The 72,089-nt window shown below is 43.5% G+C and overlaps 2 protein-coding genes across 2 annotated transcripts; both read right to left on the minus strand.

The window, feature by feature from the left end:
- Positions 1–3,205: 3,205 nt before the first annotated feature.
- Positions 3,206–11,365, minus strand: LOC150006990 (triggering receptor expressed on myeloid cells 3-like). Its single transcript, XM_090280440.1, has 4 exons — positions 11,170–11,365; positions 9,589–9,942; positions 3,807–3,935; positions 3,206–3,460 (listed from the first exon to the last, which is right to left on the minus strand). The coding sequence occupies exons 1-4, from the start codon at positions 11,231–11,233 to the stop codon at positions 3,414–3,416; spliced, it is 594 nt and encodes a 197-aa protein (XP_090136566.1). The 5' UTR covers positions 11,234–11,365; the 3' UTR covers positions 3,206–3,413.
- Positions 11,366–14,522: 3,157 nt separating this feature from the next.
- Positions 14,523–25,083, minus strand: LOC150006991 (triggering receptor expressed on myeloid cells 1-like). Its single transcript, XM_090280439.1, has 4 exons — positions 24,952–25,083; positions 21,535–21,888; positions 17,793–18,000; positions 14,523–14,931 (listed from the first exon to the last, which is right to left on the minus strand). The coding sequence occupies exons 1-4, from the start codon at positions 24,998–25,000 to the stop codon at positions 14,826–14,828; spliced, it is 717 nt and encodes a 238-aa protein (XP_090136565.1). The 5' UTR covers positions 25,001–25,083; the 3' UTR covers positions 14,523–14,825.
- Positions 25,084–72,089: the final 47,006 nt, after the last annotated feature.

Consider the following 72,089-nt stretch of genomic DNA (forward strand, 5'->3'; position numbering starts at 1 on the left):
TTAGACAATGCACAATGATACAGTTTGGACATTCCCAAACACAAAACAACAAAGAAATTGCCTCCCTATGAGAGGGGTGAGGTATTGTTAAAGTTCATCTCAGTCGTCTAGAGCTGTGCTATCTAATAGTCTATTCATTAACCACATGTGCCCATTTACCTTATAGATAATTAAAATTGAATGAAAAAATTCACTTCCTCAGTTGCACTTACCACATATCAGATGCTCCACAACTATATATGGCTGGTGACTGCTGCATTGGACAATACAATTATGGGACATTTCCACCATCCCAGGAAATTCTGTCTGATGGCACTGCTTTCTAGATTTTTTTGTATGTTTTACTGATTATGCTATTACAGTTGTCCCAATTTCTTTTCCCTTTGCTCCCCTCCACCCAGCACCACCCCCAGCAACCCTACCCCTCTTAGTTCATGTCCATGGGTCATGCATATAAGTTCTTCGACTTTACTCTTTCCTATACTATTCTTAACATCACCATCTATTCTGCACCCTCCTACTATGCTTCTTAATTCTTGAACCATTTCCCTCCTTCTCCCCACTTCTAACTCCCAACTGACACCCCTCCACCTGCTCCCCATACCTATGATTCTCTTCCCACTCTGACTCTCTGCTTAGTTTGTTTCTGTTTTAATTTTTTTAGATTCTGTTCTTGATAGTTGTGATTTTGTTATCATTTAATGTTCATAGTTTTGATCTTCTTTTTCTTAAATAAGTTCCTTTAACATTTCATATAATAATGGCTTTGTGATGATGAATTCCTTAAGCTTTACCTTGTCTGGGAAGCACTTTTTCTGCCCTTCCATTCCAAATGATAGCTTTGCTGGATAGAGTAATCCTGGTTGTAGATTCTTGCCTTTCACCACTTTGAGTATTTCTTGCCTGTTCCTTCTTCCCTGCAAAATTTCTTTTGAAAAATCAGCTGATAGTCTTATAGGTACCCATTTTTAGGTAACTCTCTGCTTTCCTCTTGCTGCTTTTAAGATTCTCTCTTTATCCTCAACCGTTAGCATTTTAATTATGCTGTGTCTTGATGTGGTCCTCCCTGGGTCTAGTTTGTTTGGGACTCTCTGTTCTTCCTGGACCTGTATGTCCATTTCCTTCCCCAAATTAAGGAAATTTTTCTTCATTATTTTTTCACGTAATTTTTCATTTTCTTACTCTTCCTCATCTCCTACTGGTGCCCCTATGATTCTGATGTTGGCACATTTAAAGCTACCTCAGAGTTTTCTAAGCATCTCCTCATTTTTTTCAGTTCTCATTTCCTGCTCCTCTACTGCTTGACTGTTTTTTTCTTCCTTATGTTCCAATTCATTTATTTTAACCCTGGTTTCCTTTACCCCTAGTTTTGTGTGGATTTTCCTTCATTTCACTTAGTATAGCCTTCATTTCTTCCCTGTCATGCTTAATCTTTTCTGTCAAATCTGTGAGCATCTTTATCACCAGTGTTTTAAACTGCATCTATTAGGTTGGCTATCTCCTCATCACTTAGTTCTTCCACTGGAACCTTGATCTGCCCCCCTGTTTTAAGCCATACTTCTCTGTCTCCTCATCTTAACAGCTTTCTGTGTTTACCTCTGTGACTTAGGTAGAGCTGTTGCACCTGTTATGTTGTAAGGGGCAGAGCCTTAGGTATTTGTCAGTGCTGGTGACCCACTTCACTGTGTTGTGGCGCTATATGTGGGGGAGGGGTCTGAGAGGGAACAATGCCACTTGCCCAGCACCTGCCCCCTTTCCAGGCACTTCTTCCCTTTCCCATACTAAACAAGCAGACTCTGCTGAGAGACCAGCAATTTCTTCCTCCACTTCAACCCACATTGGCTTTTACAGTCAGAAGCAATGTGGCTCTATTTTTCCTGGCTCTAGAACCATGCGCTGCAGGGTCTGGTCTGGGGCTGGGATTGGTCTGGTCTGGGGCTGAGATCGCTGCTCAGGTTTAAAACGTATGACTGTGCTTTTCACCACAGCAATAGTCCCTGTACCGCTACCACTGCCGCTGCCACAACCCTGTACCTCCTTCTCTCTCTCCTGGCTCCGCCCCTCCTACCTTTCTGGCTGAATATTTCTTCTTTATTTCTTTGTTGAACTTTTGTGTCATTTGGTTTTCTGGATCTTCTGGGATTTTTTAGTTATGAAGTGGTTGTAAATTCCTTCTTAGTTGTGTGGAAGACACAACATGTCTACCTACACTTCCATCTTGGCCAGAAGTCTGCTTTCTAGATTTTTGTTTCAGCATAACTGGTCACCTAACAATGTTTTCAGTTCCTTGTTATAAATTTAGCTTCTTATTAATAAAAATGAAGACTTTTTTTACATAGAATAAAGAAACGTTGAAATGAATTGCATGGGGAGACAAACCAGGTTTGGGGTTTTTGTCCCTCCCACAGCCAAGAAAGGAAGATAAAATTTGTAGGTCTGTTAATTACCCAAAATTTACAGAATTATAAAATAGCTCTCATTGAATCAGAATCAGAGAACACAAGGAAGAGTATGCTAGAGAATGCAGTTTCCCATATAAATGCACATTTTTAATGAAAAAGTGTGGTGTTGAGAGTCATTCCCAAAAGCTTAGAGTGAAATTTGTATAAATAAAGCACATGAATCACTTCTATATATTTTCAAGGAACTACAAAAATGTAAATACATGTATGGAAAGTACATTAAATATATTAAGAGGATGCCTATGAGAGGAAAGGGTAGGAAATACAGGTACTGGTTGAAGATGGGAAAAATAAAAGCACGGGCACACACACTAAACCAGATGAATGGTAAAGTATGTCTACGCTTGACTGTGTGCATGGACTAGGATGTTGATGGGGGGGAGGCTGTGCATGTGTGGGAACAGGGACTATATGAGAACTCTGTGCGGTCTTCTCAATTTTGCTGTGAACCTAAAAGTGCTCTAAAACATAAAGCCAATTTTTAAAAAATAACCAGAAGATGAAACCTATATAATTTTATTAACTAATGTCACCCCAATAAGTTTAATTTAAAAAATAAAATGAAATGTTTTTAAAAACTGACCAGGGGAGTGATGGGTCTTGCCATAGGTTTCATCAGAGGACCAGAGACGTCCCCAGCAGAGTGAGTCTGGACAACAGCAAGGGAACAAATATAAGGTTCATTTGAATTATACTTTGAGAGTCTCAGTTGTTGTATTTAATGCAAAAATTATTTGCCATTTTCTTGGCCTCTAATTAGTTCGGTGGGTCTCTTTCCACATAAGTCCCCACACTTTCCCACTCATTACTGTTTTTCTCTTTCTGAATAAGAAAACGGCTGGGCAGAGATCTCACAGAAGTTTAGGTAGCCATTTATTTAACTGAGAGAGAAGTTTGTTCATTTACTGGACAGAAAGTGGAATGTGATGTTTGCTAGGGGAGGAAGTCCCATCAGCTCCTGGAAGAATGACTTTGCTGTTTCCCTGGGTTTGGCTCACCTGAGTGAGAAAAATAGACAGTATTTTAAAATGACCTATCCATGCCAGCCCCAGCTTTTGTTTCCTTCCTTTCTCTGAAAAACAAAACAAAACACTGGATTGCCAAGCAGCAAAAACCTCACCTGCCTCTGCCACCCCCGGGTCTTCCTGTCCTGGGAGCCCAGCCCAGTGCCATTTACATCGCTCCCAGGGCTGTGCAAAGACACATGTGAGCAGTAGTGGGGAAAGTCAGGGGAGAAGTTCTGAGGAACCCCTGGAGCGTGGTCCTTCTAAACCTATGTCTACAGCCACTTTCTGGGTCCCCTAATTTATTTCCACCCCAAGCTTGGCCCCGGCCCCCACTCACCTGAGGCCCAGGCTTTACGGAGAAGGACAAACAGGACTGAGAACACCAGGCCCTTGTTCAGGACGAATCCACAAGTCAAAACAGTAGCCAGCATCGGCAGGTTGGAAAGGTCAAAGGCAAGTGGCAGGCCTGGGAAGTCAAGCGAAAGCATTGGTGTCCTAGGTTTGACCCTCCTGAATCTGAAAGGGTGGGTGTCTGCCAAATGTCCTGCTCTGAAGCTCTGCCAGCTCCCTGCTTCTTGGCCATGACATCAGCCAGGCAGGGATTTGCTCACTTTGAAGCTGGGCCTTACTTTTCCCATAATCCTCTGCCCTGGCTCTCACCCTAAAGGAATCTACCTGGTCTCCTGCCTCTAATATCTCCCCTCTGCATAGCTCCTGCACACGCCTCCTGGGCCACTCTGCACTGAGCCCCGACTCTTTCACTCTAGGGGTCAGGAGAAGCCCTTCATGTTCCCACTGCCTACAGGACAAGGTGCACAAAACTCAAGGCTCTCACAATCTGAACACACGGTCCTGCTTTAATCTTACCCGTCTCCTCTCCACTCAGCCAAACTGTCTACCTTTGTAGCTGACACACTCTGTGAGTGCATTCCCACTACTTGCTCCTGGCATGGCGGCCGCCCCGTTTTCTGCATTTATTACTCCTCTGCTACCTTCTCTTCCTCTGGGTAATGTCCTCTACACCCTCCCCCAGCCCCTATGCCCCAGAAACCCTGAGTAAGGAAGGACTCATTGATCCCATTCCCATAATTTCAAGAGGCAGCTGGTTGCTCAGATTCCATTCACACCTGGACCACATTTTCTAGGTGATGCCTTATCATCAGCGGTATAATACACCTTTATGATCTTAGCTCCCCAACCCTCAGCTCCTTTCTTCTGTGGCTGGTGGATGAGACTTACTGTCTTGAGGTGGTAACATTCAAAGTTTGCTTGAGGGCTTTGGAAGAGAAATAGAAGTGGAGATCTTTCTGCCTGCTGGGGTCCAGGACTCCCTTGGCCTGCCTGAAGCAGGAACCAGTCCTTCAGGTGATCTAGCCTGGCTCTCTGGAGCCCACACGTGAAGCTATGGTCTCTGTGCAGCAACCCTCATTCAGATACATCTTACGCTGAATCCAGATTGCCCTTTAGGGTTGGTCCTCTTTGGTCGGTTCCACATTCCAAAAAAGATTAAAAACTCCTGAGGTCCTTGACTGACATTGGGCCCCCACTGGGTGCTCAGAGAATGCTTGACAACAGTGGGAAAGCATGCTCTGAGCTTGCCAGGCTGTCGGCACAACCTAGCTGACTTAATCTGAACCAAATGGGGATCTCCAAGATGTTTGGAAGAATTTTTCTTTTACAGGCTGAGCAGCCATATTCCAAGTTCATTGCCCTGGGGTTGTACTCTATGCAGGGGATCAACGTTCACAGGGTCCTAAAAGGTCAAAGGTGGAAGCAACATTCAGCACCATCCAATCTGACCCTTAAAGAATAGGGTAAATAGGGAATGTAAGGGTCACTCGGTAGTCAGCAGCAGGGCAAGCAATGGGACCCATGTCTCCTGACTCCTTGCTGTGTATTTCTGTGACATCTTGCTGGCCTCAGCCTTCAGAGTCTTTTCCAGTGAGGCTGGCCTAATTTTTTAGCTCTTAGTTCCCACATCCACACAGCCCATCACAGTCAAGTGGCCTGCTCACCATGCCCACAATAAGTCATGCTCTTGCTTCTGTCCCATCATGGAGCTCATCCATTAGACAGGGAACTTCCTTCATCCTGCCTCATGTGGCCCACCTTATCTCCTTCAAATTCCCATTTCAAGCCTCTCCTCCTATAATTGGGTTGGGTGGACAACCTCCATCACCTCCGAGTAGCATCACAAGAAATAAGTTTCTTTCTGTGGGCACCTGCTGCCATGCCCTCCCCCACCTGGAAAAGTGAAGAAAAATACAGAAAGATTCCCCACAATCATTGAGGGTAAGTGCATTTATCCCTGGGCAGGCCCAGCACCACTCCAGAGAGAACTCTCCATTCATTTATTTTAACTTAATGAAAAAAACAGTACCTGGATGCCATTCTCTCTCTGTACCACCTCAATGTTTACCGCAGGTGTTCTTCTCAGAGGGTTATGTTTCTGTTTCCCCTGGGAGACTAGTAAGTCCTTCAGTCAGGAACAATCTGTGCTAGACATAGTTTCCTTAGTTACATCAACCTAAAGATTTCTCCAATTACTGCTATGAAAACTCTACTGCCTGATATTTGTGGTTTGAGGAAAATAATTATGTTTACCTTTATCCTGTATTGTGTGACATCATTCTCTTTCAACAATATGGGCTCAATTATTCTCAATTATTTTTCTGGTTGTCTTTAATAAGACATGAGTTAAAGAACCAGGCAGCTACTAAATGATGGATCCAGACTTCCAGCCAAGATGGAGGTGTAGGTAGATGCACTGCATTTCACTCCACAACTAAGAAGAAATACAACTACCTCAAAACTGGAGACAACCAGAAGTTCCAGAAAATTGAGCTTCATGGAAGTCCAACAAACAAAGATATAAAGAAGAAGTACTCATCCAGACAGGTAGGAGGGGTGACTCTGGGGAGGAAAGAACACAGTGTGGAGGCAGTGGAAGCAATGACAGTGGTTATGGCTGGCTGGAAGAAAGCACAGTCACACATTTTTAAAAGTAAGGAGGGACACCTGGGGAGTGCTTCCACCACCAGACCAGACCCCGCAGCTCACTGTTCCAATGCAGGGGGGAAATAGAATCTCATTGCTTCTGACTGTGAAAAACAGTGGGGGGTGGGACTGAGGAAGAAACTGCCAGTCTCTCAGCAGAGTTTATTTGTTTAGAGGCCCCCACAGTCCTAGAACATCCACAGACCTGCCCACTCTGGGAACCACAGCGAGGGGAACAGCTATAGAGGCACCAGTTCCATACAGGAAGTGGGGAAGTGCCTGGAAAAGAAGCGAGTGTTGAGCAAGCAGCATTATTCCCTCTCAGACCCCTCCCCCACATACAGCACCACAACATAGTGAAACAGGTCACCTCATACTGACCAATACCTAAGGCTCTGCCTCTTACAATGTAACAGGTGCAGAAGCTCTACCTAAGACACAGAGGCAAACACAGGAGGCTATCAAGTTGAGGAAACAGATAAGTATGGCCCAAAAAGGGGAGCAGATCAAGGTTCCAGTGGGAGAACTAAGTGACGAGGAGATAACCAATCTAACAGATGAGGAGATAACCAACCTAACAGACATAGAGTTCAAAACATTGGTGATAAAGATTCTCACAAACTTGAAAGATATGCTTGAGTATGGCAAATGCAGAAGGGAAGAAGGAAAGTCTATCCTAAGTTAAACAAAGAAAAATCCACATGAAACCAATGGTGAAGGGAAGAAAACCGGGGTTTAAATCAATGATCTGGAACATAAAAAAAGAAATAAATAGTCAACTGGTACAGAATGAAGAAAAAAGAATGGAAAAAAATGAGAAGAGGCTTAGATACCTCTGAAACAACTTTAAACATGCCAACAACTGAATCATAGGAGTGCCAGAAGGAGAAGAGGAGAGCAAGAAATTGAAAACTCATGTGAAAAAAATAATAAAGGAAAACTTTCCAAATTTGATGAAGGAAATAGACATACAAGTCCAGGAAGCACAGAGCATCCCAAACAAGCTGGACCCAAAGAGGACCACACCAAGACACATCATCATTAAAATGCCAAAGGTGAAAGATAAAGAGAGAATCTTAAAAGCATCAAGAGAAAATAAGAGTTACCTACAAAGAAGTTCCCATAAGACTATGAGCTTATTTCTCAAAAGGAACTTTTCAGGCAAGCAGGAACTGGCAAGAAGTATTCAAAGTTATGAAAAGCAAGGAGCTACAACCAAGATTACTCTATCCAGCAAAGCTAACATTTGGAATGGAAGGGCAGATGAAGTGCTTCCCAGACAAGGTGAAGCTAAAGGAGTGCATCATCACCAGGCCATTATTATATGAAATGTCAAAGGGACTTACTTAAGAAAAAGAAGATTAAAACTATGAACACTGAAATGACAACAAACTCACAACTATCAACAACTGAATCTAAAAAATAATAGCAAAATCCAACTGAACAAACCAGAATAGGAACAGAATCCTAGGTATGGGGATCATTTAGAGGTTATCAGCTGGGTGGGGGGGGGTGGAGGAATGAGGATATGGTGCAGGGACTAAGAAGCATAATCTGTTGGTACAAAATAGACAGGAGGATATTAAGAATAATATAGGAAAGGGCAAAGCCAAAGAACTTATATGCATGACCCATGGACATGAACTGAGGGGGGTGGGATTGCTGGAGGGAAGGTGGGTACTGGGAAGAGGGGAGGAAAGGGGAAAAAAATTTGAACTACTGTAACAATGTAATCAATAAATTGTACTTTAAAATAGATAGATAGATAGATAGATAGATAGATAGATAGATAGATAGATAGATAGATAAAGGATAGATTCAGACCTGGTGAGCCCAAGCTGTCTACTGGGGTGAGCCAACTTTGCCGAGGGTAAAATAAGGCCTTTGTTAAATATAGAGAAACCCAAAGAATTGGAGTCACCGAATGTCACTATGGAGAAAGCCTAGAAGACTATGAGGGGCCTGCTCAAGGTCACTATGTAGGTTCAGGGTTGAGACTAAGGGGAAATCCAGGCCAGAGCCCTTTTCATTATTCTGTGATTGCTCCACTTACATTTGTAAAGAGCAACAGTTTTAGTACTTCCACATGTGCAGGTACTATTACCAAATTAATAGGATGTTCCTGATTAGAGAAAAATGGAACTGCTTAACTAGCTGTATAAATCATGTGTAGCCCAGTCTCTTAATAGCTGGGCTCCACTGGATGTTTCTAAAGAATCAGAGGATTTTTGTTTTTCTGTTATGTGGGTTCAGTAGCTTCCCTCCACTCCTGCCTATAGCACTGTCATTTTTCTTGGTCAACTCTTTATTTCCAGACACTACTATGAAGTTCAGCTTCAGCCCAGCCCTGACCTAATATTCTCACATTTGGGTTAGCAGGAGGTGGGTGAGCAGGGTCCTGTGTGGTGGAGGCCTCTTCAACTCACTGGCTCAAAAAGAGAAGGTTTATTGAGAAGCTTGAGGCAGAAGTATTAGGTTAGGTGGGTAGATAGTTTCTCTAAGAAAAGAGGGCAAGAACTGTCAGTGCCCCCACTGATAAGAAGCAGGTCTAGGTCAGTGAAAGGACCTTCATCTTTCTATCCAATATTTCTCCCTTGTCTGCTACTTTTTAAATCCCTTGAGAAAGGGGAGAGCTTTACTGGCCACACTGGGCCCACTTCCAGAATTCACCATGGACAATCAAATCAGATGGGTCTCTGTCAGATCCCAGCTGCACCATGTATTGGCTGAAAGATGCAGTGAATAATATAATCCCTTCGAGCCTTCTTCCCTTGTACAGTGGACACAGCAGTAATGCTGGACTATACATAGTTGATGTTCAGTTATCCAGGTCCTCTCTCAGGTACTCTGCCATAGAGAAAGAGGATTTTTGAGATCACCTAGTCCAACTTTCTTGCCTTAACAGGTGAGAAAACTGGGATCCGGAGAGGAGCTCTGACTTTCTCAAAGCCACAAAGCAAGAGAATAGAAGACCCATGTGCTCTGAGTTCAGGTAGAGAGCTTTTCCCATCACTCTGTGCACTTTCTCCAAAGCAGCTCTGGCGGCAGATGGGGCCCAGGCCTGTGGCTAAGGAGCTCAGCGTACACAACCCTTCCCTGTTTGGGCTCTCGCTGCTACTCACCTTTGCACTGTACCAGCCGAATCCGAGGAGGCAGGACAACGGGGTTCTGAGGTGAGAGGTCAATCACACACTGATACAGCCCCAAGTCCTGCCTCTGGAGCTCTGTCACTGTGACTGTGAACATGGAGTTGGTGGGATCATCCTCCAGCAGGTATCTCCCAACCTGGGCCCGGTTTAGGTCCCTGTTTCTAGTGTTTGTGCGAATCAGTGTCTCTGGGCGGCCCTGGCTCCCCACCCGCTGCCAGGCCTTCAGGCTGGAGTCGTACAGCATGATGTTGTAAAAACAGGCTACGGTCAGGTTCCTGCCTTCTACCAGGCACATTGACTTCTCGTCTTCACCTGCAACTTGGAGTCCTAGAAGGAGAAGTCAAAGTGCTTCACTGAGTCGTTTCTCCCACCATCCCTACATCTACAGACCACATGGCAGACACAAGAGGGCAGATGAGAGCCCTAATAGCTCCATTAAGTGTTTAGGAGTAATTTAGGATTTCTGTAAACTACCGTGAAATAATTCAGCATCTTCAGCAATATACGAGTACACACATATGGAGTACATAAGGCAGCATATTGATCATGGTTCAATGTTTGAAACTAGGTGAAGAGTTTATGGTGACTATTCTTTCTATATTTTGTAGATTGAAAATTTTTCATAGTAAAAAGGTTTTAAAAAATAAAAAGAGAACCAGTTTTGCCATTCATATTCTATTCTACTTGGTTCCTCAGACATGTCCCTTGCTTCCAGGTATATAATACTTTATATTAGCTCCTGATGTCCCCAAGCTGAATGCTCTTCCCACTCCTCTCCACCCATATCCATCCCATTTGGCCCCAGAGGGGAGTCTACTGAACAGTTCAAGCCTTCTCCCAAACCTCAATATCACTGATCACCTTACACTTCATAACATCATCATCATCATCATCGTCGTCGTCGTCGTCGTCGTCGTCGTCAACATCATCCACCATGACTTTTATTAAGCATGTTCTAAGCCCTAAATACTGAGCCAACTGTTTTTACATAAGTTTGCTGTTTAACTCTTAGGACAACCCTCTGAAGTAGGTATTATTTACAAATGATAAAACAGGCTCAGAGAAGGCAGAGGACTCCTTAAGGTCACATATGTGGAAAATGGCAGAAACAGGGTTTGAACCCAGCTCTGACTGCTTGCAGAACCTCTTTTCTGCACACCTTCTCTGTGCCTTGCTAGACTTCCACTATATTTTTGTCTTCATATTGCCACTTGGCCCTTTTGTCAATATTTACCTTTTCCCCAACTCATGCTCCTCTGCCTCAGCGCCTGAATGTTCCATTAAGGGAGACTGTGCCTTGTACTGCTTTACATCTCCCAGGGTCCCAGCACAGCAAGGAGGGGTTGTTTGGTTGACGTCACATAATTTTCTCAGCTTTGAGATGCACTAGATCCCTGCTGGGTCAGGGTCAAGCAGCACAGTCTGCATTCATTGTCTTCCTTTTCCCATTCCCGCCTCTAACACATACCTTGATCCCATTCCAGAAGTGAGAGAAAACCCCTCTTAGCAGGTGCCTCCCTTAGCCACCTGCATCCTCTCCCTGCATCTCCTTACCTGAGACCCACAGCAGCAGCAGCAGCGGCAGCCATGGCCACCCCCAGAGCCCTGTCCTGTCCATTCCATCCACTGCGTGCTGGCCGTCCCAGGGTTCTAGCAGTTGCAGGAGGATGTTGCCCGTGTGGGTATTTCCTATCTTCCCTGCAAGGTTTAGCTGTTACTTTGCAATTGGGAAATGCTGAAGGAAGTGTGATGAGAGAGACCAGTCCAGGAAAATGCAAAAGAAGGAGAAACGAGACACACTGCCTTTGTGACATCTTCCTTCCTGTTTTCATTATGTCCTAGCCCTTTTGGGCAACACATGATAGCTCCTCATTCTCCACCACAGCAAGTCTAGACCCACCCATCTGATGTCCCACCTCTGCTCCACTCTCTTCCTCAGGTCACAAGGCATTCTCATCACTGGACACTGACCACTGCATCCCACAACCCCTCTTGCCATTCTCCCTGTCTGGAATGAACCGTACATTCACATTTGGTTTGCCCTTCAAGATCCACTTCAACAAACCTTTTTTAAATCTTACTCCACACTATGATTCTCAACTATGAGCACCCGGCTGAATCACTTGGGAAGCTTGGCAAACAGACACGGGCCTGGGCTCTACCCCTAGAGACTCTGATTTGGTAAGTCTGGAGAGGGCCTAGGAATCTGCATTTTAACAAGCAGCCCAGGTGATTCTGAGGCAAGTGAGCCAAGTAGCCAATGCCTATAAAAGCTCTGCATAAAGTCAGAGGGGCTCCAAGGCTTTCCCAGGGTACTTTGCCTGTGTATGAGGCATACGCTTCTTTGAGCCCCCAGTCTGGGCACAGGCATGGAGACCACAGTTATGATGGTACTGGGAGTAACTACCAATACCATGGATTGGAGGCCTACATGTGCCAGGTTCTTTACTCAGGTTATCTCATTTAACCTGATCAGTTTGGGGAGGTCGTGTAATGAATATGTCATCTTTTGGGTCTCCAGCACCCAGTGCCTTTTCTCTTTGGGGGATATGCCCCAAAGGGTGGGTCTCTGTAGGATGCAGAGCTCCACTTTCCTCTCTGTTGATAGGGAGGCAGCTTCCTCCTTCCCCTTCTCCCTGGTACCCACAGTACAGGCTTGTGACTTGACCTAAGCTTGGCTGAATGCATGGTTCTGCCCAGGATTCTGGATCCTACACGTGTGACACAAGGTTCAGGGCCAGTTGGAGATGAGCGCACACTGAGAGTCCATGAAGGGTATGGTGGCAAGCACTCGGTGGCTTCAAGCGTGCAGGGGCAGTGGCATCAAGGGCACTAGACTCTCTCATGCTACAACCTCCATGTGGCTTCTGCTGCCCTTTACCTCTTGGTTTTTGCTGTTTTCTAAACCTGGTCCTCCAGCCTTCTTATTGACTCTGTGAACTACTGATATCTTTCTAAATTCCCTTGCCATTTAAGATAGCCAGAATTGGATTCAGTTGTTGGCATCAAGAATTATGCCTGGTATTGGTTATTTTTCCCATGAGGCAATGAGGACTATCCAGGATGAGAGATTAACTGATTACTCAAGACCAGACATATTTCAAGGATGTCATCAAGCTGGGACTCAAACTGGGTGTTGTTTAATTCAAAGGCCTGTGTAATTAACCACATTATGCTGTTGTATCAGTCCAGGTCCCAACAAGAAACAGGTGGCTCACTGCCAGAGTTATTGAGAAGTGTTTGATAAAAGTGTGGTAGCATTTGGGGAAATCGGTAAGGGATGCTGTAGTACCCTGAAGCTGCTGACAGTGGTGAGTCATTACCACCTCTATGTCTAAAGGGGCAAAGGGATGGAGCAATTGCCTGACCTTGGAGATAGTGGCTGGAACCTGCATTTTAAACAAATGTTCCAGGAGGCTCTGATGCAGGTGGTCCAAGGATTAGAGTTAGAGAAACACTGCCCAAAAGTGTTCTACATTTAACAATGGTACCTCCCTTGCCCTGGCCTTTTTTGTCAACTTTGTGAACAGGGGCAACATTGGACCTACTAAACTGCAAGTCCCCAACCAGTAACCTCAGAGAGCAAACTCTGCATGCCCTGTGGTTACTGCCTCTGAGCTGCTCAGCTCTTGTAGAAGGGAAAACAGATGCACTGAGATGAAGTTTCTGGGAGAAGTGTTTCTCCAAAAATGTAACTTCCCTTCACACACCTTCTGATGGACCCAAAATTGGGGGACCAGAGAGAATCTCTCTGGGGTCAGTGCCATCCTCCCAGAGGCTGCAGACAGAGCAACTGTTCTCAAGTTGAGGAGGAAGTCCTTGTTGGTGGCAGTGGGATCCGGGTGAGGCAGCGCTGTGTGTGTGCGTCAGCGGGGGAAGGACATACCTTAGCTCTCAGGTACCTTTTTCACAGCAATGGGGTAAAGTTATGTTGATTGTAGGAATATGTTTTTCTAACACAGGATGGTTTGTGTGTTGAAAGGTGTGTTTGTTCTTGGGGAACTTGATATGAAATTGGCCTTGGCCATTACTGAATTGGAATAGAAGGACCCATCATTTTTTCCCCACCAGTGGGGGACTCTTCCCCTGTAGGGCCAAAGGAGGTAGGAAACTGGAAAGTCTTGATTTAAATCTGTTGGATTTTGTAAGACACACGTGGGCCTGGACACCAATTTCACAGGTGATCTTGGGAGCTGAAGGGGATTCAGGGGGGGGCAGACCAAGGGTGGGGAAGTGAGAGTGCACATAGGGGAGAGCCCCCAGAAGCCTGAATGGTGAGATCTTGTCACCCCACTATCCCTGGCCCTTTTGTGAAACAAGGAAAAGAGGCATTTAGAGGCATCATAGCCAGAACTCCTGGCTATTGTCTTGCATATGGAATTTAGTCTTCAGTAAAGGAACTCCAGTTTTTGTTTCTGCCAGCAAGTGGTGACACACTACTCATGTGGCCTCATTCCAGACACACACTTCTCACCTTCCTGGAGTTGCTCTGAGGATCCAGTGGTGATGCACCTGCGAGACAGACGATATTCTCTATCAGTCCTATCCTTTGAATCCTATCGCATCCTCCCAGTATTGTACCAGGATGCTGCGTTCTGGTAAACTTGGTTTTTTTTCTTCCCAAACATGGAGTTCTTACTGTGGTGTCATGTCTTCTCCTCGTTCCAAGGTTCTCCAACACCCTTGGCTGGGAGCGTTGGAAAGGGCCACAGGTAAAGAGAGAAATCCAAACGTCTGATTCTAGAAGAAAGGAAGGCCCCATCCACTGGAAGAGCAGGATGCTTCTGTAGCGCAGCTCTGTCTGGGTCAGACCACAGTGCTGTGGTCCAGGACAAAGACCAAGGCAGATTCGGCAGCTGCGCCCTCTGTGCCTCACAACCCCCACAAGACAGCGGGTGACAGTGAAAATCATTGGACTCTGTCTTTATTTAATGCAAACCCTGGGCTGCTGGTGGACTGGAGCCTCAGAGCATATTAGAGGCTATATTTTCTCTTCTGATGGGGCAAACACACACCCAAGGTTATTAGTGAAATGAGGGGAGTCAGTAGGCTAGGAAGGTGGGATCCTGAGCCTTAGAAATAATCTGTGTTACAGATTCAGCTCAGTCATTTCCCACCCCCCTTCCCATCCCCTTTCACACTCTTCTTCTAGCACAACTGCCAGATGGGCGTGGATGGAGGTCACAGGGCATTCTTGTGGCTTCATGGGCCTAGGATCCAAATGACCTCTGTGTGACAACCAACAGGACAGTGAAGACCACGCTCTTGATCAGGATTCCACACACCACAATAGTGATGATGCTGATCGGGGACATCCTAGGGAGAGAGAAGATTTAATGCTACTGCTGGCAATGACACACCCTCACACTTAAGTTTTACTCTGTAAAAGTTCTTCACATCTGCCTGGGCTCTTCTAGAACCTTTCCCCACACTGACTGGCCATGTGCATGTGGTGTCCCGCTTCCTAAAACTGCTGATGAGAAATAGATTTAGTAGAGAACATAGGGCCAGAAGCAGCAGCATGGAGAAAAGGCAGGTTGGTTAAGTTTCCATTCCTCCACTTATGCGCAGAGAGACAGAGAGGCCCCAGAGTCAGGAAACCTGGTTTCTGTCCTCAGCATCATGACCTACTTCCTGGGAGAAGCCCTTCACCTCTTTGGCCTCAGTTTTCTCTTTGGCCTGTTTTCTCTTTGGTCTCAGTTTCCTCATCTATCAACTGAGAAGAATCCAAGCTTTGTCAAAATCCCATCATGAATTTTTATAGATCTTTTTAGCAAAAATGATTCTAAATGTCCTGGGTAAATGTTAGTAGATAACATTAAAACAAAGGGATAGAAGTGAGTGAGGATGCTTGGCCTGTCTAGACTCAGTAGACACGGTAATAGATTATAGCACTAATAACCTGTGTGATAAGACACAGGACAAAAAGAAATAGCAGTGAAATAAATTGAAATCCAAAGACAGATCTAATGTTATTTAAGAATTTAACACCTAAGGAGTTCAATCAGCAGTCCACTAGGTAGGCAAGGATTGTTTAGTAAATAGTCTTGTGGTACCTGGATAGCAATATGAAGAGAAAGTCATCTTTTCTACAATTCATAACATATAGAAAATAATCCCCCCTACCAAAGATGACTGAAAATTTAAATAAAAAATCTTAAATAATAGAAAAGTCACCAGGAAATAGAATCAAGCACAAGTGAAAAATAAGACAAAACAGTAATTTCAGAATCGACATTTGCCTACGCAAAATTGAAAACCAAACATGCAAACTAGTGAAGGGACAAATGACATAATGGCCACCAAAAGCTGGAAATGGCCCTTTTGCACTGACATCCACACCCAGTCTGGGAAACTGTCCTGACTCACTGGAAACTAGATGTGGAATGTGGCCTGGTCAAGTTTAGCTGCCAGTGGCACTGGCGAGAACGTGGAACAGCAGCCAGTCGCCCAGCCCCTCTCAGGGGGGCCCCCCTCCTTAGGGCCCCTGAGTCCTTGCCTGGGTTTGAGCCCTGCTGCCTCAAGGCCCCAGCTCTGGGCTCGGATAACTCCACCTCTTTCCAGTCTCTCCTGCCAGTGTCCCACCTCATCCTCCCCCAACATTTTATGATTTTCCTGCAGGGAGCTCCTGGGTGCATTCACTCTCCGGGTCCAGCACCCAGCCCTTCCCAAGATCGCATAGAGCTGCCAGCCCTCTGCAGTGCCTGGGAATTCCCTGGGCCACCTTCACAAAGGACTGGAAATTTGGGAATATAAATACTTCAGCTCTCCACCCCTCATACAGGCAGCTCTGGGTGTGACCTGTGGGTCCCCAGGACCGTCTGCAGGACTGAGCCAAAGTCCCCCTGTGGGACTCAGCTTGGTTAGAACACCCTTTGCTAGGCTTCCTTCTCCCCTGGTCCACTTCCCTAATGGTTTTATCTGTGATCACTTCCTAAAACATCTGTGTGAGACTTTTCCCACTGCCTGCCTCTGGGGAACACACCCTAAGACATAGTGACATGTGACTTCCTCTGAGGGGCATCTCCATCCATCCCCAGACTGGGGGCTCAGCTCTTCCATCACCTGGGCAAACAGCTCTGTATATTAAATTATCTTGTTTTCAAACAGCTCAGTGGCTTCTGCTTTCCTGCCTGGACTCCAAGAGGCCAGTTTATAATTAATTGAGATAAAGTTAATAGGTAAAAGAGGCACATGCAGACTCTAGTAGGAATGTGGGCAAAGATTATGCATTCTCATTTCCATAATGGAAATTAAGAGCTATGAGTAAAGAAAAATGTTGACCCTCACTAGATCACTTATTTTATTTTGTTTATAAAGATTTTAATGAGCACCTAGTACATACCAGGCACTTAGGCTGCTGCCAGTGAAACAGTACAAGGAGAAAAGGCACTGCCTCTATCCACACAGAGCTCATCATCCACACTAACAGAGCAACTACCAGGTCGCATCTATTTGGACAGGAATGTTTTAGAAATACTAAATCCTTGGAGGCCAGCCTGCAGTGATGCTGCTTCGCTTATGCCTTATGGATCACACTGGAGATTGTTCCCAATCTTTGGAAGAGCATTTGGCAAGATGCATACAGAGCAATATAAATGTTTAAATTCTCTCACAGTAATTTTCTTTGAATAAACTATTTAAAAGAAGAAAAAGACATCTGCAAAAATATGTCCAGCTCAGAGTTAATACTGTAAAAACAGGACACAGTCTCAACATCTAAAAACAGGCAAATGATTATGTAAGTTATGGATTTTCCATTGATACAAAAGTATGCACAAGTTGAAATTATAATTATGAAGACTAGGTAAAAACATCAAGAATTTTAGCATGGAAAATAATGAAAATATTTAAGTTATTATTGTGTTAAAATACATATAAACATGAATAAACATTGGAATTCAGCAACGATGCCATCTTCCTCCCTGCTCAGGCAGTAGAGGAACCCAAGGGTGAAGTGGGGCAAGCGGCAGCCTCACCGCCAGCCCCCTCCTCCCTTGAGCACCACCTCCTTCCTCCCCTGGGAAGATTTACCAGGTGACAAACCTGCTCCTGTACCCCGTCCTCCCCATCCCTCACTCCCCACATTCTCTCAGCACGTGAACTGGGAATCAGGGGCTAGGTGTCCAAACCAGACCGCCCCCTACCCTCCACCTCCAGAGACCTGGAAACTGTACCTGATGACATCTGTCCCATGTGTGGGGTTGACTCCCAGGCCAGGAGAGGAGAGGCTGGAAGCTGATGTGAGAGTGAGTGGAGTCACAGTGCTGGGGCTGATGGGAAGCTTGTCCAGGGCCTTGGTGGTGATAGGAGGAAGGGTGAGCGTCTTACCCCAGTTCGGGGTAGGATTACTGCCTGGGGTAGGATTACTGCCTGGGGCAGGATCTGCAGGAAGACCATTGAAATGATGAATGGATGGATGGATGGTAGGTTAAATGGAGCTGAGGAGGGAAATGAGCACAGACATTCATGAAGCAAGATTTTCCTTTGCTGAGATTTTTAAAAAAAGAAGGAAGGGAGGAAGAGAGAGAAGGAGGAATTTTCTGTTCGTGTCATTAGAAATGCACTTGCCTGACCCTGGCTTGTGCGGCTCAGTGGATTGAGAGTCAGCCAATGGACCCAAAGGGTCACTGATTTGATTCCTGGTCAGGGCACATGCCTGGGTTGTGGGCCAGGTCCCTTGTTTGGCGTGTGCAGGAGGCAACCAGTCGATGTTTTTCTCACACATCAATGTTTCTCTCTCTCTCTTTTTTCCTCCCTTCCCCTCTCTCTAAAAATAAGTAAATAAAATCTTTAAATAGAAAAAAGTATTTTTTAAGTATATTTTATTGATTATGTTGTTACAGTAGTTCAGATTTGGTTATAGGTTCTTTTTCATCACATCTATATTTAACAAAGGCCTTATTTTACCCTCGGCAAAGTTGGCTCACCCCAGTAGACAGCTTGGGCCCACCAGGTCTGAATCTATCCTTTATTTATTTATCTATCTATCTATCTACCTATTTATTTATTTTAAAATACAATTTATTGATTACGTTGTTACAGTAGTTCAAATTTTTTCCCCTTTGCTCCCCTCTTCCCAGTACCCCCCTTCCCTCCAGCAATCCCACCCCCCTCAGTTCATGTCCATGGGTCATGCATATAAGTTCTTTGGCTTCGCCCTTTCCTATATTATTCTTAACATCCCCCTGTCTATTTTGTACCAACAGATTATGCTTCTTAGTCCCTGCACCATATCCTCATTCCTCCACCTCGGCCCACCCAGTTGATAACCCTCCAAATGATCCCCATACCTAGGATTCTGTTCCTATTCTGGTTTGTTTAGTTGGATTTTGCTATTATATTTTAGATTCAGTTGTTGATAGTTGTGAGTTTGTTGTCATTTCAGTGTTCATAGTTTTAATCTTCTTTTTCTTAAGTAAGTCCCTTTGACATTTCATATAATAATGGCCTGGTGATGATGCACTCCTTTAGCTTCACCTTGTCTGGGAAGCACTTCATCTGCCCTTCCATTCCAAATGTTAGCTTTGCTGGATAGAGTAATCTTGGTTATAAGTTCTTTTTCATCACATTGAATACTGCTTGCCGGTCCCTTCCTGCCTGCAAAGTGTCCTCTGAGAAATCAGCTGATAGTTCTACAGGCACCCCCCTGTTGGCAACTCTCTGCCTCTCTCTCGCTGGCCCCAGGACTGTCTCTTTATCTTTCACCTTTGGCGTCTCAGTCATGATGTGTCCTGGTGTGGTCCCCTCTGGGTCCAGCTTGCCCGGGACCCTCTGTGCTTCCCAGACCGGTATGTCCATCTCCTTCGCAAAATTTGGGAAGTTTTTCTCATTTTTTTCAATTCTTGCTTCCTCATTCTGCACTGGTTGACTGTTTTTTGTTGTTTTTTTTTTCTCCCTTATGTTCCAAATCATTGATGTGAAACCCGGTTTCCTTCCCTTCCTCATTGGTTTTCTGTGGATTTTCCTTCGTTTCACTTACCATAGCCTTGACTTCTTCTCTTGTGCGTTTGCCATACTCAAATATATCTGTCAAGCCTGTGAGCATCTTTATCACCAGTATTTTGAATTCTGTATCTGTTAGGTTGGCTATCTCCTTGTCACTTAGTTCTCCCACTGGAACCTTGATCCGTTCCCTCTTTTGGGACATACTTCTCTGTCTCCTCATTCTGACAGGCTCCTGTGTTTGTTTACCTCTGTGTCGCAGGTAGAGCTGTCATTCCTGTTACATTGTAAGGGGCAGAGCCTTAGGTATTTGTCAGTAGAGGGCGACCTGTTTCACTACGTTGTGGCGCTGTATGTGGGGGAGGGATATGAGAGGGAACAATGCCACCTGCCCAGCACTCACCCCTTTTCCAGGCACTTCTCCCACTTCCACACTGGACTGATGCCCCTCTAGCTGCTGCCCTGGCCATCGTTCCCAGAGTGGGTGGGTCTGTGAACGTTCTAGGACCGTGGGGGCCCTTTAAACAATCAGATTCTGCTGAGACTGGCAGTTTCTTCCTCTGCCCCAACCCCCACTGGTCTGCACAGTCAGAAGCAATGAGGCTTGATTTTCCCCAGTGCTGGGACTGTGAGCTGTGCGGTCTGGTGAGGAGCTGGAAATGCTCCCCAGATGTCCCTCCTGACTTTTAAAAATGTGTGATTGCGCTTTCTGCTGGCCTGCCACTGCCGCCGCTGCTGCGGCCACCACACCAAGTCCTCTGTGCCTTGGCTCCACCCCTCCTACCTGTCTGGATGAGTATTTTTTCTTTATATCTTTGTTTGCTGGACTTCCATGCAGTTTGATTTTCTGGAACTTCCAGTTGTTTTTAGTTTTGAGGTAGTTGTATTCCTTCTTAGTTGTGGGGGGAGATGCAGCGTGTCTGTCTAGACCCACATCTTGGCCGGAAGTCAGGTTTTTTTTTTTAAAGAAAGAAAAAAATGCACTTGCCTACTATTCTTTGCCAATCCATATGCCCCCACCTTCTTCACGAACAATTCCTTAATTAATCTAGGTTTTACCATTCACTCTGCCTTGCACTCACCTATACCTGTGACATATAGCTTCACAAGCCATGTTTTATTAATATATTGCATATGTTACCTTGTCTTCCTTAGGCTTAGGGTTCCCCAGGAGCTAGAAACTTGAACTTGTCTCTCTTTCCTCTGCCTGCCTTCATTCATCAGATCAGCATCTACTTTGAGCCTACTGTGTGCCCCACAATACATTAATCACTTGGGGATACAGAGCTGAGCAAGACACAGGCTCCCCCCTGAAAGTGCTCAGAGATCACTAGAGGAGACAGGTAAGTCAACTGGGCACTACTACCCAGGAAGATACTATTGTCCATGAGAGAGGATACCATATGAGCTCTGGAGCCTTACTACCCAAAATGGGAACCCTGGACCACAGCATCAGCATCATCTTCGAGCAGATCAGAAATGAAGAATCTAGGTTCCACCCTAGACCTATTGAATCAGTCTGTATTTGAAATACAATCCCCAGACGGTCTGTGCCCACAATAAGGCCTGAGAAGCACTACTATGTAAGCACATAGAGGGGCCATCAGATGCATCTTTGGGAGGGGGAGAATGGATCCTAGAGGCTTCCTGAGGAAATGACTTCTACGTGGAGACCTGAAAAATGAGACTAAATTATCCCAAGTCTACCACTCACCTTTCACTGTACCCCTCATCCTATAAAAGCACCCCAAGTTAGACTCTGCCATCCAAGAGGAATCCCATACATAGAAACCACTTCTCCCTGTCAGACCAAATGCCTCTCAGGGACCTCAAATGAAAGACATGGAGATTCTGGGAGAAAGACAGGCTCCTAGAAATCCTGAGCCACAGCTCTGCTGTGCTGCCACCATGGCTCCTACCCGCCACCCAGCCTGACTCTTCCCACACTCTACCTCCCAGCCCCTCGTCACTCACCCTTTGTCACCACCAGGCGGACAGGATGGAACAACAAGAAGGGTTGTCTGGGAGGCTGGTAGATCACACACTGATATAATCCCGAGTCTTCCTGTTGAAGGTTGGTCACTTCGACAAACAGCATGCCCTCAGTTGGGTCATCTTGTAGGAAGTACCTCCCGACCCGGACTTCATTGGTCCCCAGTGAGCTCCTCTCTGTCACTGCCAGTGTCACAGTCTCTGCTCCCATCACCCTCTGCCAAGCCTTCCGGCTGCTGAAGTATGTCTCGATGTTGAAGGGACAGCCCACTTTTAGGGTCTGCCCTTCTTTTTTGGCAAACATAACCTCCTCCGATTTAGCTATATCTTGGAGTTCTGTAAGGAGGAAATCAAAGTTAGGCTCTGTGAGGAATAGCTTCCTCTCTTTGGAAAAACAAGGCAGAGAAACCACCTCCTTTTCTTGTTCATTTTTCAGGCAAGATCCTTATGGCCTCCAGCAAAGAGGCAACTTTCTCTGCAAGCCAGCACCATACCCCAGGTCTTTTCACTGTGAGCAGTTTTTATTTGTTTGTTTGTTTTTTAAATATAAGAACTAGACTGCATATAATTCTTGCAAATCACCTTTTACAAAGAAAACTGTTTTTGAGAGGAAGAAATTACCTGATTAGAGCTAGAACATGGGACATGTGCTAAGACCATGTGTCACAGGACCACGATGAGAGGAAAAGTTTATAGAGAAAGACACACAGAATGATGAGTGGATGTGCAGGCATGATACTAGCAGAGAGAAACTTCTTCAAACAGCTAGAAGAACATCATCTAAGTCAGGAGAAATGTCATTTCAAAAAACTATTGGAAAAACAGTGAAGAATCCATCTTGAGGACATGGTGGACATAGATGTCTGACTCCCTAGTATTCCTCTGTGCCTTCCTTGGGCATCAAAACACCTCTTTCTCAGGGGACCAATCCTAAGTGGCTTTACTAATAGGGCTTCCCACATTCTCAAGGACGGACACATGACACAGGCTTAGCCAAATAAAGAACGCCATCACCCTGGCCACTCTTATTGGTTTAGGAATGGGCGCACACAACTGAGGCTGAGCTAATTAGAATCCTCCCTGAGAATGCTGTAGCTATTAAAAAGAATGCTCTTTCTTGCTGGAGTTGATAGGTCAATGGGATACGAAACTTCAATTGCTGTATTTCTGCTGTGGCAATTTTTCCTCCCTGGGGTCATTAGGCAATGCCTAGAGACATTTTTGGTGGTTGTAACTGGGAGCACAGGGTGCTACTGGAATCTAATCAGTAGAGGCCAAAGATACTGCTAAAGATCCTACAATGCACAAAAAAAGCCCCATAATGAAGAACTGTCCCACCCAAAATGTCAATCACGCCAAGGCTGAGAACACTTGGGTTATACCGACAATAGTTTCAATCACACTCTTGGAAGCTGAACCAGGTTAACCACCTAGAATTGGGAATGATCTTCTGGTCTGGTTGAAGCGAGCTTGCTGATAGGAGGGCCAAGTAGAACAGAAGCAAGAAGATCCAGGTTTATGTTTTCAACTGGACACAACAGGGACTACAGCTTATCTACTCAGGTCTGGGATATCTTCCTCCATGGAACACCAAATATTGGCTGGACAGTAATGCTGAACTAAATTGTAGTTCAGGCTGACACTACCTACAGCTACACTGCTACCATTAATACTATTACTGTGTATACACACTTTCATCCTTGAGCAATAGCTCTGAGAGTCCACGCTGAAAAACGCCAACAGCTGCCTCTTCGATGGAGTCCCTGGGCTGTCATCACAGCCCACCTCTTTTCCCACCTCAGGATGGGCCAAGAGCTCTAGCAGGCCCCGCCTAGCTCAGCCTGACTAACCTTGGAAAGACCCAACTCAAGGACTCCTGAGGATTTTGGAAGTGAAACCAGGCTTGAAGGCCAATTCTTCTAGCACCAGACTTCAGTTTCTAAGGAAACCTTGAAAACAAAATTCCTGGTGACTCCCATGAACCCTGGTCAGAAGTGCCTCTCCAAGAGACAGGTGAAGAGAGGCCGAGGGTTGTCTTAAACTGAGTTTGGTTCCCTTATGCATTCACTCATTCATTCATCAGACTGTGGGCAAGAACCTACTCAGTGCTGGGCTCTGAGGAAAATACACATGCTCCACTCTCCCCATTCTGTGATATTAATTTAAGAAGACCTAATCTCTTAAGTAATGTTATAGATAAACTATTTCCCTGGGCAAGGTGGGTACTATGGTCTGAAAGTTTGTGTGCCACCACAGTTTGTATGTTGAAATCCTAATCCCCAATGTGATGGTGTTAGAAGGTGGGGCCTTTGGGAGATGGTTAGGTCGTGAGGACTTTTCCCTGATGAGCAGGATGAGAGCTCCCCTTCCACCATGTGAAGACTCAGTGAGAAGTCAGCAGTCTGCAACCTAGAGGAAGGCTTTCACCAGACCCCAACTATACCAGCACCCTGATCTTGGACTTCCAGCCTCCAGAACTGTGAGGAATAAATGTCTGTTTTTTATAAGCCACATGGTCTGTAGTAGTTTGTTAGAGCAGCCCAAATGGATTAAGGTGGTAGAAGCTACAGGAGACAGATTGCTTGCAAAGTTGCCTGTCTATTGTGAATAGAGACAGTCAGAAATTGATGCTGAATTGCTATCTGTGCACTGTTTCTTCCATCACTTCAAGAAAGAAATCCCTTATAATATGTTAATTTAGAGAAGACTAATAAATGCCATTTATCACTAACTGTTTAAAATACTATCTCACTTAACCTTCATAACTTTAGCCTTTAATCTTCATAATGAATAAGATTGACACTGCTATTATTCCTGTTTGAGAAAAGGAAATCAAAGCACAGGTTACTAAATAAACCAGAGGTTACTAAGTGGTTTGCCCATGGTCCCGCAGTACAGAGCAGTACAGTCAGGACTCCAACCCACGTAGTCTGACTTTAGAGTCAGCCCTGAACCTCTGGGCTACATGGCCCTCTGCAGCTGTCGGCTGGGGGTTAGAGCAGTCCCAGCCACGTGTGAATGGATGCCTAGTGACTATGTTCCAGGACACAGATGCTAGAAGGAGCTTTTAGTTAACCCCAAATCTACCCCCATAGGACACAACAGGTACACAGCCTTTAACCCTCCATCTTCCCCCAGTTCTCCTTTAGAAAAACATGAGCAAGACACAAGGAAATGCACTGGTGCATGTGGACCAAACTCCCCCAGCCCACATGGATTACCACCCCTGATTCTGTTAAATTTGGGTAGAGAAAGCCAGCCTGGCAAAGCTATTGGTTGGCTCTACCTTGGGTGGTCATTTCTCCTGGAGCTTCAGAAGAAAAGGGAAACCATTCTCATGGTGTGATCTCCCAGGGTCCTCAGCAGATCTCACCTGCTCACACCTCCTCCTTGCCTTACCTAAGAAGAAGGACGTCCAGAGCAGCCCCCAGAGCCTAGTCCTCCTCATCCTTTGTGGGCACTGACTCCAACTGCCACCTTGGCTCCTGAAACAGCTACAAGGCAACAGACTGACCTAGCAGCTCCAGAAAGTTACACAACAGGATATGATACTACTAGTGGGAAGTCTGAGGCCACTGTCGTTTTCATCACTGGTTGCTTCAGCTCCAGACGTCAAAGACCACGCAAGACTCCAGAGACAAAACTCAAGTCTCAACTAAGTTTATCCAACCCCCAGTTTCCTGTTCTCTGGGGATAACGATAATGACCTTTTCAACCAACCTAATAAAGTTGTTGTGAGAGTAATATTTTTGTATAAACAAACATAAGATATTAATATTATCGGTGGGACAGAGGGCTGCCTTGCTCACCCAAGGTCCTCTCTCCACTCCCATCCAGTTCAGCACAGGTAAGAGTGTCAGGCACATGAAGGGATGGGTTGGAATAATAATGTCTCACTTTTTGGATTTTTGTCGTGCTCATTAAGGTACCTAACACACGTTATTTCCATATCCTGTCCCTATTCACACCCACCCTTTTTTCCTTGGTGTTTTCTGAGGCAAGACCCACTTCCTCTTTATCACCAGGATGGTCCGCCCCCTGGCTTAGGTGTGGGAAACCCCAGAAACAATTTGAGAGGATATGGCCACCATTATACAAGAATAAACTTAGATTTTTTTTTTAAAAAAAGAAGAAAATGAAACAGGGTGCTATAGGACAGGACAGTGATGAAAGAAGGAAAGAAAAACCCATCAGGTTCCATACTAGAAGCAATAAAATGCAGATTTGATGGTATGAAAAATCAAATCAGCAGCAGAGAAGATTCACATCAGAAATACTTCCAAATATAAAATGAATAAAGACATTTGGAAGAGCTCAGAAGTATATTGGAGGACAAGTCACAGAAATCCAACCTACAGCTAATCTAGAAATAAGAGATGTACTTGAAGTATAACATGGAACAATGGGATATAAATGAGGATAAAATGTATATTTTTAAAAGCTTTAAATACAGTGTGCAGCTATAGGTGACAATTCTGTATTACATGTTTGAAAGTTGCTAAGAGAATAGATCTTAAAATTTTCATCATGGTAGACTTCCAGCCAAGATGGAGACCTAGACAGACACGCTTTGTCTCCCTCCACAACTAAGAAGGAATACAACTACCTCAAAACTAGAGAGAAGCAGAAGTTCCAGAAAATCAAGCAGCACAGAAGACCAACAAACAAAGATATAAAGAAGAAATACTCATCCAGACAGGTAGGAGGGGCAGAGCCAGGGCAGAGAGGACACAGTGTGGTGGCAGTGGTAGTGGCGGCAGTGGTGGCAGGCCAGCAGAAAGCGCAGTCACATGTTTTAAAAAGAAGAAGGGACACCGGGGAGTGCTCGCAGCCCCAGACCAGACTGCAGAGCTAAGGTTCCAGGGACAAAGAAAATAAAGCCTCATTGTTTCTGACAGTGCAAACAAGTGGAGGTCTAGGCAAAGTAAGAAACTACTGGTCTCACAAAAGTGTCTGCTTGTTTAAAGAGCCCCCGTGGTCCTAGAATGTCCATAGACCCACCCACTCTGGGAACAACCGCAGGGCAACATCTAGACGGGCACCAGTCCCATTTGGAAGTGGGAGAAGTGCCTGGAAAAGAGGCGAGTTCTGAACAAGTGGCATTGTTCCCTCTCAGACCCCTCCCCCACACACAGCACCACAACGTGGTGAAACAGGTCGCCGTGTGCTGATGAATACCTAAGGCTCCACCCCTTGCAAATAACAGGTGACACAGCTCTACCTAAGGCACAGAGACAAACAAATACAGGACCTGTCAAAATGAGGAGACAGAGAAGTATGACCCAAAAGAGGGAACGGATCAAGGTTCCAGAGGGAGAACTAAGTGACGAGGAGATAGCCTACCTAACAGACATAGAGTTCAAAACACTGGTGATAAAGATGCTCACAGACTTGACAGATATGCTTAAGTACAGCAAATGCAAAAGAGAACTGAAGGCTATGCTAAATGAAATAAAGAAAAATCCACAGAAAACCAATGATGAAGGGAAGAAAACGAGGGTTCAAATCAATTATTTGAAACATAAGGAAGAAAAAAACAGTCAACCAGTACGGAATGAGGAAACGAGAATTGAAAAAAATGAGGAGAGGTGTAGGAACCTCTGGGACAACTTAAAATGTGCCAACTTTCGAATCATAGGGGTACCAGAAGGAGAAGAGAAAGAGCAAAAATTTGGAAGCCTATGTGAAAAAAATAATGAAGGAAAAATTTCCAAATTTGGTGAAGAAAATGGACATACAAGTCCAGGAAACACAGAGAGTCCCAAACAAGCTAGACTCAAAGATGACCACACCAAGACATATCACAATTAAAATGCCAAAGGTGAAAGGTAAAGAGAGAATTCTAAAAGCAGCAAGAGAAAAGCAAAGGGTTGCCTACCAAGAGTTCCTATAAGACTATCAGCTGATTTCTCAAAAGAAACTATGCAGGCAAGAAGGGACTGGCAAGAAGTATTCATTGTGATGAAAAGCAAGAATTTACAACCAAGATTGCTCTATCCAGCAAAGGTATCATTTAGAATGGAAGGACAGATAAAGTGCTTTCCAGGCAAGGTAAAGTTAAAGGAGTTTATCACCACCAAGTCATTATTATATGAAATGTTAAAGGGACTTATTTAAGAAAAAGAAGATTAAATAAATGAACACCAAAATGACAACAAACTCACAACTATCAACAACCAAATCTAAGAAATAACAAAATCGAACTAAGCAAACCAAAATAGAAAAAGAATAATAGGTATGGGGATCATTTGGAGAGTTATCAGCTGGAGGGGGAAGGAGGAGAAATGGGGAAATGGTGCAGGAATTAAGAAGCATAATTGGTTGGTACAAAATAGACAGGGGGAAGTTAAGAATAATATAGGAAAGGGTGAAGCCAAAGAACTTATATGCACTTCCTATGGACATGAACTAAGGTGGATAGGATTGCCCGAGGGAAAGGGGCTACTGGGTAGAGAGGAGCAAAGTGAAAAGAAATTGGGACAACTGTAACAACATAATCAATAAAACATACTTTAAAATAATAATGATAATAAATAACTTAAAAATTTTTTTAAATTCTCATGTTAACAAAAAAATTCTGTGACTTTGTGTGGTGATGATGTTAACTAGACTTATCATGGTTATCATTTCAAAATATCTACAAATATTAAATCATTATGTTGTACACCTGAAGCTAATTTTATGTTGTATGTCGATTTTACCCCAACTCCACTCCCATCTGGCAGCTGTCAAAATGTTCTCTGTATCTATGAGTCTGTTTCTACTGTGCTTGTTCATTTATTTTGTTCTTTTAGACTCCTCATACAAGTGATATCATAGGGCATTTGTCTTTCTTTGACTTACTTCACTTAATATAACACCCTCTAGGTTCATCATGCAAATGGTAAAACTTCATTCTTTGTATGGCTGAGTAAGATTCGGTGTGTAAATGTGCCATATCTTCTTTGTTTACTGATGAACACTTAGGGTGCTTCCATAGCTTGGCTATTGTAAATAATGTTGCAATTAACATAGGGATGCATATATCTTTTCAAATTGGTATTTTGGATTTCTTTGGATAAATACCCAGAAGTCCGATTGCTGAGTCATAGAGTAGTTCTATTTTTAATTTTTTTAGGAATCTCCATATTGTTTTCCATAGTGGCTACACCAATTTGCGATTCCACCAAAGAGTAAATCTTTATGACATTGGATTGGACAATGGTTTGTTAAATATGACATGTAAAGCACAAGCCACCAAAGGAAAAGTAGATAAACTGGAATTCTTCAAAACAAAAAACTTTGTGCTGCAAAATTATACCATCATGAAAGTGAAAGAGCAGTCCACAGAATGGGAGAACATATGTGCAAGTCACACACCTGGTTAGGGCCTAGTATCCAGAATATAAAAAGAACACTAACGATGGAATAATAAAAAGAAAAATAAACTAGTTTTTAAATGGGCAAATTTTTCCCAAGAAGATAAAACAATTGTCCAGTATGCATGGTTCTTGGGTTGCCTTTATTCAGTAATGTCCTAGTAAATATTTTATAACCAGCTTTCTGAAAAGTGGCTTTCTGAAATTGGCAGTTGTAAATACTGTATGGTCTAAATACTCTCATAATGGTTGATTTCAAGCTACCAACATGATATCACTGAATGTGGAATTGAAAAGAGTTGCTTGCAATCAATTTTTCTAAACATATTAGTAAGTGGGAGTGCCCACTGAGCAAACTCATTTAGCATTGACTACAATAGCAATAGAAATTCTAGTAATATAATTGAAGTATAATATAAATGTATAAATAAACTTCCTAAATTATTGGTTATTAACTTTGACATGCTACAAATTGATATTGAGGTTAATGGCAAAGACCAAACAACATAAAAATAGAATATATGATCTTCAACTGCGTTTTTATTTTTTAAAGTATATTTTATTGATTATGTTGTTACAGTAGTTCCAATTTCTTTTCTCTTTGCTCCCCTCTGTCCAGTAGCCCCCTTCCCTCCAGCAATCCCACCCCACTTAGTTCATATCATAGGTCCTGTATATAAGTTCTTTGGCTTCACCCTTTCCTATATTATTCTTAACTTCCCCCTGTCTGTTTTATAGCAACCAATTATGCTTCTTAGTCCCTGCACCATTCTCTATTTTCCCCCCTTCCCCCTCCCAGCTGATAACCCTCCAAATGACCCCCATACCTAGGATTCTGTTCCTATTCTGGTTTGCTTAGTTGGATTTTGTTATTTTTTAGATTCAGTTGATAGTTGTGAGTTTGTTGTGATTCTGGTGTTCATATAATTAATCTTCTTTTTCTTAAATAAGTCCCCTTAACATTTCATATAATAATGGCTTGGTGGTGATGAACTCTTTTAGCTTTACCTTGTCTGGAAAGCACTTTATCTACCCTTCCATTCTAAGTGATACCTTTGCTGGATAGAGCAATTTTGGTTGTAAAATCCTTGCTTTTCACCACATTCAATACTTCTTGCCAGTCCCTTCTTGCCTGCAAAGTTTCTTTTGAGAAATCGGCTGATAGTCTCATAGGCACTCCTTTGTAGGCAACTCTCCACTTCTCTCTTACTGCTTTTAGGATTTTCTCTTTATCTTTCACCTTTGGCATTTCAATTGTGATATGTCTTGGTGTGGTCCCCTCTGGGTCCAGCTCACCCAGGACTCTCCGTGCTTCCTGGACTTGTATGTCTATTTCCTTCGCCAAATTTGGGGAGTTTTTCTCCATTATTTTTTCACATAAGTTTTCAATTTCTTGTTCTTCCCCTTCTCCTTCTGGCACCCCCATGATTTGGATGTTGGCACATTTAAACTTGTCTCTGAGGTTCCCAAACCTTGCCTCATTTTTTTCAATTCTTGTTTCCTCATTCTGTACTGGTTGACTGTTTTTTTCTTCCTTATGTTTCAAATCTTTGATTTGAACCCCGGTTTTCTTCCCTTCACCGTTGGTTATATGTGTATTTTCCTTCATTTCACTTAGCATAGCCTTCACTTCTTTTCTTATGCATTTGCCATACTCAAGCATATCTGTCAAGCCTGTGAGCATCTTTATCACCACTGTTTTGAATTCTGCATCTGTTAGGTTGGCTATCTCCTCATTTAGGTTGGCTAACACCTCGTCGCTCAGTTCTCCCCCTGGAACTTTGAACCATCCCCTTTTTGAGCTATAGCTCTTTGTCTCTTCATCTTGACAGGCTCCTGTGTTTTTTTGCCTCTGTGTCTTAGTTGGAGCTGTCACTCCTGTTACCATGTAAGGGGCAGAGCCTTAGGTATTCATCAGTGCAGGGCAACCCATTTCACCACGTTGTGGCGCTGTATGTGGGGGAGGCGTCTGAGAGGGAACAATGCCGCTTGTTCAGAACTCGCCTCTTTTCCAGGCACTTCTCCCACTTCCGAATGGGACTGGCACCTCTCTAGCTATTGCCCTGGCCGTCATTCCCAGAGTGGGTGGGTCTGTGGATGTTCCAGGACCATGGGGGCCCTTTAAACAAATGGACTCTGCTGAGAGACCGGCAGTTTCTGCCTCTGCCCCAGCCCCCACTGGTTTGCACAGTCAGAAACAATGAGGCTTGATTTTCCCCAGTGCTGGGACTGTGAGCTGTGCGGTCTGGTGAGGAGCTGGGAATGCTCCCCAGGTGACCCCCTAGCTTTTGAAAACGTGTAACTGTGCTTTCTGCTGGCCTGCCACTGCCGCCACTGCTGCCACCACCACACCGTGTCCTCTCTGCCCCGGCTCCGCCCCTCCTACCTGTCTGGATGAGTATTGCTTCTTTATATCTTTATTTGCTAGACTTCCATGTACTTTGATTTTCTGGAACTTCTGGTTGTTTCTATTTTTGAGGCAGTTGTATTTCTTCTTAGTTGTGGAGGGAGATGCACCATGTCTGTCTATGTCTCCCTCTTGGCCGGAAGTCCTTCAAGTGCATTTTTAAATGCATCCAATTCAAATTTAACTTTACTGTCATTTTCTACTGAATCTTGATATGAAAGCATATTAATTAGATTTCCCTCTTTTGTGAACTATTTCTTGTTTGTTAAAGATATTTTAAGTATTAAGTTCTTATTTATATTTTTTAATTTATTTTTCAATTACAGTTGACATACAATATTATAATAATTTCATGTGTTCAACATGGCAATTAGACATTCATAAACAGTACCTTATGAAGTGATTACCCCAAACATTTTCTTAAATGTAAAATGTCATATATTGTCTTGCCATCCCATATTTGAATTATCCTTGTGTTGAATACGTGTTAACTTGAGGATTGTTCACAAATGCATCTCTCCTCCTTCCTGGCACTTGGAGGGATTGCACCGCCATGCACCCTTGGAAGTCAGGTATGGTTGTGTGATTTGCTTTGGCCAATGAGTTAGGAGCAGAAATACATATCAGTTGGAGGGAAGCTTTAAGCATCAGCACAGAATTCACCATATTTCCTCTTCCTCTAAAGTGGTTGTGGAAGCTTCTATAAGTAAAGTCTCTAAGTAACTTTATTGAGAAGAGCTTTAAGGGCTCATTTGCATCAGAAATAAGGTTTGAGGGACACATTTTTATTGGGTCAAACCAGTGAGATTAGAGGAGGAGGAGGGAGAAGCTTGGTTCTTGCAAAACAAGCTAACCCACCTTGACTATTACAATACTAATTAAATCCTATTCAAACATTTGATAAGATAATGTCATATATATAAATCCATACTTTTTCATTTGGGGTTTCAGGAAGAAGCAGTGTGTTCTATATTTTGACAAGTACACATAGGTGTAGAACTCATGGGCACTGTATGAAGACTATACTTATTCTTCTGAATTCTTAGCCCACATAGCTGAGCATTTATGTTACATGGTTTTGTTCTGAGTATCCTCCTGTTAGTGTGACCTTAGCATAGTACCAGTAAACTGAAATGAAGAAAATGTTTCAACCTTAGGAAGAAGTTAGGGAGAGTAATAACTTGAGGGAGAATTTCATAGGGTGAATAAAAGGGAGAATGCAGACAGGAACACGTTTTTGAAACCTCATCTAAAGTCACCTTAGTTCTTCATTCCATTGCTCAAAGTTACATATATGTGTGTGTATGTCTGTCTGTGCATTATATACATTGCATGTATGTATGACATATATTCAACCTCTAATTTAGATTTAGGTCCTAACTTATACTAGTATTAATTTCTTTGATCATAATACATTTTAATTTTGAACTCCAGTTTCTCAAAAATATTTAGAAATATTCATTGTCCCAGCATTGTATTAGTTTAAAGTTTATTAATAATGTCATAAAATATGACTAGGTTATGATCAACAATAAACTAAATTATATTAAGAATTCAAAAGATCCAAGTAAAATGATAGCACTGATTTTCAATTGTATATGGATTATAAGAACCAATTCATATAGATACCAGTTATTGATACAATAACCACATAACTTTTATTTTTATCTAACTTACAAAAACCAATGTATTTAGATACCATTTATTTATATTGTACAAAGACAACTTTTAAATTTTTTGTGAAATAATTACAGCAGATACCCTTAGCCTTGTAAGAAAAAACGGCTATTGATTCTACAGTAACTGCGCTATTATCAAATAGGAGGAACACAAACCTCACTTTTTAAAGAAAAAGTTTTAAACATCAGAAATTTTTAAACTCAGACATTTTTTGAGGCGGAGCGTGGCGGGGGAGGATCCCAAAAGAAAAAACAAAACCCTCAGGTCACGGTCCTGTATAAATTTAAAGTCACCACTAGAGGGAGCAATTTACCTGGTTTATCTTTGGATAAGCTTCTGTAACGTCATTTGGCCTAATTAAGTGGGGACTTTAGGGTGTGGCATTCTAAGAGGACATTAGTTTTTAGCTTCCTTATCCTCAGCCCACACATTAAAATAATTTTAGTCTAGAATAGATTTTTTTAAATTTATTTATTCATTTTTGTGAAAGTAGATTTATCCTCAGATTTTTTAAAACTTGTTTTTTTAAATAATTTATTTGTTTCTTTATTTTATTTTATTTGTTTTATTTTATTAGAGATAGAGGAAAGGAGAAAGAGGAGGAGAGAAACATCACTGTGTGGTTGCCTCTCACTCACACCCCCAACTGGGGACCTGACGTGCAACCGAGTCATATGCCCTGACTGGGAATAGAACCAGCGACACTTGGCTCGCAGGCCGACACTCAGTCCACTGAGCCACAGCAGCCAGGGATAGAATCGTTTTTTTAATGTTATAACAGTTGTTATTTTTAAGGTCTACCCATGGAAGCACAGGTTGCCTTCTGGTTTCACTGAATCTTGGTTTACATACAGGGTTTATGATCTAGGGCAGCCATTTTTAATCTTTTTTCTTGTTTATTTCAGGGCACTCATAAACTAATTACTAAAATCTGTGACACACCAAATAATACATTATACTTTTTGCCAACCTGACCAAAAAAATACATATAATTTTGATACATTTACACTGGATGACTACTGTTGTTTTGGCTGTTGTCATTTTTTTTACTTGACAATCTAAGGGAAAAGAGGTCAGTGCCCCTGACTAAATAGTCAGGTATTGCATGTTTTAAAAATTCTTGTAGCACATTGGTTGAAAATCACTGAACTAGGGAGATCCCAGGGACATGAGGATCCTCTGTAAATGAGTGCATGTCTAGTTCTGTTTCAGTTAGAATTAGTTGGCTAAATATAACAGAAACTCCAGTCAGGTGGCTTAAACGATAGTAGTTTATTATCTCTCACTAAAAAATTCAGAGATACATACCTCAGAGCCGGTATGGTAGTTTTGCATCATCAGGGACTTTGGTTCCTACTCTCTATCCCGCCATCCCAGTTCATGGCCTCCAAATTCTGTCATCCTGTGGCCCAGATGACCACTGGAGCTCCAGTCATCACAGTGGTGTTCTAGGCAGCCAGAAAGTCTTCATCTCTACTACCTTAGCTTCAGTGGGTCTTTGCCCCTGCTCTGGGGTATCAGGGCTTGTTGCCCCTACCCCCGTGGCTTGATGCTTTTGTTCTACAGAGGTTAAAGGTCTGTTTCCCACTTCCTTTCTCCAGGTTCTCGCTGAAGGAGATTCCCTGCCTCCAGTCTGTCTCATGAGCCCCTGGAAAAGAGATTGTAAATGGGTGTGAGCATTCCTCTTGTGCCTTGGGATCTCAGGAGCTCTGTACTGTCACTCTAACCTGCACTGACCTTTGACAGTTTGTTAAAATCTTAGCTGAATGGTTCATGCCCACTTGTTTGGTGTTCTGCATCTCTTCCTGCCTTTCTCCGAACAGGTGAGCCAATGCCCACTCAGAGTGGCCTGTCTTCCCTTGGATTTTAGGTGACTTGGTTGCCTTACGAACTCAGCTCTCTTATAGGTTGAGGAAAAATTATGATTTTGTTGTTTACCTGGCTTTTTCTTCTTTTGCAGATGAGAGCAGTCCTCCCCTGAGCTTTCAAAATCCTAAGCATCAACTGAGCATGAGAGGCAATGTGTGAAGAGTGGCTGAGAATTTTTCAGAGCTATGAAAAGTCATCAAGCCACAAAAGCAGGCTATCATACACCAATTAACATAAACAAAAAGAAATCCTCATGTCAGCATATTGTTGAGAAATTGGAGAACCCAGATCGGAGAGGAAGCAGCCCTCACTGATGAAGAACTTTAAATAACAGACTTCTCAGCTGCAACAACGCGGCCGCAACAACGCAACTGCAACAACGTAACTGCAACAACGCGGCCGCAACAATGCGACTGCAACAACGTAACTGCAACAACGCGACCGCAACAACGCGACTGCAACAACGTAACTACAACAACGCGACCGCAACAACGCGACTGCAACAACGTAACTACAACAACACGACCGCAACAATGCGACTGCAACAATGCAACAATGCTTAAGAAATATAACCACCAAACTAAAATGCTACACCTAACAGAGCTCTCCACAGTGGGAGCTGTGTTTGTTGGGATTAGGCTCAGCTATAAAGAATAGAAAAACTCCGAGTAACAGTGCTTAACAGAGCTAGAGGTTTATTCCCAGCTCATGTGAAACCCAGAGCTAGGCTGTCTAAGGGGTGGGTTGTGCTCCACAAAGCTCTCAGCCTTGGGCTTCCCCCAGCTCAATACGCTGCCATCACCAGATGTGGTTCTTAAACTCATGATCCAAGGCAGCATTCACAAAAATCCCTTTCCTTAGATCCTCAACTCAACTAGCTGTTAGGGAAATGCAAGTCAAATCTACAATGAAATACCACCTCACACTTGTTAGAATGGAAAGGTAATAACAAGTATTAGAGAAGTTCTGGGGGAAAATGGAACTCTCATTCACTGCTAGTGTGAATGTAAACTGGTGCAGCCACTGTGGAAAATAGTTTGGAGGTTCCTCAAAAAATTAAGAATAGAGCTACCATATGATCCAACAACCCTTCTTCTGGGTAGCTACCCAAAAAATTTGAAAATATTTATTCGCAAAGATAAATGCACCCTATGTTCATTGCAGCACTATTCATGGTGGCCAAGCATGGAAACAACTCAAGTGTCCTTCGCTAGATGACTGGATTAAAAGGATGTGGTACATATACACAATGGAATACTACTCAGCCTGAGAAAAGATGAGATGCTGCCATTTGTGACAACTTGAATGGACCTTGAGAATATCATGCTAAGTGAAAGAAGTCAGAAAAACTAAGCACCATATGATTTCACTCATATGTGAGATATAAAACTGAAAACAACAAATGAACAAACAAAACGAATAAACACAAGCAACAGCATGGTGGTTACCAGAGAGAAGGGGCTGGGGGATAGTGAAAGGTAAAGGGGGTCAAATATATGGTGACAGAGATGACTTGACTTTGGGTGGTGGGGACATGGTACAAAATACAGATCATGTATCGTAGAAATGTGCACTTGAATCCTACACAACCTTATTAACCTATTAAAAAATAAAAATAATAGGTGCAAAAAATCCCCTTTAATGACAATGATGGTCATAAAAAATGTAAGTAATATTTTTGTAGAACAAAAATTTAGTCTTATGTAACATTTTACATAATGTATTTTATGTAATATGTTTTATGAAATGCAGTTGGTCTGAGGAATCCACACTTCTGGGAGCTGTGGTTCCGAGTCTAAAGGCCTATCCTTGAACTACATCCTAGTGGTGGTGGAAGTAGGACCAGGGCCTCTCTCTCTTCCTGAGACTGTAGAGTATCTGAAAGGGTATCAGAGCTTGTTGTCTGCTAGTCTTCCCGGGCTTGGAGACACTTCAACCATCATCTGTTATTCCATTCTTATGAAATTCATACCCAGCACTCTTCCCTACATGCCCCTAATTGGTCTGCTCCAGACTTCACAGTTGCCCAGGCAAGTCACCATCAAAGGCCAAAAGGACTTCACTGCTCCCTGCACTGAGGGCTCACTGCCCAGGACCTCCGATTCTGAGCCAGGAGTCAGGAGTCAGACATTATGACATTCTCAGGGGACCTTTGGACTGTGAACAGCACCCCAACGACACAGGAGACAGCAACCAAAATATTGGAGGAAGGATAGGGAGACTGGTCACAGGAAGAGAGGAATCTTCCCATTGTCTCTGCTCCTGGACCCCTGGGCTGAAAGAAGGGGATAGAGGTAGACCAGGAGGGAGAAATGCAAGATAATGGAAACAGGGACAGAGGAAAGGTCCCTTAGTGGGAAGGGGCCGACTGGACGGGCTCAGGGGACACAGATGGGAAATCGATTTATTCTATTTTCTGAACTTTCCCATTTATTTCTCATTCAGAAATAAGTGAAAGGAGACCATCAATGACACAGCCTCTGGTTCAGTCTGGAGCACAGGGTTCATGAGCATCTTCAGCCAAGCGCAGACTCCCACCATGCAGGTGACCTGGGAGGCGCTGACCAATGAGCCACACGGCCCCATGAAGGAAAAACCCCCGACCCCGTGTGCATGGAGAACAGCGTCTCGCACCTGTGTGCATTTGTCACGCTGACCAGGCCTTCTCAGACCCCCTCCTCAGCCTGGATCTCCCCCTCCTCCAGGGGCTCCCTCCTCTAACATGAGCCCCATAAATATTCAGCCACCCCAGCTACTGCTGGAGTCAGCTGTGGTTCCTGGTCCTCCCCCTCATCTCCCACACCCCATTTCTGCCAAGACCAGCAATTCCGTCTCAGCCTGAAGTTCCTACATCTTCCTGTCCCTTCCTGGTCCCTTCTCCCATGTACCCCCTTGTCAGCTCTCAGCACATCTGCACTAGTCTCCCAACGCTCACCTTGCTTCATGGCTGTCTGCCTCAGCCCAGTCTGACCACAGTTCTCACACCATTTTTCTGAAGCGTGTCTCTTTGCATTACTTAGTCACTTGAAACCACGTGTAATTCAAAGAGATCGGTAAGAAAAAGGCCAATAACTGGATGAAAAAAAAAAAAAAAAACACAAAGGACATGAACAAGCAACAAGCAGGCCCCAGGGGAAAAAGCAATATAAATAGTCCATGGATGTTGGGAAAAAGAGGACCATTCTTCCTTATAACTGAAACAATGCTAAACAAAAGAACAACGAAATATAATCTGGACCCATCAGATTGGCAAAAACTGAAAAGATCAACATTTAGCATTAGCAAGGTTGTAGGCACCCTCATGCACTGTTGGGTGTTAGGAGTCCAGGTTGGTGTAACTCCAGAAAAGACCATTTTGACAGTATCAATAGTAACACGTGTGCCCATAAACTGCTAGCAATGTGCCTATAGATGTGCCATAAAGCTACCAGTGTATGTACAGGGAAGTTTATTACAGCACTGTTGTAAGAGCCTTTTTAAACTTTCACAATTATTAGGAAAGTGGTTGAGTAAATGGCACTGAAAAGCCCTGCTGGTATTGGAAAGAATGAGACAAATCTCTGCATGTCAGAAAAGAGCAACTTCCAAGGTCAAGTTCCAGTGAAAAAAGTTGCAAGTCTCTATTTATTGCATGAGGGCTTTGGTGTAAAAAAGTGGTCAAAGATAGAAATGTATGCTGGCATATATATATGTAACATTTTCTGAAAGGATACATAAAAATCAGTTAACAGCGGTTATCTCTGAGGAGAGAAACTAGGAGTTAAGACAAGAAGAAATGTTACTTTTCATTCTATACTTCTAAACTGCTTGGAATTTTTTGTTACCATGTGTGTGTACTTTTTAAATAGACTTTACTTTTCAGGTCCACAGCAAAATTGAAAAGGCACAGAGAGTTCTCATACATCCCCTGTCACCACACATGCTCAGCCTCCCTCACTGACAACACCCCCACCAGAGTGGTGCCTTTGTTACAAGTGATGGACCTATGTTATTAACACATCATAATTACCCAAAGTCCACAGTTTACATTAGGATTCACTCTTGGTGTTGCACATTCTATGGGTTTGAGCAAATGTGTAATGATGTGTATCCACCATTACAGTCTCATACAAAGTAGTGTCACTGCGCTGACCACCCTTTGTGCTCCCTGCCTCCCCACCTAACCCCTCCCTGGTCACTGGGGAGACGGACCCCTGAGAGGACGGCAGCTGTCCTCCAGCCTCAGCCTCCACCTCGGTGAGTGTCCACAGGATCAGGCCACCCTCACGGGATGATGTGTGAGCTTCTCAAGCCACTTCTGAAGACTCTTGGGCTTTCCTCTTCCCAGGCACCTCTGGTCCCAAGAGGGAGAGGGCAGCCTTGGAGCCACAAGGCTTCCAGAAAGGGACCCCGCCCAGGTTCCCAGAAGCAGATCAAGTTAGCTAAAGTCAACCCCTTGTTCCCTTCAGGATCAATTTGCTTATTGAGAACTGTTCCTGAAAAACATATGTATCAATTGGAGTGATTTAATACAAAATACTAAGGGTATAGCTCTTCTGAAGATGTTTGCAAATGTTTGGGTACCTGATTCTGTTGGGTATAACTTTAAATAGTCCACACATAAATTTTATTCCACTAGTTTTTACTTATTTTCCTGCTTATACTAAGTACTTATTCATTTCTCAGTATATCATAAGCAAGTTATCAAACTTCACCCTTGTGAGTGTCAAAGCCTTTTTTTATTAAAATTTTATATCCTGTGTGATATAGCTGTGTTAAAAATAAATGAATAAAATGGGAAAAAACAGAGTCATGTATCTTCTACTGAGTTTTAGTTTTCATGACACAAATCATAAAAGTCCTATTTCTCTAGAGTACCACATCTAGGCTCATAGTTCAACTCTGTCTCTTACGAGCCGTCTGAATTGACTTAGTTGCAAAACCCATATAAGTCTCAGTTTTTTTAAATCTCTACAGTGTTTAAGGTCAGTGGCTCCCTCATTAGGTATTTCTAAAGATTATATCAATTAATCCTTTCAAAGGACTTAGAGCAGAATCAGATACATGCCATTCAGTAAATTCCAGTTTAGGAACTACTTAGTAAATATTCATTATCTACGATTATACATCAAGCACTGTTCAAGGGTTGGAATTCCAGAATAGACAAGGAGAACAAAGTCCCTGTTCTCAGAGAGCTTACATTCTTGTGAAGGGATAGAGACAAACCAATAAATAAACCGTGTATCACATGGTGACCAGTGCTAAGGAGGAAAAGGGGAGGGTAGTGAGGATAGAGAAGGTGTGAGGGTTTTGTACTGAATCAGCGTAGGTAAGCCAGCACTGCATTGCTCAGAATGCCCTGCCCTCTGGGGCTGCAGGTCAGGTTGGCCACAGGGCAGCTTGCGTGAGATGTGGGAGGCAGCCGTGAAGCAGCAGGCATGATGCCCTGTCGGTGCTCCTGCAGCTCAGGCGCCTCGTTGCTGAACTTAAACTCAGCTTATTGCTGTGGGCCAGCGCCTGGCCTGCTGCTCCTTGAGCTCAGCCTCCGGAGTCCTGGGCCGAGCATGTGTGCCGCTCTGTGGCCACAGGCGTCAGCTCCTCCTGCAGCTCTCCCTTGACGTTGAAGTTAGAGGCAATGAGAGGCTATGGCAGGTTGCAGTCTCGATCTGTGCCTAATCTCTCTCCCTTCAAGTCCAACTTTTCTTTCAGCTGTCAGCCCCACTGACTAACAGTGACTTCACACACAGAACCAAATGGCAAGTCAACATCGTAGACGTGTTCACCGGCTCCCATCGTGGTGGAATGCCTCTAATTCCAAATGACTCAACGTGCTTCTGTTTCCCAAGCACACCCTGACTGATCCAGAGGGTTTTATTTGTCTGGGAATGGAGTTGCTATTCCATGTAGGTGGGCAGGGAAGGCTTTACTGATAGGGAAACATTTAAGTAAAGACATAAAAGAAGGGAAGGAACAAGGCACCTACAGTCTGCAGGAAGAACACTCAGGCAGAGGGAGAAAAGCACAGAGTTCTTGAGGTGGGAACACATTTGGGGAGTGTTCAATGAGCAGCAAGCAGGTGAGTGTGGTTGGATCAGAGTCGGAAGGGGAGAGTGTTAGAAGAGGTGTGGGGGAGGGCAGGGCCAGATCCCAGGGGACCTTGTGGGCCAGTTTGTGACTTTGTCTTTTACTCTGAGAAGGTAAGTCATTGGAGGGTTTTGAGCTGGTTTACATTATAAAAGGCTTGTTCTGGCTATTGTGTAGACAGTGCACTGTAGGAAAGCAAGGGTAGGGGCAGAGAAATCCGCAAGAAAGCGTTTGCAATAATTTAGGTGAGAAATGATGGTGGCCTGGTAGAGGCAGTGGCAAGTGAACAGATAAACTTTTTAGGCAGAAACAATAGAGTTTGCTCGTGGATTGGACGTGAGCCATGAGAAAAAGAGAAGAGTCCAGAGTAGCCCCAGTTATTGCCTTCATTTTTAATTACACATTTTTTCTAAAATAACTAGTTAGAAAAGTTCTAGAAGAAAAGCACATGAAACATTAACATAAGCTTGCTATAAATGACTTTCTTGGCATGACTCAATGGTAGAAACCCTATAAGAAAGATTAAAAGATCTGACTGCATAAAAAAGTATACAAAATCAAATTACAACACAAACTAAAAGAACAAACTAAGAAAAATATATATACATAATTGTATAACATTTAAAGCATTGTTGCATGTAATATGTAAGGAGTCTTTGAAATCAAATAGAAAGAAATAAACATGAATAGAGGGACCTAAGACATCAAAGAGAAATTAGAGAAGCAAACTGACAATAAGTGAACATGAAATTGAAATTGCTCAACATACCTAGTAATCAAAAATGCAAATTAAGACAACAATGGGATATGTTTGTTTTACCTTCAGAGTGAGAAAAATAATAATGATATACCCCGTGAATACCGTGAAGGTCACTGTCATTTGCTGCCAAGGTGGGTGTGGACATGGGTGGGGAATGGGACTGGCACCACCTTTCAGCAAAACGAAAAGAGTAGGCAGGAAGGAAATGACAGAAGTGAAAGCAGAGCTGCTCTGTGCTCACTGAAACCTACTTTCTGATCTTCCTGGGGGCTGAGGTAGACCCCATTTTTGCCCAGGTAGGGGAGGATGGAAGTGATGTGTATTGTTCCAGACCTGCTCCCGACCTGGCTTATAAGCCCTCCCATGTGCCATACTTCCTCTTTCCCGTCCACTGCTGGAAGCAGAGGCCTCTGAGGACTCAGGATTGCAGAGCCATGATAGGAGAAAGCCTGGGTCCCTCAAGAGTTGTCCCCAATCACCATAATTGGTCTGTTAGATGAGTAAGAAAGCAACTTTTATTCTCTAGGATTTTGGAATACACCTGTTACAGCAGCTATGATTGTCTTAATTAAGCAGGCCAGAGCCCTGGCTGGTGTGGCTAAGTGGACTGAATGCCAACCTGGGAACTAAAGGGTCGCTGGTTCAATTCCCAGTCAAGGCACATGCCTGGGTTGCAGGCCAGGTCCCCAGTTGGGGGTGTGCAAGAGGCAACCACACATTGATGTTTCTCTCCCTCTCATTCTCCCTCCTTTCTCGTGGAGCCTGCAAACCAAGTGTCGCTGGTTCAATTCCCAGTCAGGACACATGCCTAGGTTGCACGCCAGGTCCCCAGTTGGGGGCGCATGAGAGGCAACCACACATTGATGTTGAAAATAAATAAATAAATAAAGTAAACTTTAAAATCTTAAAAAATGTGTATTTTAAAAGAGAAGCAGAACTCAATTAAATACAGAAATGAGAGCAAGAAGGAGATGAACAAAATAAAATGCTTTTCTTTTTTAAAAAGAGGATTCACCTGTATTTATAATCATTTATGTGTTTTTTTTTAAGTTTTATTTTACTTTAGAGAGGGAGAAGGGGGGTGGAAGGAAAACATCAATGTAAGAGAGAAACATCAACTGGTTGCCTTCTGCAAGTACCCCATCGGGGACAGAGCACAGAACCCCCTGTGAGTGGGAATCGAACCAGCAACCTTTTGGTTTGCAGGACAACGCCCAATCCACTGAGCCACACCAGCCAGGACTAAAATGCTTTTCTTGGGGAAAAAAAAAGATAAGACATACAAATCTCTAGCAAGACTAATGAAAAGTTTAAAAGTGCAAATAGAAAATAAAGAAAACAAATGAGGAGTACCCAGAGACCCAAAAGAGTTTTTCAGAATAAAACTGTTATGAACAATCACACACTAAAAAATTTTATAACAAACAAAATGGATACATTTCTAGAAAAATAAAAAATTTCAAAATTTGTGTAAGAAATTAAAGCTTGACTAGACCAGGAACAACTTAAAAATAAAAATCCTATCACATAATTATCATGGGATCTGGGGAGGAAGAGGCAACCCCAGGCCAAAAAGAATTTTCCAAGTACAGATATTCTCTCATTTATACAACTTATACCAGAAAATTAAAAATAGAGAAAACCTGCTCACATCATTTCTGTGACTACAACCGCCTTGATTCCAAAACCATGTAAGAACCGAATCAGAATAAGAGGTTATGAGCCCATGTATTTATGAACATAGATCCGGTCATCTAAGACCAACATTCAGGCTTTCAGGTAGGGGTGGCAGATGGAACACACACCCTTATTTTTGCTCTGCTGAAACCCACAAAAAGGGTAAAAACACAGGGATGAGGGGAACAAGAAGACAAAAAAGAAAGAAAATATGAGGAGCTGAAAAGGATACAAACAAGTGGGAAGTGACTTAGCAGAACTGAGGAAATAGACTCCGTTGTGAGAACTGAGGAAAACCGAAATCAGACCGCACTTACTCTGCCGGGTGTCCGCCATGGCGGTGGGGGCAGTGGAGAGGCTGTGGGGGTGTCTGATTAAGCAGAGTTGGTAGGAAGACATTTAAGATGTCCTTGCCCACTTTCTGCAGATGCATGATTGACCTTCCTCATTTGGATAAAAGCCTGGGAGTAAATCCCTAGAGAGGTTAAAAGGGGATTTCTGGGCGCAGTGGGCAGGGAGCAGCGCCTGAGGACGGTGACAGGGTCCAGAAAGCCCGGCGATCACCTGAAGGACGCGCACCTGCAGCTGAGACACGCCCCAGCCCTCTTCTCTCTGCATCCCAGGAAGTTGGCAGCCAGACCTTCCTCCTCCAGACAAGAGGCTGGAGAGCCTTCGCTGGGAATCCGAGCAGCCCAAGAGGGACGACTGACTGGACGACAGAACAACGGTGTTTCCTCAACGAACAGCCGAGGCTGGCGGCTGCCCCGGGCTCCCCGTGCACAGACCTCGCCGGTGGCTCCCAGCGTCCGATGATCTTTGGAATTTGAGCAGGTAACCTCGTATTTCGGGGTATCTGAGAAAAAAAGCTCTCAAATAAAAGAAAAAAGAAAGAAACTGAACTGAGAGTGGAAAAGCAACTTGGAGGAAACAGGGACCATCAAGGAAGCCACAAATAAAAACAGGAAAGAAAGCCTTTTACACGAGACATTCAGAGAAGCAAAACAGCCCTGGGAAATTTAAGAACATATGAGAGCAGGAATGAGAAGTTCCTTGAACGACTTGGAACATAAAGTTGAGGATATCTCCCAAAACAGCAGAGAAATGGAAGACCAAATAAATAAATAAATAAGAGAGCTGGTCCAAGAAGTTAATATTTGAGTAAAAGGAGTTCTAGAAAGATAGAACAGAGAAACCCAGAGAAGGGGAAATCATCCATGAACTAATTCAAGAAACTGCCCCATGAACTTCTAGATTGAAGAGGCCACTCACTGTGCTGAGCAAATGGGTAGAAACAGACACATGCCGAGTCTCATCGCTGCGGCGTCGCTGGGAACAAACGATAAGGTGAAAGCAATAGATCGCATAGTGTCATAGTTATCACAGTGGCTTCAAACTTCGCAACATGGCAGAATCTAGAAGGGACCAGAGCAGCACCTTCAGAAAGAAGTCTGAGGACAAATAATTTTCAACTCAAAATGGTGAATCAGTCAAACTACTAGTGTCAGGATATAAAAAGGCATTTTTAGATATAAAAGACCTTGGAATGCATTCTTCATTCCCCCTTTCTTCAGTAGTCGCGAGCGGATGTGTTTCATCACTACATGGAAGTAAACAAAGGTACAAGGAACAGGAAAATGGCACAGGGAAGACAAAGGGAATCCCCCCAGTCATGGGGAAGAGACCCCAAATGACTGCTGTGTCCCCAGTATGGAAGGCAGCAAGTCCACATGGGGACAACAGAAGGCTGCAGGAGTGACTTTTCAGGAAGAGAATTACAGGATACCTGATACATCAGAGTGTCTTGAGAGGAGAGTCAGATATGTGGCCAGGAATTTGGGGTGGAATTATATAAGAACATTTAAAATTTTAAATTTAAAAAGACAGTTGCTTAAATTCCAGTTAAAACAAATTATTGTACAGGAAAGGAAACAGTACTGGTTTACCACGTGGGAGAAAAGTGCACTAAGGACAAGCCGAAGTGTTTTCTTGAGATGCCTAGAATTCACGCCCGACACTGGAATTCTACTGCACCTGCAGAGCTTAGGGGAAGGGCCACCTCCACCCACAAGGGAACCTGGGTGCCACCGACTGCCCCTTACACCTCACTATATAGTCCACATTCTACAACCATAATGAAATTAAATTAGGAGGAAGTAACAAAAATATAACTGGAACTAGATATTTGAAAAATTAAAATCACATTTAAAAATAACTTGTGGTTAAAATTCACAGAGGAATAGGCAACTGGAACGCTTTCTTCTTGCCTGGGAGCAATGTAATGTACCATGAAAACCCTGACTGGACAAGGGAGAGTATTATTGCCTTCAAGTTCAGGAGCAAGACAAACAGACTCATCATCTCTGCTAGTGTTGTTGTAGTGAAAAGCCAGGGCAACGCCCTAAGACAAAGAAAAAGGAAGGGGTAAGGATCTGAAGAAGGCGACAAAACTAACATTGCTTGAAGGTGATAGGATTAATTCCAAAAACATATACAATAAGTCATTAGAAATAATAGAAATTATCACGTCACCAAATATGAGTTCAAAATACAAACTCAATTGCGTTTCTCTGCACTGGCAAAAATTACAAACGTAAGTTTTGTTTATCTTTAACACAATTGCAGCAGGGATTTGAGCTTATCTTTAGTCTGACTGCTTTCTGATTAACTCTGTATTTTTAAACCATAGTTTTATTATTTTGTTTTTTACCTTACCTCAGTGAATTGAAGTAAATTTTCAATCTATATTTTTAAAGAAAGCTACCTTAAGTTCTTTCATATGAAAGCTCTTTGGGTTGTCTTTACAAAATTAGGACAACTTAATGAGGCAAAAAATTACTGATCAAAATACTTCCCCTTGTTCTCAGGAGAAACTAATTTGTTGTCTTCTAGCATTTAGTGCAGCTGCAGAAAACTCTGAACCCACTGAAACTAAGATTTCTTTTTTTTAAGGAAGTCCTCTGGAAGTAACCCTTTCTTCCCTCTAACATTGATGCTTGTAGATTTCTTTCCTAGTTATCATAAAAACAATTTTTTTGCCAGCTATGACTAGAGGTATGTGGTTGACATTACTACTACTCAGCTGTATTCAGTTATCGTTATTTCTATACACTTGGGCGAATCATATTTTTCAGCCTGCTTGAAATCAGACAAGGCAATGTTACTTGTTTTGTCTAAAGAAATGTAAATGAAAGTGTCACTTCTGGATGAAAGCATTTATCTTTCTGGTACTTTGTTCTTCTGCTGTGGAAGCACATTGATTTGGAGAGGTCAATAACACTGAAGAGCCACTCTTGAAAGGTAGCACACTGCAAGTCTGTCTGGACCTTTGGCAGAGGTGGCATGGGAGAGAAATAAACCTTTGTCACATGAAGTCACTGAACTACTCCAGCAGAAATAAGCCTATCCTGACTGATAGGATATACCCGTAGATCTCTTTTCATTGACTTAGTGATGATTAAGTTCTTTTCATTAGCACACACAATTTTCTTCATTTCAAGAAGGTTTTCTTCTATGATACCTTCAGTCATTCTATTGTTATTCTTATGGCCTTCAAGAATACCACTTATGCATTTGCTGTCTCCCTATTCCTTATTGTTTTAAGATGATCATTTTAAAATTAAATTGCCTTTTCTGTCTACATTCTGGGAGATATTCTAAAGCTGTTATTCCGTATCAATGATTATTCACCACAGAAGCAACTGTGATCCAAGAATATTAGCAGCCTGCTCTGGCTGGTGTAGCTCAGTGGATTGAGTGCTAAAGGGTTGCCAGTTCGATCTTTGGTCAGGACACATGCCTGGGTTGTGGGCTGGGTCCCCAGTTGGAGGCGTGTGGGAGACAACCAATCTATGCTTCTCTCACATCGATGTTTCTCTTTCTCCCTACCTCTTCTCTCTCTAAAAATAAATAAATCTTTTAAAAGAAAAAAACAAAGAATATTAGCAGCCACACTCATACCCTCTCCCCACTCCAGATAGTGTTAGAGGATTTTTCTTCTGGAGGGAAAAGGCCAGTGCACAAGAAAACTACTACAGATATTGAGAGCTAGGAGCCTGCAGAAAGTACAGAGGCTCTTGCCTGATTATTCTAAATCAGTAGTTCTCAACTGGGGTAATTTTTTCCCTAGGAGATATTTGTTAATGTCTAGAGAAATTTTTAGTTGTCATAACTGAGGGTGAGGTGCTAATGGCATCTAGTAGGTAGAAGCCAGAGATGCTGCTAAAGATCCTACAATGCATAGGACAGCCCCCAGGACAAAGAACTGCCTGGCTCAAAATGTTATTAGTACAAAAGTTGAGAAATTCTACTCGAGAGTGAAATCCATCACTCAGCAAACCACACACACACAGATTTTCTATCATTTTTATGCTGCTATCTTTCTTTTGTAATTTTCCTCTTTAAGTCTTTGCAAAATACACAGAAAATAGAAAGAGTAATAAGTAATGTGTATGACAATGCCTTTAGAAAAACCTCTAATATATAGCACAATTTTTTAAACAAAACTTAAACATACACAAAGAGATGTGAGGGAAATACATAACACGGAGGCCTGAATCAAACAATTTAAAAGCCTTAAACATCATATCCTTAGGAAAAAAAGAGAAGATATCCATGAAACCAGAATAGAATACTATAAAAAGAGGCTCCTCTGAGAACGCAAAAGTACCTTTTGCAATTAAAAATATAATAGAAATAAAAATAATTTCATAAAATAACGGTAAGATAACATTGACAAAATATTTTGGAAAATATTTTGTTAAATGAGATGAAAATTAATATAGAACACACAAGAAGTATGAAGTACCGTTCCAGGAAACCAACAAAATGAAAAGACATACCATATTCATGAATTGAAAGAATCAATATTAAGATAATTATTCTCCTAATATTGATCTATAAGTTCAACATAATACCCAGAAAAGAATTTCTTTATAGAAATTGATAAGCTGATTCTAAACTTTTATAGAAGAATAAAGGACTTAAAATAATCAGAAAAAAAATTGTGAAAAACCAAAGTTGGAGAACTTGCACTACCTAATTTTAAAACTTATATAAAGTGACAGTAATTAAGAGTATAGTACGCAGTAAAAAATAAAATAGATCTGTGGGACAGACTTGGGAGTTCAGAAACAGACTTACCTTATATATTTAATTGATTTTGTATTAAAGTGCCACAGCAATTCAATGGAAAAGGAAAATCTTTTCAACAGATGCTGCTGAAACAACTGGATATGGGAAAAAAATGAACCTCAATACACAAAAATTAATTTAGGTATTGATTATATATCTAAACATAAAGCTAAAGCTATAAAGCTTCTAGAAGGAAACATAAAAATTATCGTTATGGCACTGGGATAGACAAAGATTCTTAGTACTTAGAAAACGTTAACTGTTAAAAAAATTAATCAGACTTCATCAAAATTGAAATTTTTTATTCTTCCAAAGAGATTAAGAAAATAAATAGGCTAGCCACAGACTGAAATAAAATATGTGCAATTCAAAGATTGGAAAGGATTTATGTCTAGAATATTTGAAGGACTAGAACTTAATAATAAAAAGAAAAATAACAATAAAAATATGCAAAAAGCTGGAACAGTCACTTCCTAAGAGAAGACATAGTGGTGGCCGATAAGCACAGAAAAAATGCTCAACATCATTAGTCATCAGAGAAATGCAACATCAGACCACAGTAAGAGTCCTCTATGCATCTACTAGAAAGCCAAAAATAAAACGATCGCCAATACCAAACACTGGCAAAGATATAAAGGCACCAGAAACTTTCAAGCATTGTTGCAGGGTGCCGGGGAGGGGGAATTAAAATTATACAATCAATTGGAAGTTTATCTGGTAGTTTCTCATAAAGTTAAACATACTTGTGCCCTATGTCCCAGCAATTCCATGTCTAGGTATTTAATCGAGAGAAAGGAAAATGCATGTTGAGGGCTGAATAGAGTCCCCCCAAGTTCATGTAAGTTCTAACCCTTTGTACCTCAGAGTGTGACTGTATTTGGAAATGAGATCTTTAAAGAGGCAACTGAGTTAAAGTGGGGTCATTAGGGTGGGCCCTGATCCAATATGACTGGTGTCCTCATAAGAAGAGGAGATGAGGACACAGACGCCACCCAGACCGGGGATGACCCAGTGAGGACACAGGGAAAAGACAGCCAGCTGCAAGCCAAGGACAGAAGCCTCAGAAAAACCACCCCTGCTGACACTTTCACCTTGGACTTCTAGCTTCCAGAACTGTGAGAAAATGAATTTCTGTTGTTTAAGCCACCAGTCTGTGGCATTTTGTTATGCAACCCTCGCAAACTATTTCAATGTATGTCCTTAAAAAGACTTGTTCGAGAATGATCCTAGCAGTGTTATTCATAATAGCCAAGTTTGGAAGTAACCTAAATGTCAACAGAAAAATGGGTAAACATTTGTGGTATATTCCTGCACTGGAACATTACTTAGGGACAAAAAGGGACTAATACTGATACATGCAACATCATGGATGAACCTCAAAAACATCATGGTAAGTGAATAATGCCAGACACAAAATAGTCTGTGCCCTGTGATTTTGCTTATAAGAAGGTCTAGAAGAGACAGAGCTAATCTATGTGGAAGAAATCAGAGTAGTGGTTACCTCTGGGAGTGCAGTGGTGATGAATAATTCTACATATTGATACAGATTATATGCATATGTCAAAATTCCATCAAACTATACGTGTAAGATCTGTGCATTTCATTATATGTAAATTGTAATAAAAATATAAGCCTCAGTCAAAATGTAAACAAAAAAAAATGAAAAGTGAAAGAGAAAAATGAGAAATTCATAGGCTAGCTTCATAAAGCCTAACTTTTGTATAATAGGAATTCCAGAGAGAAAATAATTAAAAATCCAGAAAATGAAGATTATAAAAGAAATAAAGAATATGTGCCTCAGGATATAATTTTCCAAATTAAAGAGACCCCCTGGGTCCTCAGCACAAGAAAATGACCGCAGACCTACACCAATCTGCACCAACACAGAACGGCACAACACTGGGCAAGGACGGGAAGAGCCTAAAGTCACCAAGAGCGAGAGGAGGAGAAAATATCCTAGTCAATGTCAATGTACTGGAAATAAAAATGGTGTTGCGCTTCTAAAAGTAAGGGAAGGTATGGGAAGGAACGTTCCAATGAAGAGGGGGATAAACCCAGGAAAATTCATGAAATTCATGGGTGAGCACATCTAACACTTGCTGGAGGCCGAGGGAGCACCCGAGAAGATGGAGAGGTGACATCCCAGGACAGTTGTGCAGCACATCAGCAGGAGCACAGGGCACATCTGGGGGTCTTGAGGGAATGGATCTAATTGATGACTTAATGTGTTTGAACCAACTGAGATGAAATTTACACTCTTGGTAGAGAGTTTAGAAATGAATTAGTGGTGAATAGTTAGAAAATAAAACAAATGAAAAATAAGGCAATTTGGGGGAATGATAAAAATTATACTGAAAAGAAAACATAATCAGAGTACATTCATTCCATGGCTAGGCTATGAAGATTTACAGGGTCAGAATATGTAAAATCTGAATATCCATCTTATAGACAGCTATGATTTGATTATATTGTGGTTTTAGGGACAGAGGAAATGGGGAGGGTAAGAAAGTGATTGTTAAATGACTGAGCTTCATTAATTAGAGATTAATGGATAATATCTAAAACTGGAAAATCAATCAAGAGTAGTATAAGCTTTATCTTTTTTTCTCTTGCAAAAATATAGAAGTAAATATCAGAATAGTAGATAAAAGATATGAAGTGGATTCCTTCAGGGGAATGAGTTGGGGCCTAGAATGGTGGAGCAGGGAACTGCTTAGGATTTTTACGTCTTGTACAATTATTTGTCATTTTTAATAATAGCAAGCATCACACACATCAAATTACTTAGAAAATTTTTTGAATTGCTGCTTCACAAACCAGGTGCTTCTTTTGTTTCTCTGCCTTTTTAAAAAAATGTTCACAGCAGCCTTATTCACAACAGCCAAAAATCAGAAACTACCCGAATGTCTATCAACAGTGGAATGGATGAATAAATTACTTTTTCTGCCTTTTAATTCATCACCACATTGCCCTCCAGGAAGAGGCTATCAATTATGTCCTCCCAACAATTCATGAGAATCCCCTTTCCCCAACACCTCTACAGCTCCGAATATGATTATCATTTATTTTAATCTTCTTTGAACCGATGGGCCAAGCCTGAGGTCTCACTTCATTTCACATCTCTTTGATTATCAGCCATTTCAAACACGTGTTCATACATATTATTTGTTCTTTATTCTGTAATGAATTACTTGTTCATATCCTTAGCCCTTATTAAAATGGAAATGTTTGCCTGATTCTTTTTTTTTTTTGGACCGATTCTTATTTATTTAAAAGAAAGAGATGTTTATCTACTATTGCCATTAACCCTTTTATCTGGCATATATTTTTCCTGCGTTGCCATATCCTTTCTAAGCTTACGCCATTTTTAGAAATATCAAGTATTACATTTTTGTATATTAACTAATGGTAGTTCCTTTAATGCGAGAAAAGAGGAACCAAAGCTGACGATGTGGTCAGTGGCAACCTGGGCAACCAGCTGATCTGTGGGTTGACAAGGACACAGGGAACCCTGGAGGGTTCACTGCTCCCCACTTTCTACATCAGAGGTGTAATCTGGTACAATCTCCTTTATCTTTGTTTTCCTCTACACTGCTGCCTAGAATGAACATGTGGTGACTGGAGCCCTAGTAGCCATCTTGAGCCATGGGATGGCCTTGGGAATGGTTGCCCTCTATGGAGGAGCCATAGAGTAGAAGGATTCTGGGTCCCCGTTATTCTGGAGCTAACATGCTAGCCACAGATTCCTTAGCTCTGAACTTATTTTTGAGAGAAAAATAAGCTGTATTGTTTAACCTATTTTTTTAATTATCTATTACTCCCAAATGAAACTATAACTAACTGATAAAGCTGTTATGATGTTTCAGTCAGCTGTTGCTACAATAATGCTGCATAACAAACCACCCCAAAACTCAGGACTTGAAACAACTTCATTTCCTCTTGCTCATGAATCCGTGGCTTGGCTGAGGGTCAGCTGTTCTAGGCTGGGCTCAGCTGGGCTTGGCTCAGAGCGGCAGGTAAGATTAAGGAATGTAACAGGGCAATGTTGGAACCCTAACGGATGTTCACCTAACTCAGGAATGCTGCTACCTCTTCCTCTACATGCCAGGCTTTCTATGGACCATGTCACTGCTTAGGAGAGTGGAATAGGCACTTTTAATTGAAGTCAGGAGCTCTGGAATACTTACGCAGCCTCATCCCCCAAAACATGAGGCAAAGGGCTCAAACAGACAAAATAGACAAGACACTGTAATCATTCAACAACAGTGAAGCTCTTGAAATTCAACTGCACAAAATGATATCTAGGAAATCTTGGCCAATTGAATTAGAACCTGTCTTGTCTCACGTCCCAAAACAAACAAACCTGCCTGTATATGTCAGTCCTTTATTGCTTTTGTTCACTCTGCCCCCAGCTCAGGACCCTAAATTCCCACCTCCTCCCCACCAGGCCCTCATCAAAGACAGTGAGGAGCGCCTGGTGGAGCTCAATGTTCTGACCCCTCCCTCCCTCAAGAACCACGGTGGCTCCTGAGTGCTTCCCCATGAAGCCCAGGACCCCCAGCCTGGTTAGTAGCTCTGCCATGAACAGGCCTACGCTCCCCACCCAGACTGAGCTCCCACCACGAGGCCCACCTGCCAGCAGGTGCTGGGGAGCAAAGGCCTGAGACAGTCCAGTGCATGTGCCTGAGCCTGTGTCCCACCGGTTTCCTCAGTGGTAACAATGGAACTCACAATGTGCACCTTACAGAACTCTGGGAAGAATTAAATGGTGATGAATATAAAGCATCCAGAATATGGAAGACACGGAACCAATGCTGAGCTAAGAGTGGGTGTGGGGTCAGCGTCACATGGAGTGAAATCAGAGCTGCTTCTGATTAGTGCCTATGAATTTGACACCTGTGTCTGTTGAGGAGCTGGCTGGGGAGAAATCTGCTCTGACATCCTGGGTGGCCAAGATCCCCTGCAGGGTCCCCAGGGCCACAGGCAGGAAGCCCCAAAGGAGGAAACGGGGGGCGGGGGGGGAAGTAGATGGGACAGAAGGCATAATATGTCCATTTTACAGACAGAGAAATGGTGCTCCAGTCTGCCCCCAGACCCGTTCTGGGAGGGAGGAGAGGATGGGTGGATGCCCTAGGAGCTCAATGTCTTAAGCTCTCCCAGCAACTTCTGTGAGTGTGACAGTAAGGCCTGGAGGAGAAGCTGCTGAGACTCTAAGGGTCCCTTCTCGGAGGGTGGGCAGAGCCCCGAACCCCAGGCCTTCTGACTCAAGGCTGTGCCCTGCCCTGAAAGTGGTTCTTTGCCCCATCTCCTGAGAACACCTCTGAAGGATCCCCAGCCCCTCCTGTAAAAGTTCAAACTATGACAAGGGCTCTTGTGAGCCCTCCGGGAGCCAGGCCCACCCCAAAGCCCAGGCCCCCTCCCTCCAGCTCCCATACCTGGGGATCCAGGTCCCAGACACTGGAGGAGAGCCAGACGGCTCCAGCAGAGCCCTCACCTGGGGCGCTGAGACCCTGACTCTGTGAGGAAGACCTCACTCCACTCACACTGGTGGGGAGGCCACAGTTCAGAGAAAGGGGGGCAGATCCCGACTTGGAGAGCTTCCTGTCTCCTGGGCAGTGAGGACCATGCCAACACAGTCGAGAACCACTCAGAGCCAACCACAGGCTGGAGGGACACAGATAAGAGGAAGGTGGGCAAGCAGTGGCCAGACAAGGGGAAAAGCAGTTTGGGAAAGCAGCAGCTCCACACCCTCCCTCCCAGCCAGTGACACACCTCAGTGCCAGCCAGGGCCAGGGCCACCTTCCTCCCCTCAGAGGGGGCCCTCCAACCATTCCATGTGTGATTAGGTTCAGAGAGGGCCACACAACTGGGCTGAAAACCAGGAAGCCCCCAGGAGCTTGCCCCTGCTGGTGTGTGTATGTAATTTGGTTTCCTATCCTGTGTGTGGAACAGACAGACTTCAAGAAGTCAGGAGTCGTATTCTGATAACACCACCACCTCACCTCACTGTGCAACTTTGAGCAGGTCACTGACGAATCTGGGCCTCAATTCCCTCACAAACCTATTTCAGGCATTAAGAGAGAGGGCACATGAACAAGCTTTGTAAACTAGCCTTGTGCACGGGGGTGGTTGGCATTATTTCTTCTAGCTCAAAAACTCCATTCTGCCTTCCCATCTGTGGTCCTGTCAGATAGGACAAGGGTCTCAAGGTCTGGGCCATTCTTAATAAATGCTATTCTTGCTAAATGTTAAAATGTAGCATTGTATTTTGCATATTAGCTGTAAACAAGATAAGCTTGACAAGAACACAACCTGTTAAGTGTGTAGCCAACTGCAGAGAACTCAACGTGTAATTGACCAAACAGTGTATATAAGCAATGACTAAGCCTCCCTTCCAGGAGACAGAGCTTTGGTTATAAATCCCATCTCCTTTACTTGCTGCAAGTAAATAAAACTACCTTGCAACCACCCTCTCATTTGTTAGCAGAGGGCCCCATGTAGCGAACCCTTTGAGTTTGGTAATAGTCCCTCCGGCATTGACAGCTGACATCCCTTCTGGGTCCATCCTCCTTTTGTCTGTCCCCTTGCCCTTATCCTCAGTCTCTGCTCACTCCTACTGTAAGGAGAAGGGCACTGCAGAGAGGCAGAGTGAGGAGTAGGAGTTGTGGGAGGTTAGCTGCAATGACATGGAATTGAATCAAGTCCCCGTAATGGGTTCAAATTTTCACCTCAGCCTACTCCACACGCACAGCTCCCTGCTGTGTGGGTTATAGATTGGCTCAGCCCAGTGTGGCCGCCACTGAAATTACACGTAGCCCCTAATTCTCTCATTAAATATATATAGATATATATTTATTAAATATAAAAATATATTTATTAAATACACACTTTAAAATAATATTTATTGCCCTGGCTGGTGTGGCTCAGTGGATTGAGCGCTGGCCTGTGGACCAAAAGTTTGCTGATTTAATTCCCAATCAGGGCATATGCCTGGGTTGCAGGCCAGGTTCCGTAGTTGGGGTCCTGAGAAAGGCAACCAATGGATGTTTCGCACACTTTCTCTCTCTCCCTCCTTTCCCCTTTCTATAAAAATAAATAAATGAAATCTTTTTAAAAATAAAAATAATATTTACTGTGTAATATATTTTATTAAACACATAAAATATGTTATTGAATATATTTATATATATATATACAAAATCTTTTTCTTTGTAAATTGCATCTTTTTTTAAAAATAAATATTAAAAGTACGAGCGGCCCTGGCTGCTGTGGCTCAATGGATTGAGCGTCAGCCTGCAAACCAAGTGTCACTGGTTCGATTCCCAGTCAGGGCACATGACTAGGTTGCACACCAGGTCCCTAGCTGGGGGGCGTGTGAGAGGCAACCACACAGTGATGTTTCTCTCCCTCTCTCTCTCCTTTCCCCTCTCTCTAAAAAAATAAAATAAAATAAAATAAATAAATAAATAAATAAAATAAAGTAACCTTGTTTAAAAAAATTAATTAAAAAGTATGAGTGTTCACTAAAGAAAGAGATATTGGAGTCTCTCTCATCTGTTTATGTGGTAATTACACACACATTCCTCCAAGGTCCTTTGGTGGCAGGAGCTGAGGGTGCACAGGCGATGCCAGCTGCAGGCTCCTGTGCTGCCTTCCCTGCCGGCGCATTGATCCAGCCCTCCCTCCAGCCCTTCTGAGGACCTCTGTTCTCTTTGCTCCCAGCTCCCCTCTCCACATCCTTTGCCAGGAACCTTCCTTACACTTCCTTCTCTTCCAGCACCCACAAAGCCTCCCCAGGTGGAAACACATCACTGACCCACCCACAGGCCTGGGCATGACATTTCTGACTACTCCAGGGGCCCATGGGGCTAGGAGCTCTCGCTCAGACCTTGCAGTGCCCTGAGCTAGTCACCTACCTTCATCACAACTTTCCCTGGCTCCATCAGAGCCAGGCAGGGCTCTGCAAAGCAGAGATCGAGAAAGAAGAGAAAGAGCCAGCAGTCCATTACTGGGCCACAGTTTCCTCCTGGCCTTCTCAGCCCCTCCTGCAGGGACAGGTCCTGGTGGGGGAGGGGCAGCAGGCACAAAGGAGAAGAGCAGCCTCTCACAGACCTGGAGCTGTGTGCCACCTAACAGGGCCAGATTCACACCTGCTACTGGAGGTCCCCACTTCCCTCTGTCAGAAGAATCCGCCTTCCTTGGTCTCCCACTCCCTGACCCAGGCCTTGTGGCCTTTTCTGTCTTATATCTCTCTTATCTCTGGTGCTGGAAGAGCTAAGCAGGGTCAGGGCCAATTCCTGGTTCCCTCTCCCAGCCAACCCCCTTGTCGCCTCCCACCAGCACACAGGAAAGCGCTATATGGCACAGAGAGCCTCACTCCCAGGACTGCTGCTGCTGATGCCACGGCTGCTCCCAGGTGAGGAAAAAGGGAAGGGTGTGGGGAGGAGGGCAGAGGGTGTGAGGGGGAAGACTGGGACAGCAGGGCGCAGAGCAAGCAGCTCTGAGGCCAAGTGTAGTCCCACGTTGGCCCTCACCTGCCACTTTGCTCTCCAGGCTCATGGGCCTACCAAACACTCAGCCACTGCAGAGCAGGGGGGTCAGGAGCTCTCCGTGAAGTGCCAGCACCTTACTAGGGACTGGCCCTATAAGAAGAAGGGATGGTTAAGCTAGTGCTGGGTGCATCACATTAGTCACCAGCTCCAGGCCCTACACAGTGACTCAGGACTCTCGATTCTCAACTGGGACCCTGGCACTGGCTTCTTAATTGTTACCATGACTGATCTGAGCAAGAAGATGCAGGACACTGTTGGTGTAGAATCCACCACCCTTCTAGCAATGCTGTCTCTAACTCCTTAAAGTTCTATCTGGCGGTGTCTTCAGGTGTGCCCTTTTCCTGGGGTCCACTCACTCTCTTTGGTGCCTCCTGGTTTCCTAGTCATGGATGCCAGACTGCCCCTCCTGCCATGCTGATCTTCTGAGAAGGCTACTGGGAACATGTGCCCAGGGGACTCACATGTGAGCACACACAACACACATTGTCTCAAGGATTTACAAGCCTCCTCAAAGATGCTCAAAAAGGTCAGTTGGTCATGTTGCTCAGTATGAGCTTGTATAACCTCACCACAGGGAAGCCCAAGACTGCCCAGCATCTCTGGAGAAGGCATCAGTGCCTGGCACACAGTAAGTGCTCAGTAAATGTGTGTCCACTCGCCACAAATCACCTCCCACCATGTTGGTATCATGTTGGTCTGTCCCGTCCTCCAGGCCCAGATCAGGCATTGGCAAATTATAATTTGAAAGCTAAAAATGGTTTTTAAGTGGTTGGAGGAAAATTTTTGTTTTTAATTTGTGACATGTGAAAATTATAAGAAATTCAAATTTCAGTTCATAAATAGAATTTTATTGGAACACAGACACACCCATTTGTTTACATATTATCTATGTTTACATATTATCAAAGCCTAAAGTGGTCACTCTATGACCCTCCAGAAAAAAGTTTATAATAGAACAATAATTTAAAAAATGAAAAAAAAAAAAAGAAAAGAAAAAAGCTTGCCTACCTTAGTCTAAGTCAGAGCTTCTCAAAGTGTCTGTGGTAGCAATGGGGTGAAGGTTGTGTCTTCTCCAAAGTGATATGTTGAAATTCTAACCCCCAATGTGATAGTATTAGGAGGGGGCCCTCTGGAAGGTGATGAGGTGATGAGGGTGGGGTCTTTATAAATAGAATTATTGCCCTTATAAAAGGGACCCCAGAGACCCCTCTCATCCTCTCTCCACCATGTGAGGTTACAACCCGGAAGAGGGCCCTCAACAGAACCCCACCCTGATCAGAGACTTGCAGCCTCCGGACTGTGAGAAATAAATTTCTGTTGTTTATATGCCACTCAACCTGTCATAGTTTGTGACAGCAGCCTAGGCAGACTAAAACAGTGGTGGAGGACCATTTATTTAAAAAATCCAACCCATCAATGGCTATTTACTGGTAAAATACAATAAAATTAAATTTCTAGAAACAATGACCCAAAAAAGCAGATATACAAAGTACAAGCCCAAAATGCTTATTAGATTTCACAAACATAAAATTACATTTCAACAAATATTATGTAATCAGAAGAAACATAACACAGGGGGAAAATTGAAATTATAAAAACTGCACATATTGCTCATTGAAAGTGTACCTGTAAGTAGTTGATATAGTGGCTTAACTTTATGCCTGTAGTGCTTTGCTGTTCCTCAGTCATAAGTAAAGAAAAAATTAGAAGCAAGAGAGTGCAATTTTGCATATTAAATGCCAATATTTACACTTTGAACAAATACCCTGTATATCCACATTTAAAAATTTTAATGTGACAAATGAGCATTCTTCTTGCTTATTAACTTACCTAACCCGAGTGACATTAATGACACCATAATCTTAGAGGAAAATATATACAGAAATTGTTTTGATGCTTTCTTTTAATAATATTCATAGTAGAAAACTGGTCTCACAAAGTTATGTTGATATAAATATAAGAATAAATTCTAGACCCATGGACATGAGTTAAGGGGGGTGGGGTTGCTGGGGGGAGGGGGGTACTGAGTGGAAGGGAGCAAAGGGGGAAAAAGTTGGAACTATTGTAACAACATAATCAATAAAATATACTTTTAAAAAAAGAATAAGTTTTAAAGCAACTTTAACAAACTTCATATTTTTATTTTTAACTTTTACAAAAGGAAACAAATAATACTGCATTTTCAAAATGCATCTTCAATCCTCCAACAATAGCTAGTTATTTTTAAGGTTATAGTTATATTTAAATGATCTTTGTATGAAAAAATGGATTCTGGATCCATAGATTTCCTATACATAATCTTCTTATGACAGAAAAGGAAATTCAAAACAATTTTTCAAATTATTAAGGCTTTTTACTCCTGGCACACAAAAGTCCTGGACCAGATGGCTTCACAGGTGAATTTTACAAAACATTTAGGGAAGAACTAATGCCTACCCTTCTCAAACTATTCCAAAAAATTCAAGAAGAGGGAAGACTCCCAAATTCTTTCTATGAAGCCAGTATTACCCTAATTCCAAAACCAGGTCAAGACACAACAAAAAAAGAAAACTACAGGCCAATATCGCTGATGAACATAGATGCTAAAATCCTCAGCAAAATATTGGCAAACCAGATCTAGCAACACATGTAAAAGATCATACACCACGATCAAGTGGGATTCATCCCAGGGATGCAAGGATGGTTTAATATTTGCAAATCAATAAATGTAATATACGACATAAACAAAATGAAAGACAAAAATCACATGATCATATCAATAGATGCTGAAAAAGCATTTGCTAAAGTACAACACCCATTTATGATGAAGACACTCAGAAAAATGGGAATAGAGGGAGCATACCTCAATATAGTAAAGGCCATATACGAGAAACCTAAAGCCAATATCATACTCAATGGGCAAAATCTAAAAGCTTTCCCCCTAAGAGCAGGAACAAGACAAGGATGTCCACTCTCTCCATTCCTATTCAACATAGTCTTAGAAGTTCTAGCCATAGCAATCAAACAAGAAAAAGAAATAAAAGGCATCCAAATTGGAAAAGAGGAAGTAAAACTGTCATTATTTGCAGATGACATGATAGTGTACATAGAAAACCCTATAGACTCCACTAAAAAACTACTCAGTATAATAAGTGAATTTGGCAAAATAGCAGGGTACCAAGTCAATATTCAGAAATTGAAGGCACTTCTGTACGCCAACAATAAAATATCAGAAATAGAAACTAGAAAAAAATCCCATTTACTATAGCAACAAGAAAAATTAAGTACCTAGGAATAAACTTAACCAAAGAGGTAAAAGACCTATACTCAGAAAACTATAGAACACTGAAGAAAGAAATTAAGGAAGATACAAATAAATGAAAGCATATATCATATTTATGAATGGGAAGAATCAACATCATTAAAATGTCCATACTACCCAAAGCAATTTATAGATTCAATGCAATCCCTATTAAAATATGATACCAGTGACATATCTCACAGACCTAAAACAAATACTTCATAAATTTATATGGAACCAAAAAAGACCCCGAATAGCCACAGCAATATTGAGACAGAAGAATGCAGTAGGAGGAATCACAATGCCTGACATCAAACTATACTACAAAGCCACTGTAATCAAAACACCCTGATATTGGCATAAGAACAGACATAAAGATCAATGGAACAGAAGAGAGAGCCCAGAAATAAACCCCAGTCTATATGGTCAACTGATATTCGACATAAAATGGAAAGAGAATAGCCTCTTCAACAAATGGTGCTGGGAGAACTGGACAGGGATATGCAAAAAAATTGAAACTAGACCACAACTTACACCACACACCAGAATAAATTCAAGGTGGATCAAAGACTTAAATGTAAGCCATGACAGCATTAAAGTCCTAGAGGAAAACATAAGTAGGAAAATTTCAGATATCCCACATAGCAATATTTTCACTGAAATATCTACTAAGGCAAGAGAAATAAAGGAAAGAATAAACAAATGGGACTACATCAAACTAAAGAATTTCTGCTCAGCAAAAGAAAACATCAGCAAGATGAAAAGACAACCAACCATATGTGAAACATATTTTCCAATGATACCTCAGTCAAGAAATGGAAAACAGCATGGAATTTCCTCAAAAAACTAAAAATGGAACTGCCTTTTGAACCAGCGATTCCACTGCTAGGATTATACCAGAAAAATTCTGAAACCCCAATTCAGAAGAACCTATGCACCTCTATGTTCATAGCAGCACTATTTACAATAGCCAAGTGCTGTAAACAGCCTAAATGCCTATCAGTGGATGAGTGGGTCAAAAAACTGTGGTGCATTTACACAATGGAGTACTATGCAGCAGAAAGAAAGAAGGAACTCCTGCCATTTGCGATAACATGATTGGAACTAGAGAGAATTCTGCTTAGCAAAATAAGCCAGGCTAAGAAAGAAAAATGCCACATAATCTCACCTAATACAGGAAACTAATGAACAACACAAACAAATGAGCAAAACTGAACCAGAGGCATGTAAACAAGGAGCAGACTAACAGTTACCAGGGTGGGGGGGGGACGAGGGAGAAGGGTTTAGTAAAGGAACTACTATAAATAACCCATGGACATGGACAACATGGTGGGGACAGACTGTGGGAGAGGGGGTGGGCTGGGTGGTGGGGGAGTAATGGGGGAAAAGTGGGACACCTGTAATAGAAAAACAATTTAACAAAAAATTATTAAGGCTTTTCATGAGTACTTTTGCAGATATGCAATCCTGAGATCTTCACCTATTTTGGTGATAATTGTTGTTAAATTAAGAACACATCATAACAATTTACAAAAGCTATTCTTCTAAGCTTCTAACATTTGCTTTTGCCCTTCAGTTTTATTTGCCATTGAAAAACATGTTGCATTCTTTCCTTGCATAGAAATGCTAACATCAAGGCTATAATATAAACAAGTCCAACTGTGCAATTCACTTCTTTATAAACTGGTCTCTATCTTACCAAAACATTAGGAGTTCTTCCCATAGATCAAACATTCTCAACAGAACTAGTCCTTCAGTAATGATTGCAAATTGGCATGTAAAAACAACTCTTCATGGTGTTTCCATATTACCACATAATAAAGAGAATGATTTCAAATACAGTACATTCATGTCTATGGAATTCATTATTTTCTACATCAATAAGTGCACTGTTCGATTCAGCTGATATTTTTTCACAACAAGACTTTCTCTTTTTTTATTTAATTAATTAATTATTTTAGAGGCAGGGTGGGGAGAGAGAAGCATCAATTTGTCGTTTCACTTATTTATGCATTCACTGGTTGATTCTTGTGTGTGCCCTGACCGGGGATCAAACCCTCAACCTTGGTGTATTGGGACGACACTCTAACCAACTGAGCTACTGTCATAACCAACTGTCATAGCAACTGCAGCCATCAGAACATCATGTTGATAACGTGACCCTTCATAGTTTTATAGAATCCAGAGTTAGTTGTGTTTTTGGCAATGAAGCTAAAAGATACAGAGGAATTCCTACATATCATCATGTCGAAATTGCACGTATAGTAAAAGAACAGCTATGTTAGCAATATATGTGCATTTCTCAAGTTGTCATAAAAAAATCCTTGCTGGCTTTATTTGTTCTGAGACTTAGTCTTCCACACCATTAGCCAATTCCCAAGTCCATTGAGCTAAAGAGCCAATGAAAATGATATCTAAGCTTTCTTCTTTGCCACTTATTAATCTGACATTGTGAAGCAAATTTCTCTGTTGTAGTCTGTCAATAATATTTTGGCAATTGTGGATAGATTTTTAGTCTCACAACACAAAATGTTATTTCACAAGAAATCCACAGAACACTAGAGTTCATATGTGAAATACTGACTGCTCTCCAGCTTTTTAATTCAATACTCTTTCTTCTTAAAAAATTAGTTATTAACTTGTGTTTTTATGTTTTTAACATGTAAATGTCACTTGTTTTTATGATGCATTTGCTTCATTAGCCAGCACACCTCAACAAATAACACTGGGTTTTAGTCTTCACCATTATTTATAACGACAAGACTCTCACTATACCAATGTCGTGGCTTAAAACAACGCAAGTTTCTGTAGACCAGAAGTTCAGTATGGGTCTCACTGGACTAAAATCAAGGTGTCAGCAGGCCGTGTTCCTTCCTGGGGGCTCGTAGAGAGAACTTGTTTCTTGCTCATTCAGGTCTCTGGCAGAATTCAGTTCCTTGTAGCTATAGGACCGAGGTCCTGTTTTCCTGCTGACCTTCCCCAGCTCCTAGTGTCTTCCATATTCCTCAGCTCTGGCCCTCTTTCTCATCTTCAGTCGCATGGCTGCTGACTGGAGCTGGGACACACCCTCGCTGCTTTCCAATGCTCATGATTAGATCCACCTCACAGACACGATCTCTCCATCTCAAGGTCTTTAACCTTCATCATATCTGAAAAGTTGCTTTTGCCATGTAAGGTGACACATTCACAGGTTCCTGGGATTAGGATGTGGACAATTGGGGCCAGGGGTAATTATTTTACCTATCACAATGAAGGAATACATTTTCATGTAAAATCAGTGCAAATCTTTGGAATAATTTCAGCAGGAAAAATTACTTTGGAATCAATTACACTATCATCATTTGGCTTATTATCACTGAAAATATACATCTTTTCTTGACAAAAAGTTCAGTGACTTTTTTTTTCTATTCTTTGCTATCTGTAAATTAGTATTTGAATTAACTAATCAGTACTATAAATTAGCTAATCATGTTAAACTCTAAATTTTAAAAAAAGTAGAACAAGTTGGATTTAAAACTTAATTGTTATAAAAATAGCAAATTATAAAAATAATTTTTTCAGGTGTTTCTACACTTTGGGATTATAGTTGATTAACTGTAAAGTAGTATCACATGCTGAAATATAGTCCTACTGTGTGTTGCTAGTACAAAACTTGCTCCATATACAGCTCTCCATGACATTTGACAATACCCAACTAGTCTACACCCTGCCCAACTGGACAAAACAAGTTTACTAATCACATACTTGGACCTCGAGGCAATGCCAAATTAATATATTAACCTTGCTACAGGCAGGTTACAAATTGTGAACCAGCACCAGCCCATAGATCATAAATTCAGTAGCTCAGAACTGGAATTTTCCCCACGTGTTCCAAGGCTGGGCACATAGGTTGGTCCTGGTCCTCATTCAGGAAGTCGCACAGAGGGTGCCCCTATGAGACAGGATCATCTCTGTTTGTCCATCAGCCTGAGGCTCTCTCCAGGAGAGACCTCCCAGGGCAGTCCCTGGCTCTCTGGTACCCTCTCCTCAGGGCATCTCCCAGCCCTTGTCCCTCTCTTTCCCCCAACGTTAGGAGACACTGCCCCCTCATGGGCCCTGGGTAGGGGTGCAGACCTAGCTGAGGACACCAAGAGCCCCTACTTTCTGTCACAGCTTGGGGCTGACACCACTTCTTTCCCTTCTGGGCCTGTCTGTCACCTGCCCCCAGTAGCCATTGTCTTCTCTTTACCCTCAAAAGCCCTCATCATTTTTCCAGGGATGACCTCCTCAGTCTCCATAAAAGGCTTGGAGCACAGGTTGGTCTGGGGTCTTAGTTGGAAGGCAGAGTGGTGGGAGTGCTTGGCAGGCAGCTCACGAAGTCTGAGGATCAAGAGGGACCCATAGAGGTATTTACCCAAGCCACTGAGGCAGTAGGTAATACCTACGGGCTGGCCCAGGGTTCTGCTGCAGAACCAGAGGGAGAGGGATGTGGAGCATCCCCTGAAATTCCCCAGAACAGCCCAGAAGTGTGAGAAAGAGTATGGATGTCAGAGACGAGAGTGGCTTAAAGACTGCAACTATGTCCATACTTGAGGAGGCTCAGAGGTTGGGAGAGCCATGCAAAGAGGTAGAAATGCTTAGAAGGAGGCCAAGGCCTCCAGACTCCTATTCAAGTGCTCCTCCTGGACCCAGTGATACCTCCACAGGCACTAGACAGATCTGCAGCGCAGGCTCTGTCTAGTCCTGAGCCATGAGACTTCACAATCCACTCCGTAACCCCCTGAATTAGCTTTTATCTAAGCTTATTTGCTTCCTTCCCAGTTCCCTGTTCCAGCTTTTCTGATAGCAGGAACAGATGGGCTGTCCTGCCCCCTAACGAAGGTCCCTTCTCTTTCCCTGGTGGCCTCTGCCTTCACGCAGGCCACCTGGGGTCTCAGGACCCCATCTGATCACAGACCCAGAGCTGAGTGTCCCCCAGTGGAAGAGCCAGATAGGCCCCCAGGGCTTTCTCTGCCATCACCACCACTTCCCAGTGAGTTCAGAGTGGGACCCTCATCCACACAGGCCTGGCTCAGGGGCCCAAGGACAAAGGCTGCCACTCCAGCCCAGTCCTCTCCCCTTTTTGTCCCTCTGTCCTCCAGGAAACAAAACTCCACCCTCTCCTCCGGCCCTGCAGCCTGCGGGGCCCTGGTCACCATGCCCCGTGGCCTTCTCCTGGTCACGAGCCTGGTGCTGTCAGCCCTGCTTGTCCAGTGAGTGGGGTCTGGGTTGAATTTAGAGAAAATGAAGCAGGAAACGGACAGAGAGTCAGAGCAGGGGATCAGCCAGAGAGCACAGAGGCAGGAAAACTGTCATTGACAGGGCTCTCCAAATTAAACCAGCAATGAACCCAGCAGCCTTGCATATCCATTACAGGCCCACCTTTGTCACTGATGTGTACAGGAAGTCCCTCCCACCACCTGCCCTTCCAGGAATGCCTGCCCAACGCCATCAGCCCACAACACTGCCTCATCCTAAATCCTGAGAGCAAGAGGGTTCCCAAGAGTTAGAGAGTCACAAGCTCTGGGGAGAAGGAGCACAGCAGGAACAAAGTGGGAGGGACTGGGCGAAAGCTGCAGGGACCACGAAAGAGTGAAGAGGATCTGGAAACAGGATCAGGTCAGGAGAGAGCAGGCTTGCTGGAGGAGGCGCAGGCCTAGGGAGAGGGTGACGGGGTCCAAGTGGACTTCAGTCACTTCGTTCATTTCTCCACACTCCCATCTCAGAGCATCAGCGTGTACGCCCAGCTCAGCCCAGACCCCAGGGCCCCCGGTGCTTCCTGCTGATCCTCAGGGCCCAAGAGGTTGGCCAGTCTCTCCCACCCTGCAGGAACATCTCCCTGACCTCTGAATCCTGCATTCCCTGTAAAGAAAAGCCTGAAACTTCCCAGAACTTGATCCAGCACCATTGGCTGCCCCTCGCAATGGTGTTGAGGATTCCGCAGCCCTAGCCTCCTCCTAAGGTCCTGGCCCACCACGTGCTCACATGCAGTTTGCATCTGGGCCAGCACCGTCCAGTGCACAAATGTGTCGACCCAAAGTTTGTAAGTTGAAATCCTACCCACCATGCTGATGGTGTCAGGAGGGGAGGCCTTTGGGAGGTAAATGGGATTAGAGACCCCAGTGAGCAAGCGAGCCCCTTCACCGTGCAAGGACACAGCATGTAGACGGCCCTGTGTGGGCCAGGAGGAGTCCCTGCAGCAGACCCGGCACCTGACAGTGCCCTGGTCTTGGACTTCCCCACCTTCAGAACTGTGGAAATAAGTCTCTGTGGTATTTTTGGTACAGCAGCCCAAATGGACTAAGACTGTTTTTTTTTTTTTTTTTTTCTCTTTGACAGCCCAGTTTCTCCAAAAAGGACTCATAACTGTTCTCCGGGGGATATAAGGCAAGATGTCAGCATTCTTGGCACCGACTGTAGCGAAGCAAAGGGGCCCCACTGCCCGGGGCCTGCTTGCACTCCCTCACCTCCTCACCCCCCCCCAAACACATTCTCCCCAACCCCACCCCCCGTGGTGCCTGATGCCCTGAGCAGAGCGTCCCTGTGACTCACCCTCATCAAAGACCAAGCTCAAGTTTCCTGGGTGGTGAATGGGGTGGTGAGTGAGAGAGAGAGAAAGGACCCAGCAGCAGCCGACAGGAGGCAGAGAACCTGGGAGTGGAACTGCTTCTTAAGCAGAATTTCATTCTAGTCTCAGGTTTCCAGCCCCCACTCCCTTCTGCCTTCTGAGATACCCAAGCCTCTGATTTCTAAGCCTCCTGGGGCTCTAAGGCCAAAGTGATTGCTTTGTATTTCTCCTGCCCCCACCTTGCTCTGCTCCGTGAAGTCATGCAGTTGTTACCCAGCTTCACAGCTTTTATGGGGCTCACTCTTTATCTTTGCGATGGATTCATACGATTTTTACCCATTCACTGCCACTTTCTGCAGTTTCCACACCTCCTTAGTGGGAGTAGACAGGAACCCCAGATTCACCATCAGCCACCCCTCCCAGGACCCACCACCATGGGTGGGAGTGAGCGAGACCCCATACCTCCACTTGCTGCTGTAAAGACTCCTGGCTCTCCCTCCATCCCTCCCCCCGGCCAGCACTGGGACCCTCAGACCCGCCTCTTCTCTCCTTTATCCCTGTTCACTGTGGTCACTACAAGATGCCAGGGTCCCCTGGGCCTCTGTTGTCACCCAGAATCACATCTCACTAAGACCTGATACATCATTAAATTAGCCCCATTTTCCAACTCTGCCCAAAGTCTGTAAATCTTTTCACTCCGCCCTCTGGAACAGTCACCAGCACAAACTCTACCCTGTATTCTCAACTTCTCTGAGTGTTACCTTCTCGCTGCCGCTGCAGCAACACCCCTCCTCTGCGCCCACGGCTGTCTCTGTACTTCTGGCAAGTGGTGGCCTTTTCCTCTCCTTCACCTCCTGTCACTAGGTCTGAGGGTGGGGTTGTGTCCTCTTTGCTCCCCTTTGCCACTTCCTATGTTCCTGTTCCCCCTAAAGCAGCTCCACAATTCAGCTCCCTACAGGAGTCTGTCCCATAGGCCACCCACCATTGCCACAAACCCTCCACAGTCTGGAGGTGTCCCTTTCCTTCTCCGTTGGTCTTAACCCCGGTCACTCTCACTGCTCCTGCCATGACCCTTGGTGAGCTTGGGCCCACGTATACTCAGCAGGTGATCCTTCCAGATTCATGGCCCCTCAGTTCCTAGACCTCTTGTCCCACAATGACCTTGTGCTCAGCGCTGCCTCAGCCACCCATTCAGATGCTCAGCATGAATAGCGGTTTCCTGTCCTTAGTCTCAACTCTGAGATACCCAGCTTCCAACCACCACCTACCTATCTCTAGCTCCATCCTATTAACTTGATCATTGCACCCCTTCGACCTCCCTGGGATCCATGATCCTCTAGTCTGGCTGCCTTTTCCATCTCCCTCATCTCCCTCATGCTTTCCTTTCCCTTAGAGTCCATGAGCCACCCGTATAATCACTCTCTGGCACAAAATCTCCACTTCTTTTCTCCTCTCCCCGTCACTGAATTCCCCTGGCAAAACTCCAGCCCTGGTTGAATCCAGCTTTTTCCACTTGTTCTGTCCTGCACCCAGAGAAGCTGAATGAGGCAGGAAGAAAACAATCTCTCAGGCTGAAATGTCTCACTGGAATCACGTGATTCTAAACCTCTGGTTCACACCATCTTCCGGCCCCTCCTTCTCCCACGCCCCTTCCCTCTCCTCTTACTCAGCTGCTGTCCTTGCATTCTGCCTCCTGGACACAAATGAAACCCTGAGGGCTGCCTCAGGCCATCAGGTGCAACCACAGCTGTCAGTCATCCCCACTCTGTGCCCCCACATGTACCCTTTCTTCCCGTCACTCTCCCGGTTCCCATCAGAGGCCAACCTCTCCTGATCAGCCCCAAATCCCATCTTCTCTTGTTGACGCAAGAAAATTGCTCCAGAAGTTCTCCCGTCTCTCCTGCACCATCTTTTCCTCCCTCTCTTACATGTCATGACAATCAGAATGTAAACGGGCTACGATGTAATGAAAACCTTCTCTTGATGCCACAGCATCCCCAGCCACTGCTCCACTTATAGCAAAACCCCATGAAAGGACTGGATACACTCTTAGCCTCCAGTATTTCTCTTTCTGTTCTGTCAAAGCCACTCCAATCTGGCCTTTGTTTGTGCCACTCCCTGAAACATCTAGTCACAGTCTCCAGTGACTTCCACATTGCTCAATCCAGTGGTCAATACTCAGATGTCATCATGCTGGGAAGATGAACAGCATTGACTATGACTTATCACTTCTTCTTTCTTGAAATGCTTTCGTCCCTTGGCTTCCAGAAAGAAAAAAAAACACCTGTGGTTTTCTCCTAACTCATTTGATGCTTGCATAATAAGTTACTCCAAAACTTAGTAGTTTAAGACAAAAAATGACTTATGCATTGTATTGTTACAGGTCTGGGCCCAGAGCAGGTCTGCCTCGGGCCAGTCAGTAGTATGTGGGTTCTTGACTTGGTGCAGGAAATATTTCACAATGCAAGCCCTGGTGATTTTGAGAGTATATTTATTAAAGCTGCGGACAGTGAAATGAAGGAAGGGCTTAAGGTAGAAGAAGCAACAGGAGAGACCAAGGTGGGGCTGCTTTGGCTCCCTTGAAATGTTCTCGGAAAGAAATGAGCTAAGGCAAGACTGCTGTCAGCTCACCAGGAAGTCAGAGAAAAGGGGGCCTTGGAGACAGGTTCAGGGGAGAAGCCTGGGGCAAGCTGCCACTGCCCACTGCTCCCCTGGCTGCAAGTCTTGTGGGACCCTTTGACCTTAGGAGAAAGAGAGCAGAGACACAAGGTGTGGGCAGGCTCTAGCAAGAACACCATGAGTCCTTTGTCTTGTGAGAAATGCTCACAATAAAAACTGGGACACAGGACTTGAGCAGTAAAGTGAGGCCTTTATTCACGAGTCTGCAGAGCCGGGCGCACCCTCACAGCCAGGAGGACGTGCGCGCCAAGTAGACAAAGGAAACTGGTTTTATAGTCTTAGCTTCCCCACCCTGAAATTGCCACCCTAAAGTGATTATCTTCCTCGCCCTAGAGAGCGATTAGCTTCTCCGCCCTAACACAATTAGCTCCCCCTCCCCTCTCCTTCTTCCCCGTTTCTCCATTACTGGTTACTCCGGAGTTACAATCTAACATGTTTATCTAAATGCCCCTCTGTGGTTTGTAGATATGCCAGTGCTGTCAGCTCCCTTCTCAGAGATCCTCTAATTACATTTGCCCTTAAGACCCTTTAATTACATTTGCCTTTTGTTACTAATGACTTTCTACTGGTTTGGGAGTCACTATGTCCTTGTTTCTAACAGTCTCGAGGCTTTTTTATTTTTCTTTGGCCAGTGGGAATTTTAGGAGTGGTCTCGGGAGGAGAATCTTAACAGAATATTCGTTAGCTTTCTTGATGTATCCTTCAATACAGTGATTCATCAGAATGTGTGTATAGAGAAGTCAGGATTATTTTCTGATTATTTTCTGGTTAGTTTTATTTTAAAGGAGGTTATTGAAGAAGAACCAGTTCAGAGGCCAGTCTGCCCTGGGACAGTCTGGGATGTGTAAACCATTTGCTCCTAAGTGTCCTGGGTTAGGAAAGGTAAAACCTTGTGATCCTGTTACAGAAACAGGGGAGTACAAAAATCCCCAGAGTTTGTGGCTGGGGGATGGGGAGAAGGAAGCAGCTTTCAGAATGCCTCCACATGCCTGAGGCTGGTGGCTAGTGTCTTTCTTATGCAAAATGGCTTGGATGCTTCCAAGGCCTCAGGTAGATGGGAGGGGTCTTGAACCAGGGGATGGTATGGAAAAAGCAGACAGAGCCTACGTAAGGTCCTGTGAATGGTCAGAACTGTTTGCAACACCCACTGTGTCGGAGGATGCAGTCAGGGATATATAAGCAGCTGCGGACATTTTAGCTCTCTCTCGCTCTCGTGCACTCCCTCCATGTGGCTTAGAGGAGGGGGCCTCCAGGCTGCTTTAAGAAGAGGCTCTCGCCATGCGGTTTTGAGAAGGAGAGGAGATCCATGCGGTTTACAAGAAGAGGGCAGTTTTACAAGGAGGCTGAGAATCCAGGCAGTTCTGCATTGAGAGCTGGAGGGCACCACAGCACACAAAGGCCCTCCCCAATCAGAATTGAGTGATTGGCAGCTGCTGGTAAAGCTGAACTGTGTTTGGAAAATAGGGAAACAGTCTTTCTGACCTTCCTAAGACTGGCCAGTTTTGGTAGGGGGGAGGCAAGGATATGTGTTTATGGGTGTTTTAAAGAACATAAGATTTAACAGCAGAAATCCACAAATAATCTAAATCTATATAACTGTTAAATAAACAATTCTTTTTCTTTTCACTAAACTCTGGTATTGAGGTTATAATTCTGGCGGCGGGCAATCGGGCCCCTAACTAAAGAGCAGCCCAGGGGATCTGTAGCAATCCAATTACTGGCTGTAAATGGCTCAAATAGTTTGGCCTTATTTAATTATTTTGTCTCAGTTTTCCTATTCCACTTGTCTAGGAATTTCCCTAGCTTCTTACCATCCTGCCCCAGTATTATCTCACAGATTGCTCTGGAAGGGGTTCAGGAATTGGAGCACCTGAACTGGGTGTTCGTAGTTCAGAATCTCAGGTGCAACAGTTAGGATGTTAGCGAGAACCACAGTCATCTGAAGGCTTGACTGCAGGACCACTTCCAAGATGGCTCACTCGCATGGTTGTTGCAACAAGGCATCAGACCCTTGTCACGTGGGCCTTTCTCCATAACATGGGAGCTAACTTCCCCAGACTGAGCAATCTGAGAGAGAGGGAGGAGGAAATCACAGTGCCTTTTATAATCTAGTCCCTGAAGTCACATTACTGCCACCGTATTCATCAGAAGCTAGTCACTGGAGCTAGCCCAAACTCAAAGGGAGAAGGATTACACTCCATCTCTTGAAGGTAGGTATGTCTAAGAAAGGGGTGGATAGATTTTAAAACCACCACAGTATCTACTCTGGTCACAAGTTATTCACATTTCTCCCACAGGAAAATACTCTCATCCCCTCCAAAAGTCTCATTCCATGATGGCATCAGCATGAGGTTTAGGAACTTGTCATTTAAATTGGGTTCAGGAGTGGATGAAGCTCCTCGGGTGTAGTTCCTTACATGCAATTCTCGATACGAAGACCTCAGGCAGGAGGCTGTGGCCACCAACTGAAAGGATAAAGCCAGTGCCATTTTCTAT

Source organism: Furipterus horrens, unplaced genomic scaffold, assembly GCF_987537825.1.
Source record: "Furipterus horrens unplaced genomic scaffold, mFurHor1.1.pri manual_scaffold_6, whole genome shotgun sequence".
Taxonomy (NCBI): Eukaryota; Metazoa; Chordata; class Mammalia; order Chiroptera; family Furipteridae; genus Furipterus; species Furipterus horrens.

Bases quoted from the DNA above. Each gene is read 5' to 3' on its own strand.
- LOC150006990 (XM_090280440.1), bottom strand. From the start codon at position 11,233: ATGGACAGGACAGGGCTCTGGGGGTGGCCATGGCTGCCGCTGCTGCTG. The intron at 3,936-9,588 runs GTGAGTAGCAGC...TTGACTTCCCAG, and splicing joins TCGGCTGGTACAGTGCAAAG to GCCTGCCACTTGCCTTTGAC. The intron at 3,461-3,806 runs GTGAGTGGGGGC...TTTCTCACTCAG, and splicing joins CCGTAAAGCCTGGGCCTCAG to GTGAGCCAAACCCAGGGAAA.
- LOC150006991 (XM_090280439.1), bottom strand. From the start codon at position 25,000: ATGAGGAGGACTAGGCTCTGGGGGCTGCTCTGGACGTCCTTCTTCTTA. The intron at 21,889-24,951 runs GTAAGGCAAGGA...TCCTCCTTACAG, and splicing joins CTGGACGTCCTTCTTCTTAG to AACTCCAAGATATAGCTAAA. The intron at 18,001-21,534 runs GTGAGTGACGAG...GTCTTCCTGCAG, and splicing joins CCGCCTGGTGGTGACAAAGG to ATCCTGCCCCAGGCAGTAAT.